At 43.6% G+C, this 71,100-nt stretch overlaps 2 protein-coding genes across 2 annotated transcripts in view; both read right to left on the bottom strand.

Moving 5' to 3' along the window:
• Nucleotides 1-24,079, bottom strand: part of LOC131557484 (tyrosine 3-monooxygenase-like) — a 28,282-nt gene extending 4,203 nt beyond the window's left edge. The window contains exons 1-10 of the mRNA XM_058804749.1: nucleotides 23,874-24,079; nucleotides 22,822-22,996; nucleotides 20,833-20,921; nucleotides 18,750-18,817; nucleotides 18,025-18,075; nucleotides 14,276-14,421; nucleotides 8,648-8,783; nucleotides 8,010-8,079; nucleotides 6,274-6,330; nucleotides 3,233-3,328 (exon numbers count right to left, since the gene is read on the bottom strand). Coding sequence (XP_058660732.1) covers nucleotides 3,233-3,328; nucleotides 6,274-6,330; nucleotides 8,010-8,079; nucleotides 8,648-8,783; nucleotides 14,276-14,421; nucleotides 18,025-18,075; nucleotides 18,750-18,817; nucleotides 20,833-20,921; nucleotides 22,822-22,996; nucleotides 23,874-24,068 — 1,083 coding nt within the window. The 5' untranslated portion in view covers nucleotides 24,069-24,079. The remainder of the gene's footprint in view (nucleotides 1-3,232; nucleotides 3,329-6,273; nucleotides 6,331-8,009; nucleotides 8,080-8,647; nucleotides 8,784-14,275; nucleotides 14,422-18,024; nucleotides 18,076-18,749; nucleotides 18,818-20,832; nucleotides 20,922-22,821; nucleotides 22,997-23,873) is intronic.
• Nucleotides 24,080-25,901: 1,822 nt separating this feature from the next.
• On the bottom strand, nucleotides 25,902-62,775 carry PAH (phenylalanine hydroxylase). Its single transcript, XM_058804748.1, has 14 exons — nucleotides 62,701-62,775; nucleotides 62,461-62,586; nucleotides 58,395-58,502; nucleotides 47,545-47,728; nucleotides 41,980-42,068; nucleotides 39,333-39,400; nucleotides 36,769-36,965; nucleotides 35,743-35,878; nucleotides 34,111-34,180; nucleotides 32,295-32,351; nucleotides 31,192-31,287; nucleotides 30,738-30,871; nucleotides 28,478-28,593; nucleotides 25,902-27,913 (listed from the first exon to the last, which is right to left on the bottom strand). Exons 1-14 carry the CDS (start codon nucleotides 62,773-62,775, stop codon nucleotides 27,870-27,872), a joined length of 1,500 nt encoding a protein of 499 aa, XP_058660731.1. The 3' UTR covers nucleotides 25,902-27,869.
• Between the last annotated feature and the right edge of the window lie 8,325 nt (nucleotides 62,776-71,100).

Here is a 71,100-nt window from a genome sequence, read left to right as displayed (position 1 = left end):
GAAGGATCAACTCATGCACAGAAAACATCTACCTGAAGCTGACTTCAAACTGGTAGGAGTGGGTGCTGTGTAGAAAAGGGAAATGTTTTAGACATTTCATAGCCAGGATGTGGTTCCCTTGGTTACAGTCACACACCCACAGCCAGTCAGGCCAGGCTGCAGCTCAGGGATGTTCCCAGGCTTCTTGCTGGTGCTGAGTTCTCATATAACATCAGCTGGATGACAGCTGCTTGCTCTCTGCCACTGGTTAGTTGTTATCTTCTTGTTTTAGTAACTCATGGTCTTATTCCCTCCTTGGTGGCTGAATTTTTCTGCTGCTCCTGGCCTAAAAGTCTTCAGGTCCAAGGAAAGCCCTGCCTGCTGCAGGGTGCCTCCTTCAACACACAACCTACACTGAGATTCCTACAGGATTTGCTCTGTTCACTGCCAGCAAAGTGCCAAAACTCCACTGCCTGTGCCAAATATGTTGATCAGCTAAAAGATAGGGAATCAAGTCTGGGACCTCCATGCAGGAGTGTGTGTCTGGTCCCACTGAGAAGGCTGGCAGATAATTATTAGGTTGGATAATGGCTTTCTGCCAAGCAGCAACAAAACTTATCTAGAGCAATAAACTCAAGTCTATCATGAGCCTCACTGTCTTCCAGTCTTCATCTTCTCTGACAGATGTGTCTAGACACTGCTTCATTTCTAAACAGGCACTGCACTACACATTTTCTCTCTTCAGCTGTAAAAGAAGCAGCTGGTACAGGTTTGCAATTTGCTAACAGGTGCTCAGGCATTGGATCTCACCACTTCACCCGCACTGCCAGTGCCTACACTGAAGTTAGAATCACATGCACAGGCAGACTGGAATGAATAAATGGAAATATTTCTGTATTTTGGCTTTGTTCTAAATAAAAATCAATGATATTAAATCAGCTAAAGAAGGAAACTTCAGCACTTAAATTTATAGATATAATTAACTTGTGTACAACAAATTTCAGGAGCTCAAGGTGACTTGCACAGAACCAGTAAGCCATTGTCCCAGGAGATGCACAGTGGACCTCACAAAGGGATTCTGCAGGGTGCTTGACCATCTTCTGATTTAGGTGTTACATACAAGAAGAACATGCTGAAAGGGGGATAATCATATTCATTACCTGTTGAATATAGATGCTATCACTCCTGCATGTATTTTCACTGATATGATGGATGAACACAGAGATAGACCCAGCTTTATCAAAAGTTTATCCAGTAGCTTTACCCAATAATTTCAAGTGATAAAAGTAGTGACAAAAACCTGCCATTTTTCAGCTCAGGAACAGTTAGGTCTTCTTTTCCAGGCTCAGAGGTAGGGAGTTTGAGATTGTACTTTTTTGTTCTATATAGATAGCACAGTTTTGTGCACAAGCAGTCCTCACCTATGATTTTAACCAAAAGCAGAAGAGCTTGTTGGTGCCTGAGGAGGAAAAGGGTGAAAATAGAGAAGACAGAGTACAAGTCTGCTGAGCTTGACTCCAGACACTAAAAGTGAGCATTTCTGATGAGATTTTTACCTTCATTTGAATAAACCTTAATCAGAAAAAGGAAGTGACCACATCAAATGGATTTTGTCATGCATATTGCTATGAAAGCTACATAAATATCAGCAATATTATTACCTCTGCCCTTTAGTATCCTGTTTAACATGTAAATGAACTTGATTTAGAACCATAAAGTATTAAGCCAGGCAGAGTAGAATAAATTTGGCCTTGAATTGTGCTTTGATTGGACATTTCTGGTTTTACTGGGTAAATGAAAACAAGTTTATGTTTCCTGTTGGTTGTCAGTAAATATAAGGAGTACTGAAGGATTCCCAGATAAACAGTAGCTTCAGCAGCACATAGTGTGAAGTTGATGAGCAATCAGGCCAGGATCAGGTTGCTATGTAGAAAGAAAGTCATGTTTATTCCTCTAGGGGGCTAATGAACATGCAGATCTTTCAGCTTATCGAGAGAGAAAGCTCTCCACAGAGTTACCTCACAAACATCTCCAAATTGCAAGTGTTGTGAGGAAAAGCAATGCTGAACTCAGCAAGTGGTAAAAGTGAAGGTTGATGTCTGAGAAGGTTCACCTTTCCCTGTGTTAATTTCAGCTGCCCTTCTGTGGGGATTCCTACTTGAAATGCCTTGAGAGACATCAAAATGTTGTCTTTTCCCTCCTGTCAATTGACTGGGAAGTGGGCTGACCTGTACACAACTGGGAGGGTTTTGTAAAATGTTTATTATCATGACAACCCAACCATCTCCAGTTCAGGAAGTCCAAGCTATGCTAATCCAGCTACAATTCCATGTGAATATATCATGATCTGGCTGTTAGGCTGCTGAGTTTATGTGTTAAACATGAAATATATCTCCCATGAAAGAGAAAAAAGGTTTCTGGTTTATAAAAATGCTTGAAAGGAGTAGTATTTATTTTCCTTTGGCTCTTACCAATTTAAAAAATATCATCCAATATCTGCACAGCTTGAAGGATTAGAGCTCTGCTGATAACAGTTTAGGGCTTCTGCAATTAAAAAGGGATCATCTGCATCAGAAATCTTCAAAATTAATGAGAAATTAATATTTCTCCTATCAGCTGTTTGGTCAAAGGAGGGGAAACCCACTTTCTGTAAAAGTGTACAAATCCTCTTTCTACAGCAAACATACCTAAGCAAGGCAGTATGAAACCTGTGCTCGCAGATTTTGATCTATGTAAAACTAGAGCTTACATAAGTTCTGAAATGTGTTTAGGAATGAAAAATGCCAAAGCAATTTCTTTTTATCAGTGTCCATGCTATTTCCTGTTTCTCTGCACTTCATTTGGTCCAGTCAATCGGGGCCTTTCTGGTTCATATGTATGTGAATGACAATAGCATGGAAAAATAGCCAAGCTCATAATAGGCATAATATTGCCCTCTAGTGAGTAATGCAGAAAGGAACCTGAGTGCTGTGTCAAAGTCAGCTGCATCAGAAGCAGGAAGAAACAAATCTATTATTTTATGGCATGGTTGCTTCCATTGCATTTCATCTTATTAGATTAAAGACAGGTACAATACCACAGAAGTTTTTCCCCTGTGCAGTAGCTTCTGTGAAGGGAGAATTATTTCTTTGCAAAATAAAAATCTGAATTTTAAATCATACTGATTTTTGTAGATAAACATAGTTTGCTTTTACCAGAGTTCAGGAAAGTGGATTATAGAGATCTTTCAATATTTCCAGCATTTGACACATACCATCAGCTCCCCATAAGATGAAAGCAGTCCTGCACCATAGGCTTTGATCAATCCATTTTCCTTGCAGAGGCCAAACTCCACAGTGAACCAGTAAAGCTGGGAATAAGAACAACTTGTGAAAAAGAATCTGAAAAGGCAGGAATTTTTAAGCTTCTCATCTTTCCTTTAATTTTATTTTATCCTCATTTCTTAATACCGTTGTGTCTTCAAATATTATAGTTGCATATTTTAAGAAAATAACTTTTTTTTCCCTCAGCATATAACACACACTAAACTAACATGTAATTTTTCAGAACTTGTTGTCCCACTTAGAAAAAAAAATTAAATTTGGAATGATAATACATGGGTAAATAAAATTATATTCGTTTATTTCTTTGGAAGATGTTACTAATTACCCTGCAACCCCTTAGCCCAGAGCCTCAGTGCAGTCAGTGGGAGCTGTCAGATTTCCACCACAGTCCCAGAAGGACAGGAAGATCCTGAGAGAGGGTTCAATACCTTTACAAAGGTGCTTGGAAGGAGAGCATCCCTCCTCCTTTGTCTGTGTGATCTCATTCAGAAGAATTGAAGGATGCCTTTTTCCATATTGTGCCAATTATATCTTAGTCATGCTCCAGCAGAAAACAAAGATATATTTCTCTGGACATCTCTTGTGATAAAAGCATCCTTAGGGCCACACTTCCCTTACCTGCTGGACAACAGTGGGGCGAAAGGAACTCTTGGCTCTGCCAAACTTTTAGTGCTTCTCTTACTATAAAATCTGAGGAAAATGACAGTGGAGGACAAGTCCTGGACACAGCCCTGGGAAGCTGGATAGGCATTGTGCAAAGGGAAAACATGGAAAATGAGGCATTTCAAGAGTATGGCTTTGTCTTACAACTTTTCAAGGTTCCTTCAGAGACACTGAGCCCTTTGCTGCCTCATACACAGGGACAGACCTTGACTTCATAGGTATGGCATTCTCAGGAGCCTGCTTAAAGAACCACAGACAATTTGTAAAACTATTTAAAGTTCCATACTATTCTGTCTATTTTGCCTTTTTCATACATTGTGCCTCTTTCTCTCAGCCTCTCTTACACACCTTTTCATTTTGATGAGTTAGTTTTAGCCTTCAAATTTATCACTGAAGAAAAAACATGCCAGGATCTTTCCTTCTGCAAGATCCTGAGTTTCAGCAAATAATTATGTGTTTGTATTCTGTTAATAATCTTGAATCTTATTATCTCACAATGAAAAGGCTTTTTGGTATCTCTTCATTTTGCAGGAGGCTCTTTTGACTGCAAAATGAGACATGGGAGATGGAAGTCTTTTTAGTGTTTCTTAAGATATCCTGTGTTTGGATTTTGGATAGCGAGGTTCTTTCAAGCTCTCACTGTTTTAAGAGTGTTAAAAATGTATTAGTGGCACTCTGGATGAGAAGGACACTGGCAGTTTCTCATCTCTGGTGCATGGATCCACCTGTTTAGAGAAGACACAGGGCTGAACGAAATAATGGCATTTCAAAATTTGTCTTACAAATGTTTTAGACCATAGCAACAATTTTGAGATTCTTTAGAGAAATTTCTAAGCTAGTTACCAAAATTTTCCTTATGAAGAACAGGGAATGACAGGGACTTTGAGAGATAATCTTAGAATTCATGTTGGACTTTCATGTCAGGGTAATGAATACACTTCAGGATCTCCTCTGTCTTCACTTCTTAGAAAAGGAGCTCAAAGAGTAAGCCTAGATTAGGTATAGAAATTTTAAACATTTGACTATTGGGATGTTAATCTAGAATATGTTTACTGCTCAGAATAGCTGAATGGCACTTACAAAATTGTATTCTCACAGACCCTGAAATGCAGGGAGCCCTTTAAAAGGTACCCTTGTTCTACCTCACCAAACCCTAGATGATGCTAGGAAATTTTCAGCCATGAGACCCTTTATCCTTCTGATCTTAACCTTATCCTTGTCTAGGCCTGTTCAGTTCAGGATCAGGAGGTGCTTGCAGAGGAATGCTTTATAAACCACAGGCCTTAACCCAGTCTCACCAACTCCTGGGGAATGATGCAAGTTCTCTGGCATTTTTTAACCCTAGCAAAAGCATGGGTTGGCATTTTTTAACCCTAGCAAAAGCATGTATCTTAATCCCTCTCTAGCCTCTCTAGACCCAGGCAGTGGAAGAGGAAATGTGGAATGTCACTGTCTCCTCACATCACCAGTCCAGGACCTAGATGAAGTCACAAAGGATTCAGCACTTGTTGCAATCTTCAGAAATAATGATGGTTTTACTTATTCCTAACCCAAGGATGGATATGTGCAGATGGATTTTAGGTGAGCCACAACCTCCTTCCTGAGTGGGTGAGGAACTTTAGGAGTGACATCCTCCTCTCATTTCCTACCTGTACTAAATGAGGTGAGGGTAAGGCTCCTCTCCTCCTCTGAAAAAATCATCAGGACTGGTAAATGGGTGCCATTATCAGAAAAAAATCACCTGGCCTCCAGACAGCTTTCAGAACAAGTTAAGATGGCAGTAAGGGGCTGTACAAATCGTTTTGATGGTTGTAGGGAGCCTAGTGACTCAGAACTGAATGGCAGTACCTGCTCCCAAATTGCTTTTAAGTGCTCACCTGTTTGGTGAGGTTAATGAATGTGGAGTGAACCAAATTGTGATGTTTCTCTGCACCTCGTGTAGGAGAAAAAACAGGTACCACACTGGGTATCTAATGTTTTAGGTGAGTCTGGAATGTGAGTTGGGACCGTCCTGTGTCTGAAATTAATTTAAATTAAGGTAAAAACCTTAGCTTAAGAAATATATTCTTATAAAATCAAGAAATGCAAGCATTTCCTCAGGTGGAATCACACCATTCTGGGATCCCCCAGAGGGACTCCAGTCCCTGCTCCAGCACCTTCCTAACCTGTGGAGGAGAGGGGACAATCCTGCTGATGCTCCCATTTCTGCAGTCAATCTGAGGCACAAAAAGCCTTCCCTGCACAGCAAGGGATGTGCAGGGAATCGTTTGGGGTTTGCCTCTGATATTAAACTGCCATCTGTACTTACTGTGGCCAGTTTCTCAATCTCCTCTTCAGATGATCCAAGAGAAGCCAGTCCAATATCCTAAAGCAAGCAAGCAAGCAAGCAGACAGTGTTACACCAGTGCGATTATTCAGCCCAAGGGAGAGAAAGAGGGGAAGGGGGAGGGCCCCATCATTTCTAGCATGAATAGCATGAACTATTCATTGTTTTTGTCACCCAAAATGACCTTCCATGGCTTCCAGGATGCCTACCTCTCCCTGGCCCCCAGCTACATACCACTGGGAGCCACATTAGATGAGTGATTAATCCTCAGTGTTCTCTGTGTAAAATTAACCATCTCTTGTCTTAATGCTGGGCTATTCTACACCAGGCAAAAATTTACAGGGAGGCATGAGAAGGAAGGGCAGCAAAGGTGGGTTTTGTCTTTGCCATTACCTTTCTGTCCCTCACTCTTTCTGACAGCCCTTATGAGCAGGCCAGATCTGTGCAGGGATGATTCTGTTTACTTTCACCTGTGCTCCCTGCTAAAGGTTATTCTCACAATAGGAAACTCTAGATGTCTCTTTTTTTGCTATCCCAGGAGCCATATCATGCAACAAACAAACAAAATAAGGGTATTCTCACCATTCATTGTCTCATATTGAATGGGGCAAAAAAGAATTTTCATGGGGTGAATTTCAATGGTGAAAATACTTTGTGGGGACAAAAAAGTGAAATGTGAAAATTCACTGAATGTGATCAGATGTTGTATAGTCTGTGCTATGGATAGGAAAAGAAGAAAATTGAAAGCTTTGAAATTGCTGTAGTATTTTATTTTTAATGTGTCTGAAGTTCCAGTATTGAACTGAACTGAATAGGTTTCTTCCAGAATAAATTATAGATGACTAGGCTGCTTAAGGTACTACACTTTTGATTCTGTTAATAACCAATATTTGGGATCAAAATGGTAACTGGCATGTATTTAAGTTGATACAACTGGAAACCACATCATATGAAGTGAACTGATTTTGTTTTAAAGATATTTCTTCAGGGACCTAGGTCATGCTGGGACCTACATCATGTTAACCCTCTGATCTTATCCCTAGTTTCCCCACTGGCCACTGATTGATAAGCCTGAACAATGAGATGTCTTCTCCTCCTCTGCTATGGTTTTGATGAACACTCAAAGTTCTGAAGTCTTTAATTATAAGAGGTCATTGAGTTCAGTTGGGTCTGACACTGATTGTTCGTACTAAATAGCCCCTTATTGTACAAAGAAGCTCTGTTTGCTTTTTGGAGCCTCCTCACCAGTGTGAGCAATGCTGTGAGAATCTGGTGAGTTGTAAAGGGAAAAACAACTCTGATGAATGGCATGGTGATGGACACAATTAAAGTTTCTTGTGAGACAAGAATGTACATCTAGGGACGGACCCAGCTCAGAGGCTCAGCTGCGTAGGTTCATGTTTGGAGCACAGGCAGCCAGGGGAGCAGAGCTCAGCCTCCAGCCCCACAGAGACAGCCAGACTGACACAGCCCTCCCACAGAGAAGCCCCACAAGCTCTGCCTGCCCTTCCTTTCACACTGGGTCTGTAGGGAGCAGTGCTGCCACTCCCTTGGAGGAAGCATCTCCCAGGTGGCTGCCAGCCCACCATGCCTGGAGGCCACGGCTCAGGCACAATCCACTCTTAGCGCTGCACTGCATGGTGAGCTGCGTGTATTTAAGGCGCTCTGGCCTGCTATCCAGAGCAGCTGGTTAAAGGGTCAGCAGGAAATGTTCTTACCTGTGAGAACTGGGCAAACTCCTTGTCAGCCAGCATGGGAACATGACCCAACAACTCGTGGCAGCAGTCTCTGGAAAAGAAGTGACCTTGTTGTTTGTTAAAAACGTCCTTTCCTGCCCTGGTGTGAGTGCTGCTCCACAGTGCTGCCTCCACACCTGGCCTGGCTCTGCAAGGATCAGAGCATTCCCTCCTGCCCCTGTCTATTGTCTCCTTGGGATGGCATGGGCACTAACCTTCTGTGTCACAACAACTTTGGAAGGTCCCTGTTTTGTCCCAGCGTACAACAAAAGCGTCTGTGTGAACTTGTAATTTCTCATGAAATGTAATTGCTGCTGTCTGGCCAGCACTTATTGGGAGAGTTTCACAGCAGGAAATCAAACCCCAGCAGATGGTAACTGAAGGCAGGATGAAAAGATTAAACCAGATATTCTTTAGTCTTTTCCTTCCCCAGACAGCTTTGCAAAAGAGACAGAGCACCACACCCTCTCATGCATGACTTCCCCTTCCAACTCTCCAGCTACCAGTTTCTCAAATTGTTTTATTCTGCAGACTACTGGATGGAACTCCAGAGCCAGTCCCAAGAGAATGATCCCCAACACACTCAGAAGGATGGAATTATGTCAGGCCATCAAACTTACGGTTCTGGGGAATGCATGGGAGAGGAGAAATGCCTTGTGTACTGTGTGCACTGGAAGACACGGAACGCCAGGCTGGCGAGGAAGTCACGGGCAGACAGCTGTCCTGCAACTGGCCTCAGCTGGAAACCTGACCTCTCTGCAAAGGGAAGGGACACCAAATTCAGCTGTTTCTAGGGTCAACCACACAGCAGGTTTACTTTAGCTAAGCAGTTTCAGGGATCCTTCCTGCTCTGTTGGAACAGTTCCCTCCACCATGCACAGCGGGCACACCTTGGCTTACCATGATTGATGTGCCCCTGTTGCAGGAACTGGTGTAGGAGCAGTTCCTGCCACATGGAATCACCTGTCCATCCATCCTGTGGGCAGTCACACAGCAGAGTCACGAGGTGTGTGGGAGTATTGCACACCCCAATGCACATTTTTGCACAAATACACACAATTCTCTACGTTCCACACCACAGGGGTGCATCTGAGGTCTCACATGGTCCTTAAAATCAACCAGAGAACAGAACCTGCACCTAGTGTGTTGGAACCCTGGATGCTGGGAGTTTTAATCTTTCTGTGGTGAAAGGCATAGACCCACAAAAGAACACTGCATTTGACCTGAGGCTGTTTGCAGAAGGCTTCCAAAATTGATTATTGGCACTGGGATGACAGGTGTGTAGCTGGTTAGAAGTGTGTAATATCCCAGGGTGGAAAACTTAGAGTTTAGGGTTTTAGAATATAGAAATAAACATGAAGCAAGATGGAGGTTTTAGGATGGAGTCAAGTTGTTCTTCACCTTCTTTCTTCTTCCTCACAGATCTTAGCAATTTTCTCTAATTAGAATAAAGATGTCCACATTGCGAGTTTTGGGTGATCATAATCAGGTTAGAAGCATAAATAATATAGATGTCAACTGTTTATTGGGTAATTAGGACTTAAATAGCCTTTAAGAAACACCATTTTAGGGCACTTTCTCAACTTGTTAGGGAGAACTCACACCTCATGAGTTTGTAATAGATACGAATAATAAACTTCAGACTGAGGCTTCAAAAACAACATTTCATAGTATTACTCTCCTTGACCTTGGAACAAGGAAGAGCCTAAAATTCCAACACTGGTGTTTTTTCTTTTTTTTTCTTTCTTGGCTTTTTTTTTACCATTATTTTTGTCTAGAACCTGCTGCACAGCCTCCCAGTGATGTGATTATAGGTGTTTTGCTTTGCACATGTCCACGGACCAGGACACAGAAGGATGCAACACTTTTGCACTGTGATTTCAGCTCGTACATCCAGTGTTACCCCAGAGCACCCTGCATTGCTGTGAGAGATAACCAAAAAAATAACCAGTCTGGTGGCCAACAGAACACACACTCTGCATGTCCATGGGAAACATGCTGGTGGTCTGCAAAGCTAAGAAAATTGAAAATCACCGCTTTCAAAGTGAGCCAATGATAATCTTTTTGAAGTCCTATATTCAAAATCTGTGTTTCATTCTCCGCTCCCGTAAATGACATCTCGTCTTCTTTAAAGCATAAAACTGCATTTTCAAAAAAATCAGAAATGGCTTTATTCTCAGTTCTTCTTCCATATTATATTGTGTCATGAAGCCTATAACCTTTTTTATTTCCTTTTTAAAACAAACAAAAAAATCCCACCCAGAAACCAAGCCATTTACAAGGTCTGTTTTGGTTTGTTTTTTCATGTTTCTTCCAGAATTTCTTGTCTTACTCTGTCAGGCTATTAGTACTTCTCCCATTACAAAACAAAACAAAACACCCGGAGAAAGAAAAAAAGGGAAAAAAGTCAAAAAAATGACAAAATGTATGAAGAAATAGAGGACAGAAAGAAGTGCTTCTTCCTGGCATTGTGATGGACTAGGTGGTGGGCATTTGCCACAGATATCTTTATTGCTCCACTGAATTTAAAGGTAATTAGTACAGAATTGCCTCAAAAAGGAACAATTAAAAAAAAAACCTGTGGGGATTATGTATGAACCATTGTCGATTTGCTGGTCCAATCCAGAGGAATGTGAAAATTTCAGAATCTGGTAATCTTTGGGGTGAATTCTAAGTGAAAATTACATTAGGTGAAAAATACATTATATGAAAACCAATACCTTAGTAACTCACTTTTGGAAAGACTATGAAAGAGTCTAGGGAAATTTATATAGCCTTAGCATCCATGTTGGAGGAGAAGGAGGGAAAATGAAAATCACAGCTTGTGTTCCCTGAGATGTCCTTTTAAACAGAGGCCAGTGAATCAGACAGTCTGCTGATGGAACAGACTTGGCCAGTTGCCTTGAAAAGCCCTAGGAAAAAGTTATCTGCTGAAGGTAATATCTGCAAAACCTGAACTCCTGGTTCATGACTGCATGACAAAACCTGCAATCAGCAGAGAACTGGGGCTGTGGCTGGTTGGACCTGCTGCCCAAGGACCTGGGAAATCAAAGTGCATTGCAGAGAAGGTCTCGAGCAGTTGACCTAAAGTGATCCGCAAGGCTTGATTCTTAATTCTTGGCCCCAAAACTGGTGTATACAGGCAGCCTGTGCATTGTAGTGTGAGCTTGCTTGAGTTCACTGGCTGTAATTTCTTCCAGCTGTGGAGCACAATGACTGCCTAAATCCAAACATCTTTCCTAGAAAGAAAGATGTGCCTAGGTTCATCCAGTTAACCCTTTAGGAAAACGCTTGCCAATGTGCAAGTGATCACACTGTTAACTACTTAATTCCCTTTAAGTAATTGTGAAATATTTATGAAGTATACTGACCTTTTCTCTTCAAGCCAGCCTCACTAATAGGTAATAACAGACAGATCTCATACCAAATCAAAAGGAGTTGCTTTCTTGTGTTCACAAATACTGTTAAGTTAAAGAAAAGATGGGAGTTTATCTGTCTGTGTGAGCTGGTTTTAACATGACCACTTTCTTTCTGGGTTATCCTAATCTCTGTCTCTCTCTGCCTCCCACGGTTTGTTATTTTCAAAGCTGTACAAGGGGAAGTTCAGAATGGACATTCAGAAGCATTTATTTTCTGAGAGGGTGGTCAAACACTGGAATAAGCTCCCTAGAGAACTGATCAATGCCCCAAGCCTGATAGCATTTAAGAGGAGTTTGGTCAATGCTCTTAACAATGTGCTTAAACTTTTGGTCAGATTTTAGACCTTGCAGATGCTTCTGACTCAGGCTGAGTTTGGGCCTTGCAATGATGTCAATCTCCATGCTATTCTAGAAAGTATTCTGCAAAGTAAAATGACCTTGTTAGAGGAAAGAGAACTCACATAACGGGACTAAAACATTTTCCTCACTCTTAATTGTGTCTAGCTGTTAACACAGCTCTTCTGAAAAAAATTTGTTTCATTCATGCATAACCTGTAGGCTAAAGTAATCCAGTTTTAATCTACAGTTTAATGAGGGTAGGACCAGTGGTCTCAAGTACTATGAATAATTCCACATTTTCCTTAGCTGTCCATTTCAGAATGGAATAAAATATCTCTGGAATGCTTGATACTCATTCCCAAGTAGTTCATACAATTAGCTCATAGTAGACACTTTACGTTTATTGCAAATGAGTTGAAAATCACTGAGAACATCTTTTCAAACATTATTGGCATGCTTTTCAGAGTTGCTGTTTAGCTTGTTTTGTTTTGTTTATGACACAGGGAGTGTTTAGAACCAGAGCCTGTAAAGGAAGTGAGCAGACTCCAGGCAATCAAATCCTGTCAACTAACATGAGCAATGCAAATAGGATTATGGCAGCATAGTCTCACACTATCCTAAATTCTCCCACTTTGAAATCACCTGATACACTTAAAGGATATGAATATCTGTGGCAATCAAGGCAGAATCATAATTCCTGGAGCTCCCTGGTGTCAGCTATTGTGTAAATTAAATGAGATCAACTACTTCAAGAGAAAAAATATTTATGAGCCCAGTTATTATAAGAGGGAAGTAAGATGTGTACTTGAATAGGAGTGAGAATACATGGGAAAATACATAATGCCTACACAGAAAATTTCCTACAGCTGGGTGCAAGGGTGTTCATGGAAGATGCTTTTCACATGGCAACCCTCCCTTCTCTCACACTAAACGTGCAATAAAAACCTTGTCATCAAACAGCTAAATCTTCATGAGAAATGCCAAAGTCTTAGAAAACTCTTCAGACACGGAAAGCTTATTTAAGCTAATGGGTACCCCCTACTCTTATATGGAGCAGGACACTTGATTTTCTGAGTATTTAAGTACAATTTATTTAAAGCTAAGCCATATTTTTTATTGCGTATTTCATCATGGTGATAAGCTGACCTCTCTCTGTCACACCTTTACACTGAGGAGGAGACTTTAAAGATCAACTTTCATTGGCAATTCTTGATAATCAGGTGGTTTACACAGAGCACCTGCCCTTGGGAATCCATGCAGCCTGTGGCCTCACAATGCAGGCCCCCTTGCTCTCCTGCTCCTTGCTAGCTGACAGGTCAGCCTGGCAAACCTGTGTGTCCTTTTTATAAGGTGACCTCTTCATGCCTTTTTGGGCCAGCACCACAGCCTTTGTGCCCTCCTGTCAGCCACCAAAGGGTTTGGTGTGACAAGTGGTGCCACAGAGGCAGAAGGAAGCAGAGTTGTTCCAAGGCAGCTGCTGGTTGACCAGCAGGATCTCCTGGAAATCATCTCCTCCAGCACACATTCCCATCCTGCCTGGTGGATCAGGCACAAAGCGTACTTGAGAGGTAGGTACCTGTGCTTGTGTTTGGGTCTTGCTGTCAGCATGGCCATAGGAGCATAAAACAGAGGCAAACCCACAAAAAGGCAGGGTGGAAGTCGTGCTTATCGCTGGCCAGGGGTCTGTGAACAAATCACAAATGGGGTGGGGCTGCTGTGGAATGTGCCTTGAGCTGTTTTATTTTCCAGCATCACTCTCATTACATGGTTGTGACAATGGGAAGATGCCATCAGCTCACATCTCAGGCAGCAGACTAAGAACTTAATGTTACAACTTACTTTATAAGTTTTTTGACCAATCACACAAAGCAAAAGCACATTGACAGTAGTTCCATCCAGCCACTGTAAGCACAGGTACCTTTGGTTTAAACAATGCTTTCTTATTTCAAATACAATACCTGCTTATAAGCTTTAAAACACAATGCACAGAGCTCCATTATTAAGCTTCAAACTTCCTAACACCTTGCTAGATAAACTTTTCTGTAGCTTAGGGAGTTATTCTAGACAAGCATTAATACACAGACCATTGTTCTATTTGTCCTTGTTTTTTCTACTTTTCAAATAATTTTTCTGCTGACCTATCTCATGGCTGCTGCATAGCTCTAATCACAGTTCTGCTGCCTCTGAGGCCTGCCTTTTGCAGCTTTCCCAAAACCCTCTGATTTTGTGGATTCCCACAGTGCTGAGCAGTGTCTGCTGTGACTGCAGTGCTGCTGGTCACAGGGATTAGCTGGGTAGTGCCACCCCAGCTGCTGCCTCTCACAGAACACACACAAACCTCCAGCTGCGTTTCATTCCATGTGCCTGGAATGAGTGCCCTGTGCTGGAGCTCATCAGCTCTGCTCACCAGCTTGTCTCCTAGGAAATGGCTTGTGGTGCACAAATATGTGCAGGGAACCCCAGAATAAACCATGGCTCGTAATGACTGACCTTTTAAAAATCTGGAGACGTCCTGAAGCTGAGGGATGTTGTCCTCTCTGTAGCCACAGTGCTTCTCCAGCTGCTGGAAAGCATCCAGGTACTGGGTGCAGGCATGGGTGGGGTAAAGGCTCCTCAGCTTCCTGTAGACTTCTCTCCTGAAAATCAAAACTGGACAGAGTGAGGCACCTCAATAGAGCAGTACTTACCTGTGCCATCCACAGAGAGAGGTAAAGCCTCAGCAGGGGGGTCATGGTCTAAAAATGTGAGCTTGGGACAGCTGGCTGCTTGAAAGCTGGTCCTGGCTGGATGTAGCAAACCATAAGAGCTTTTTGTTTCGCTTTTCCTTCAGAAGGCGTCCTTTAATATTATAGAACCCTGATAATGATGCAGAACTGTAATCGTGATGCAGAAGTGTCTCTTGATTAGGCATCTTCTTGCTGAGTGTGTTGGAGGCACCAGGGAAATCCCAGGAAGAGAGCTGAATCTGGGATACCCTGTCTCTCAGTTTAGAAAAGGAATAAATCAGGTATTCCCCTCCTTTCTCTGTTTGGGTACAACTTGGCATGCGGGTCCCTCCTTTTCCACACTGAAGCCTAGATTTGCCTCTTAAAAGCCTCTGGGAAAAGCATCTTTTCTGATACTGAAGTGTAATATCTGCACAGGTGAAGAGGTTTGTATTTTTGCAGTTCCAAATGCCTGGCACAGGATATGTATTTGAAATATATGCCAGCTTTCTTGAAGCATTTATCCCACTATATAAAAAGAGACCAGCTGAAAATAATACATGTAACCTGGGCACAGGCTTTAAGCTTCTCACAAACTTGATGGTACTTGGATTTAGAGTTGTGGTTTGGAATATATTTAGCTGTTGCAAAATAAGCAAGTAGTAATAGGATGGCAAAGAACCTTATAGAAATGGTTATTTTTGTTCAGACATGGCCCTAGGGTCTCAACAACTTTAGAAACATTGTTTTATGCAAATTGAGATAATTCTTGGAAATGCTGGGTGCAGGAAATGACCTTTCATTGGTTTTGTAATATTTTTTTAACCGTTATTATGATTATTCTCCTTTTTGTGATGCTGTTGTTGCTATGGAGGTGATAGCCAGTCCCTGGTAATGGCTCTTTGTTTGTACAAATGTCTTACACAGTGTGGGAGCAATAATGAACCAGAATGAAGTGGGGGAGGAAAACCTTAGGAGGGAAAAAAAGTTAAAAGAACAGAGGGAAACAGTGGCTGCTGTCACTATTGCAAAAGCCACAGGAGACTGGGCCATTTCCATGGAGGAATTAGGAAAAAATGAGGAGGACTGGAGCTCAAGTGTTGCCCTGGCTTATTTCCTCATGGAATGCTCCTGGCTTCGTGGGGTGGTGTGGGATTTGAACCAGCGCAGGGTTCATGCCCAGGCTGGAGCCCAGAGAGAGCAGCCTTGTTTACACTTGTGCACATCTGGTCTCTTTTATCCAAGGGTCATTCTGCTCTGGGTGCCCAAACATTGGCCACCACAGAAATGCAGGCAGTCCCAGGGATGGATTACCCAAAGCTCAGTGCTCCTCTAAGACAGTAATCCAAGCAAACTCTCCAAAGCCAAGAGAGGAGCAGGTATGAAAGAACTGCTGGAAGCAAACTTTATGAAACACTCTAGAAAGGAGCATCCTAACAAAAGATGGAGCCAGATGCTTGAAAAATACTTTAAAGATAATAACCTAATTTTACATAAATTTCCTTATTTTTCAGGGAAAAAAAAAAAGTGGCACTATTCAGCTTCATTGTGAACATGTGGCAGGTGCATCCCCATAATTTTCTCCTGAATTCTCCATTTTTCTTACACAGCTTTTATCCATATGGCATCTCTGACTGCTTAGTTTCAGGGCCTTCCAAGAAGTTGCTTTGAGAACAAAAGCCCAGATCATCCGTGCCCTCTGTTTTCTGACAGTCGTGTTTCTTCGCCGCGTTGGTTTTCATTTTTATAACCACGTTGCTGCAAACTGAAGGCATCCAGCAGCTCCTCAGAGTGACACCAAGGGAATTTAGTTTAGTTTGTGCTACAACTTTCCCCTGCAATTGCACAGCCCAGTTAAGCTGTGCTGTAATGCAGCTGACCTCAGGGCACAGCCTCGGGGGGCTGGGATAACCATTGGGAAGGCTGATTTTGGGAACAGCTTTACAGAATAAAACAACCTGGGTTGCTGTTTAAGGAAATGGGCAGATACTCCTTTAAAAGTCTATTCTGTTGCCACAATGGGTCTAATTTGAGGTGGAGAAGAGCTGGAATGACGAAGGTTGGCAATAAAAGAGAAGAACAGGAAGGAACACAAAATTAAATTTTCTTAAATACAACATTCCCTCATGCCAAGATTGTTGGCTGGTGGTAGTAATCATGAGCATGACACCGACCATCAATCTTTGACTATTGTAAGATGCTATAAAAACCTATTAGATCTTAATAAAAGCATGTCCTCCTAGATGAGCTGGATGCAAGGTTTTTATGTGGTTGTGGCTTTCTGTGGCAAAGTAGATTTTACTTAAAGTATTGAAATAGATGGGATGCCAGAGAGGTTCTGGCATGAGACATCTAGCTCTATGGATTTAAGTCCTGGCATTGGAATAAACCTTGCATGTGATTTTAGTGCAAATTACTCAAGTTCTAGGGCTTTCTGTTGCACAGTAGAAAATGTGGTCTTCATTCCTCCTTTCCCCCACCTTTAGTCCTTCTTTCTTTAAATTTCTGAACAAAGACTCTCTCCTATGTGGCACCTTGCACAATCTCAGGACTCTGCTCTTACTTGAGACTTTTGGACAAATTAATGGTTTGTAGTATCACATAAATGTGGAATTATTGCTGCTTACTGATAAACCTTAAAGTTAATGGCAAAAAAAGTGGAAGCAGAGGGATTTGAAAGAAGAGTTCTGCTCCCTTTCAAATTTTGAATATTTTGGTTCATTCACTGGTTATGTTTTGGGGTTTTTTGGTGGTTTTTTGTTTGGTTGGTTTTTTTTGTTTTGTTTTTTTGTTGTTGTTGTTTTGTTTTGTTTTGTTTTTTTTTGGTTTTTTTTTTTTGAGTGGCAGACTTTCAGGAGCACAAAGCCCCAGTGAAGAAATATTGCACCCTTGTAATAGTAACTTTCTATAATTTTTAGGTTTTTAAATTTTAAATTCTATTATTTATATGTTATCTAAGGCTTTTTTACAGTGTAAATAATGTGTCATTAGAAAGGTATTTCAAAAGTTCCTCTACTTTCAGTTTGGAAAATGATACATATTCATGTTAAAAGCAAGGAATACTTGAAGGAGAGCAAGCAAGGCTCCTCTGTCCTGTGAATATTGAATTAGCCATGTCCTCTGAGTGAATTTCTGTCCTGTGAGTGGGCATTTTCTCCTGATAATGAGTTTGAAAATGTGTTATTTCTGCCAGCACCATAGCTATGGTGAATTAGAGGTCAGTCAGAAGCAGTTATTAGCAGTTATTCTATAGGGCCCAGATGTTTTCTGGCTTCTGATATCCCGATGGGATCTGCAGGCAGGAAGACAATCAGGAAAATGCCTTTTGCTCTAGAAAGTGAATAGTTAAGACTGTTCACTTTCTAGTGCCCTGAGAATGGCTTTCTGCAAAACAAATGACCAAAAGATGACATTTAACCAAATGTGGAGTGGATGAAGAGCACTTTAAAAAGGTTTTAGCTGTGTCACATTGCCAGTCGTTCCTGGGACTGCTGTGGAATGGCCCAGCAGTTGGATAATAAGTACCAAACTCACCAAGTTGCTGTTTCCTGTGCTGTGTACTCAATGTGAGGTAAAGGGTCTCCTCTGTAATGAAGAGAAGAAATATGTTTTAAGATTTCAAGTTCCGTTTCCAAGCTTTTTTTTTTTTTGCCTCCACCAGTTCTTGGACACCACGAGGCTGAAAATCCATGGTATAGGTTGTACTTATACCTTTGATTAACCCCATCAGAAAGCAGTGTAGTTCTGCTGACATAAAGGTAGAAACATTTTCCATCACTTACATGAGAACTGAGAGCTTTTCATGTTTTTAGGTAGTTACTGTGCATAGACATTTTAAAAAGCAAATAACAAAAATAGTAAATCACTTTCCACCATCAAAAACATGTTCGTAAATATCGTTCCTGAAATTTCCTTGAAAAACATCAGCCTCAGCCTCAGCTCAGGACCAAATCCTAAAAGGAACTTAAAAATTGAAATAAATAATATTGCAATCACTTCTGCTAAAACAAAATCCAGCACTGGATTGGGATATGTGAATGCAATCTTAAGATTTTTGTCTTAAGATGTATTTGCTGTGTCATCACAAAAGTCTATTCCAGAGGCAGTGAAAGCTTTGGTGGCTGAATTTTGTTGTCTCAAACAACATCAATCAGTGGCTCCACTGATATATGGGCAAAATATGACATCTCTGACATGTCTTGGACATGCAGCCTGACAGTGTGGGCCACTGTACTTCCCCTCAGCAGCTTTGTACTTACACTCTGTAATTAAAGGCCAGGTCAGCAAAGAATGCTCTCCGCTTGCTGTACTCCAGGTCTGAGTATCCCTGGGTTAGAAAAGAATCAGGAATAAAAGTTTTACATCATGAGAGATCTGTGGGCATAAGTAGAAACCATCAGAACCACCACTGGGTCTGTGGGAAGTGCAGGATCCCCACCCAATCCTCCTGCCCATTTTTTTATTATGTTGTGATAGGGACAGACTCAGTGATATCTGTTTAAGGGGGAAGTTTACCTACAGAATATCAGCATTTTCTTTCTGCTCCTTCTGTGTTTACTAAAATTAAAACTTCAGGCAGTCTTTGCCAGATATTGTATATGCACACAGACAAGGAATCACATTCCTTTTAATTTTACATCATTCATACTAGGAATTAAAACTGAAATCTGGGACTGTGTGCTAATATAACTCATAAAACAGCATTGATCAGCATCACTGTACAAATATTTATTATTCTAAATTATTCAGCATTTACTGGAACCACTTTGTGTACTGCAAGCCAAATTTGTCCCTTGGGTTTATTCACATAATTTTTAGCGTAGCAATAATACCAGCAACCCTGCAGTTAATGAGTGCTGCATGCATGAATCCGAGGGAAGGGCTGGATCCTGAGAGCATGTTTATTTTGTCGTGTGTTGTGGGTAATGTGTTCATTCAGGTGCTTGTCAGTGGCTGTAACAAGCCCATGCAAAACACAGGAAAAGCTCTTGGGCCAGACTCACACAGATGCTGGGACATCCCAGCTTTGTCCCTGTACCCACCCTCTGGGCAGCCAGTGGCAGGCTAGCCCAGAAATTGGTGTCACAGTGATGCCAGTTTGATTGTTTTGGCCAGTAAAGAACAAACTGAAGGTGTGGAGAGAAACAACCCAAACTGTCCATTTGGTAGGAAATGCGTTTGCAAAATCTGAGCTCCCTGTGCATCAGCTTCTTTTGTGCTTTCCTCCAGCCTCTCCATTTCTGAGCCTGGTAAATCAGCCCACACTGTGCTCTCTCCTGCCACAGACAAGTGATGTTCAATGCTTATTTTCAACTTGTTAGGTATTTCTAAACTGCACTATATTCTGCAATTTAAATTTATCCCCACTCAATACTTCATTAACTCGGCACCACTGCTGCTTTCTCTCAACCTCTTCAGTGCTCACACCTTCTATTTGGCAAAGGATGAGGGGAACTCAGTCCAGTTCAAAGAACTCCCTATGTGTGTTCATTTGTCTAATGAGAAACAGCCTAAGAGCTGGCTCAGGAAAATTACAAACACTTGGACTGTTTGTACCAGAAAGGAATAAGGAAAATGAAAGATGTCCTGGTTAAGGAGGACATGAAGCTCTCCTAGAGCATATAGTGAAGAACTGATTCTCAAAAATAGAAGATAGAGACTTGGAAAGGTCCATTTCACATTACACAAGACTGTACATAGCTCACAGGAAAACCTGGTGTAGGTTAATGAAAGGGACTAGATAGAATTCAGCCATGTAGAGAAGGGAATGACAAAATCTTCCTTGTAGATTCTGTTGACACACATCTACATCTTCACTACATTTATCAGTGAAAAATATCTCTTCTTTTTGTGCTTTCCATGGATTGCTTCTATGTGATGCTTGACAGAATAAAATGCTTCTGTGACCTAGCTTGTGACAAATGGCCTTTTGGGGTCCCTTTTTTGTCTGTGCCTAACTCACATCTCACCTGCACTAAAGCTGGGAAACTTTGATGACAAATAAGTGTTAGATTGTTTGTTTGTTGGTTTGTTTGTTTGTTCCCAGTACTTTGCCTCGCTATCATCTCTAGAGCAGGACTCTACAGTGCATTTTTCTGTCCCTCTCCTAGAGTTTGTGCTTAGGGTGTGGCTAAGAGGGCACACATAAAGATGTTACAATAAAACCCTTTTTTGGTCCATTCCTGCAGTCCCTAATTCTACTGAAGATGAGCTTTTATCTGCCCCTGTGGTTTTTTTTCCTCTTTTTTCATGAGTATTTCTTTACTCCTGAAGTTTCCCTGAATAACCTCCCTACAGAGAATTTCTCTTTTAAAAATGAAATTACAGTAATGTTAAACTTACAGGGTGACCATGGTCCAAGCTGGGGTCATATTTAGTGATCAGATGGTGACACTTGTCCAGATCTTGGATTTTTCTGGGGAACCAGGGCACTGGAGAGAGAGCAGAAAGAGTTAAATGAGAGAGAATCAAAGAAATTTTAGAGCAAAAATAAAAGCTGTGCTGAAGATTACAAACTTTGTTTTTATCAATATCTAAGAATTTTCGTATCTATATGTTACCATAATTGTCATACATTTCAGTAGTTGACTTGCTTCCTGACCAAACTGGCAGATTGGATGAAAAATTATCTGAAATTAACTTGCTGTGGTAATCTCTCAGTTTTAATTAGTATAAACAATTTTTAAAGGCAAAAATATTTTTTAGATCAAATGTGGTTTTTGTTTGACACAGGACAACAAATTTATTACTACATTCTGGATTTAAGAATATATTTGGATCTTGTCTAAAAGGCAGTCTTACATTTTCATACCTTTAAAAGGCAATATTTTAAAAAGAAAATGCGATATTTATTAAATTTCTAGAAACTAAAGAGATTAAGAAGAATCTTCAAGTTTTTTCTTTCTGGTTCATTATTTTTTCCAGCAACAATATTCTTTAGCTGTATTTCCAAACAGCTTCTTTCTCATTAAGTGGGAAGTTTTTCCAGTGATTAAAATGAAAATAAAACGTGATCATTTTATTTTAAATGCCAGCATTTATGAGAAATTAATTTTAAAAAAGAATTGCTGGAAAAACACAGGGTTGATATTGCTTTCTGAGGTCAGACTGATGCTGTAATCAGACTTTCTGTGTTACAGCTCAGAAAGGTCCATTTGGGGAAACCTTAATTTCATACTGGACACGACATCAAAATCTCTCTATTGAGTGGTAAATTTAACTTTTGCTGTATTATATTAGATCTAAGAACATCCAGTTTAGAGAAGTACAAATCTAAAAATGTCCAGGGATGTTGGGGAAATTATGTAATTTTCATGCATTACAACTAATTGTGTGATAAGTAGGAAGAAATTCCAGTCTGACAGATGCCTGATGTGCACCCAGAATTTTTTTCTGAGCCTTTCTCTCTGGCTGTACCAGTGGTTCTGCATGCAAGGCATCTTTCCTGCCATCTATTTCCATATCCCCTCAAAACATGTACCTGACCACAGCTGCCCCAGTGTGCCCCCATACACATCTTGCCTATGAAAAAAACCCCATAAACACTCCCTCTTTTAACAGTTTTTATTGTAGTTCTAAGTCCTGGCACGTCTGAAACCTCTCAAATCCCAAGGAAATCCTAAAGAAATTCTTCCCCAGCTCCAAATCCCTCTTTGGCTTTGCAGTTTCCCTGATAACAGTGATGCCCTTTTCAAATGCCCACAGATCCTGAGAGCAGCTTGACGAGGGCTGCCTCTCATGTTAGCCTGACAGAGAATTTCAAACAACACCCAAAGGTGCCCAAACAGGACTGTGGAAGTTAAAAGTGCTCTGGAATATCTGTCTGGCCTTGGCAAGAGAGGGAAACCCCATGGCAATTCTCAGAGAGCTCAGTCTGCAAACTGGACCCTCAGTCTTCTCCTCTGTCATCCTCAGGATTGTACCAAAGGTCTCTAAGGGCTGTATTCACCCATTCCTGCCTGCAAACAGGAAAAATACCCCTCTGCTCCGTGTTTGTCTTGAAGCAATCAGTTCTCTGCACAGCTTTCAGCACAAAAGGCTCTTTCCTGTCATTGAGGAGTTTCTAGTTTCTCCTCAGATTTTTTGTTCTGCTGTTCTGTCCTTCCCATCTCCCTCTTTGCTGGAGCATTTCTCACCTCAGTTCCACTGGCTATGATGAAGTGCCTCCCTTTCTGCACCAATGGCAATGGAAAGCAGCCATGCAGAGACAAATAATGAATTTGCACACTGACTGGCTTTCCAGACTAATTGAATTACTATTATGAAGCTGAAGCTAAAGCTAAAAAAAGTTACTCCAAAGGAACTGCACTAAGAGATGCATACATGTCTTACCTTTGTCTTCTCTGCTGGTTTTCACATCCTTTGCTACTCTCTTTAAGGAGGTGACAAGGATACCAACATCAGCACTGTGAACTTCACATTCAACAAAAATGTCAAGATCATCCACAGAGTTCTTGGGCTTTTTGGCTCGACGGGTTTCAAAGTGATAGATTTGAGTTTCAAACATCTGCAAGAGCCAAGTGTTCATATGATGAAGCTTCTCCAAAGACTGAAAATCCAGGTAAGTCTAGATACATTTCTACAATGTATTTAAAAGGTGACTAAAAGAGGGATTAACTAGAAGAACATGTTAGGCAATGAAGTCCAATAACAACTGGTTTACAAAGAGCTAAAATACAGACAGAGCTAAGGATTAAACACTATTGCATTGGGGAGAGAAAGAAGGAGATGAAAGATGAGATACTGTTGACTGTAGAATTTCATCTGTGCAGAAATAGCAAATGAGTGGTTGGGTAACTTAAAACCCTGCCAGAATGAAAGCAGATCTATTGATGTATAATAGCACCATAATCATTAAATAATGGTGAGAAATAAGTAACAAGCACAATACTTTTATTTGGAGTTATTCATTTTCCCAGATAAGAGTGAGCACCTGGTAGGGGCACTTCAATTGTCCAGACTATATAATGCCTGTGTGGTTCACAGCTCTCATAGCCTTTGTATCTCCTGCCAAATATGCAGAGAAAATTCACTGGCTCCTAACATCCCCACAGTCTAAGTGCTTGAAACGCTGGCCACCACAACTGCTAGCAAGAAACAACTGATTGGTATCTGCTCTAAGCAGCCCTGGCATGAAATGGTGATTCTTCTAAAAGACTGTGCCCAGGCGCTCCCCACTCCAGAGCCCTCTCCCTCTACTCCACGAGACCAGCTCACCTCTCTGAGCAGCTGGGACAAAACCAGGATGGGGGAAAGGGGGAAGGCAGCATGAGGTGTAAGGCAGGCAGGAGCAGGAGAAGGGTGAGAGGGGGAGAGATGTGAGACATGAAGGCAGTAGAGACAGAAGAGAGGCTCAGCAAAGAAGGGAATATTGAGGTCTGTACCTCAAAGACTTCGGCTGCCTTGGAGAGCTCAGTCTTCCTCACGTTGTAGAGCGTGAGGGTCAGGATGAGAGACTCTCCATCATCCTCCCTGCTGGAATCCAGGCTGCCTTGGCTGTCCAGTGACTGTATGCCACACATCTCCTCCTTGCTGGCCTCTTCTTTTGGGCCTGACATCCCCACCAAATCAGTCTTCATTGGGAGATTGGGGAGTGGATTGCCGCAGCCAGATATTGAGTGGAAGCTGCCTGAGGGCGTGGGAGCAATGGCCAGAGGAGCTGGTGGGACTGGAGAAGCAGTGTGTCAGTGCGTGGTGAGCTCAGAGGTGCCAGGAGCAGGGACACAGGCTGGCTGCTCTGTGTAGGGTGTAGGGACATTTATGGTGGCCGTGCCAGGCACGTCAAGGGAAGCCGCCTGCGTAGGATGTGCGCAAGAGCCAAGGTGGCCCTCCTCCCCTGGGGACTTCAAAGTGCAGTCCTCCTGCTCTGTTTGAAGGTGTCTGCAAGCTGTTCAGCCCTGGAAAGGGCTTCCTTTGTGGAGAGGCAATGGATTAGCCTGAGGTCCATTTACATCTCCCAGGCTGGACTGGCCTGCACAGAGTCTGAGACTGCCCTTCATCCCCACTCTGTCTCACCTCACTGGGGCTCTCTCTGTATTATCTGCATCCCCAGTGAACCAATGGGCTTTTTCCCCAAATCATAGCCCATTCTGAGTGTTGTCTCCTCTGCACAGACAGAGATCTGAGAGTGCCAGAGAGACCTCAGCCAGAGTCAGAATCCATTGCCTGTTTCTGAGCTTTTCCTACCCACAGGGTCTGAACCTGTTCTACCCCTCCAAGAGTGGAGTGCTGCCCCCAGGCTACATTCCTCCCTTGGAACCTGTTTCTGTCACTATTTTCTCTCCCAGTGAAATAGGCTCTCAAAAAGACCAGGGTCACATCTTTCATGTGGGTGGCAGGATAAGTTCCAGGGGGATTTAGCTCTGCTCCTGACAGGGCAGGCACATCTTCCCTTCCCTTAAACTTGACATAAAAAGAATTATTTCTGGATATGAGCACCCATATCTTCATACCTCAAGTCACAGTGTGCCAGAGCCCCTGTGAAGGTCATTCTGCAGGTCCAGAGATCAGACCACCCCTCTGTCCTCCCTTTGCAGCAGTGGTGGCAAGGTTTGGTACAGGAGAAGGCCACATCTGATCACCACAAGCAACCTGCTCTTTTTTTTAATCTGGTACCATTTCAGGTATCTTTATCCTGTATGAGCAGAGGGCCACTCATTTGAGATGGATGTTGCATTAACATTTTTAGTTTATTTAGGTTGATTTAGATGGTTACATCTGAACATCAAAATGTCTTTGAGAGCGGCCAGCACGGTCTGAAGCAGCAGAGGGAATTTTAAAAACAATGCATTCCTGTGGACTGCTCCTGTGCTTAAACCCTTTTTCAACAATTTCTGCATTTTTAGGGACTAAAATGTCCCTTTTACAAGACTGCTGTCAGATGTAGGCATCTCAAGATACCCAGAGGTGTCCACCAGTGCAGACTGGCGTCCCTCCATCACAGCCATTGACCTGGGCCAAGGTCACTGTGAAGGAAAGGGCCTCACAAAAAGCTTCTTTGATCACCTGGAACTGAGCTGGGCATGAGGACACCAAGAAATGTGATCACAGTGGGATAGAAGTGAGGAAGGTGACCTAAAAGATTAGCCTGGGGTAGGTTAGTCAGAGCAGCACCCAGAAAGTTCTGAGTATGCAAATGTAGAGGAAGCTGGGCTTGGTTGTGCATGTCAATGGCACACATCAGGGAATTTCATAATCTTGGCTGGATGAGTGACAGTCTCCCAGCCCAGGAGAGCCTTTTTCTGTCCTGGAGAGCACCTCAGATGGGTATTACCTCTTACCTGAGTATTTAATTCTGGTTGATTTGGATGCTTACCATACAAGGAGGATTTACACCAGTCTGATAATGCAAAAAGCATTTCCTACACAGCTGGAACTTTAGACAAAAAAATAAGAAGTCACCCATTAAGGAGTACTATTTAAAATGTGATTTATTTGTAGTATTTAAAGTACTTAGGTACAAGATTATTTGTTCTGCAAGAAAATCTACTTTTCATACATTTCCTCTGCTTTTAAAATGCTGGACATTTAATTTTTCTTCATCTCTTGCTGAGCAGCCATGCCATGATGCTTTGGCTGGAACTATTGCTCATTTAAACCTGTATTAAGCCACAGAGAATCAGACATGTGGCATCAATATTCTCTAACTATTCCACTTGCACATAAAAGAAAGTCATGAATCCTGAGCTCTCAATATCACTATAGAACTACTGCTGCTGTCATTCAAGCCAGAAGCAGAGGAGCTTGGAAAGCTGTCTGAGGATTAGTTTGAAAGACTTTACCCTTGGGATGAAATTGCCTCTTTGTAGTATACAGTTACCTCATGGGTCCTATTATATCAAGAGAGAAAAATATGGGCTACTTTCACACTGAAAATACATGTCAAGTGGGATTGAAAGATCTAGAGAGACATTGTGATGAGAAAAAAAGGAATAAAAAGATACTGAGATAAAAAAGGTTACTTCAAAGCACCAAAATGATACCATTTTGCATAAATATATGTCTATTGAAAAGGATTCCAGCTGGTTTCCTTAAATTAATGTTATTACCTACCATATATATAATGAAAAGAACTGTATTTTCTATCTTCCTAAAGGATGATGCTTACATGAAAGCCATATTGATTCTCAAACTATAAATACAAAATTAGTACTATCACAGGTATGAGACTCGTGGGCTTTCAAATCCCTCTCCATCTTTCAATCTTCTGACAGAAATGTGACCCCTGAGCCATGTTAGTGTCATGATGCACAATTGCTTCAAGCTGGAAATGCAGTTCAGCTTTGCCTTGCTCCATTCTGCTCCAATGATGAGTTCCCTCCTCCAACCAGGGAGCTACAAGAATTATACAATGTGGACCAGTCCAAGAGGGCACTTAATGCTGATTGAGTGAAATTTATTGGGTAAATACAGAAAGAGCTTCCTGAACAGCAAAACTCTTCTCTCTCCATGCTCAGCTGTTGAGTTAAGCTGGAGCCACCTTTGGTTCCATTTGCTGGCACAGTTGAGATATACTCCAGGACAATTAAAACTGCTTTCACCAAAAGAAAAAAAGGAGATTAACGCTCAGATGGGCAGTGGAGATACAAAAAGGTGTCATTACTTAGGACCTGTCTTGAAAGACAACATGTTTGGGTTGGAAGGCAGTTAGACTGGGGCACAGCTGGGCCAGGCCTTCCATGGCTTTGTGGGGACTCTAGCCACAGACACGGTGGGTTAGGAGTTGGAAGGCTCCAGCATTTCCAGCTGCATTATAAAAGGCACTTCCTCTCCATTTCCAGATGCTGGTACCCACCTTCTAGGCTGTGAGACCAGAAAGTTAAGAGACACCTCTCAGGGAAGGACATTCGCAAAGAAAAATGTAGCCTTCACACATCAGCCATGCACTGTGAGTTTGCCTGCTAAGAGAAATCTCCCCTTGCACCCTGACAGATCTCCTTGCATACCCTGGAAGGTGTAGAGTTCCAGATCCACGGGAACCTTGGACAACTGCGGGGCACTGAGTGGAGAGTGACTGTGAGAGAAGGCAAGGTGGATCACTCTGGTCATCACTGACACCCCATCCCTGGGCCCAGACCTCACAGGTGCAGCAGATTATGGTCTGCATGGTGAAGATCTCCTTCTGCTAACCTTTGACACAAAACATATGCAGACTTCCCCCAGGTTCCCAGGAATAAGGTAATTTTTATACATCAGTGAGAAAAAAGATGGATTGGCGAAGGCCAGAAGAGTTGAGGGTCACCTATAGATGTCTGTTTCTCTGCTAATCTCTAATAATTAAGATATATAGCATAATTATTGATGCAGTTCACTGGAAGATAATAGACTGAGGCTAGATCAAGACTGGCAGCTTTTAGTCACGAGCAAGTTACAGCAAATCTTCATTTGATCTTCTGGAGGGCGTTGCAAAGGATCCCAATCTCACCTGCAAAGGAAATAATCAGAGCAGTTAATTCCAGAACCAGCCCATTCTAACACTCCTGCGTGTTTTTTTCCCTTTACAGCTGTTCTCTTACAGAACAAGGTGAGCACAGAAGTGCTGAACTGGACATGTTTATTAGGGTTTTACTGGAGCTGTGTCTGCAGTCATCCCTTTGCCTTCATCAGCCACAGAAGGCTGGCTCACAGCATCAGAGGAGCTGGGTCTCAGCCGGCTAGCCAATGTGAGGGGGAAAATGTGATCAAAGCCAGGCTTCTCCTTCTCTTCCTTACTGAAAACAGCCAGGATCCACCTCAAGGCCATCTGCCATTTCCTAGCAGCTCCCCCAAAACTGAGTTTTTCAGATTTAGCAAGTTACAGTCAAGTGGAAATGCTTGTTAGAGCTTGGCTAGAATTGGAAAGTAATTTTTTCATGAGAAAGGAGATATGTGCTGCCTTATCTTGGATAGGCTCAGAGCATAAAATGCAACCAGATGGAATCTGCCTTGTGCCTCCTATTTCTGACCCAAGTTTTGAGGAATTCAAGGTAACAAATGTGGAGTTCCTTACTGTTGATCGTGTCAGCTAAGTTCTTCAGCTGCTTTGCATTGTCCAGGACTTCAATTCTCTGTGTGTAGGGATTGTACCGGACAGAGAAAGGACGAGGGATTGTTTGAGCAAATTTCCTGAGGGAAAAAGCATAAACAAATGTACAGTTTAATTTTTATTTTTCCACTAACTAATTTCTTGGTGTGTGAATTTGTTGATTATGGGGATAAGAAAATCCATGGGAAGAAATAACTGAAATTCCTACTGATTGATCTGAGACCTACAACACACTTGAAACTGCATTTGTCCTTATCACCTCTGTTTTTTTTTTCTGAACAGAACTAAGCTATTGGCATGGCAACACTGCTCCTGGTATAGGCCAACTGTGTAGCAACTGGGATCTACGAAGCTTGAAAACCTCATTTTCCTGTCATTAGTGCAAAAGGTAGGAATTCTAATCCAAGTCTGAGTTTCTGGGGAATTAAGGTCAAGGATCTACATCATCCTGGCATGCCAAGGAGCAAGGAGGCACCAAACTTTTGTCATTGTCTTGCTCTTAAATTACCTGGTAGTTTGCAGGTAATTTAAAAACTAGACTATAGTTATTCGAGTAAAGCAGCATCTTCTTCTGCAAAACAGTTAATTCCATGTCAAAAGCATTGAGATTTTGGTGTCCTGGGAAAATATTAATTTGCATAACCACAGAATTGCGGAAAGAAAGGCTCTGAATGGGATGAGATGGTCAGGGCTATTGTTCCAGGCTCCTTGTGGACCCCAGCAGGATACTGGCTTATAGATCTGCTTTGTGTTACTGGAGTTATTGCTGAAAGAGGAAGGGAAGCACGCAGGAGTTGATTATGGAGCCCCAGTACACAGACTGTGACTCAGCAGGGTAAATCCCATACGCCCAGAACTGTGGAATATACTGGATGCCACCCTCACAGAGCTTCTTCAGTATAAGCCTTATAATTAACCTTATTAAGGACACTGTCTCAAACAGGACCCAGTATGAACAGGCCACAAGGTGTGGCAGTGAAAAAATATTATGTTATGATGAATTGGACATGATGAATACCCAAAAATATTGGTTATGATGAATTTAGCAGCGTTGGTCTAGTTTTTCTAAGAGGAGAGATCGCATTAGAAGATGGCTTTGCTAAATCTCAGCTGAAGGCAAGATCCCAATTAGAAGATGAATTCCTTAAGCTGAGATCTTTCAGGTCAGTGTCAGAATAATTTCTCAGAAAGGTATTCTCTTACTCACAAACACACAAGTCCAGGTGCAAGCCTCTAACACAGGGACTGGACCAAACCCCAGAACTTCTATTTCAATTTAACCCCTTTTTTTCAGTTTGATCAGTGAAGCAAATTAAAAAAGCTCCAAGGTATTTTGTTGCAGCATTTTCCCCTTCTCAAGGAGCTTGCTTATATACAGAGAAGACAGAAGCTGTGTGCTGTATATCAGTGTCACAGCCCAGAAGAGAAGAGCATCTTTCCCAGGTATTTTCCCAGAGAAAAGGGCACAAGGAAAAGCTGCAGATTTATGACAACTAAGGAAGCAGCAGGGCAGTGAGCTAGGAAGGCCTCAGAGCAGGGGAGCCTGAGGCAGGAGAATATCTTGGGATACAGAACAATTTATTTTTGAATGGTAGAAAGATAAGGGACTGCAGGTCTGGGACAAGCCTGTGTGTGGCATCTCCAAGTGAGAAATAAGTTGAGCGTGAACTCCATAGCTTGACTAACACCCAGAAATAATGGCAGTGCATTGGTGTTTTAACAGGAATAAAAATATTGTCAAGGTGAAAATTAAGCTGAACCCCAATGCAGGCTGAGCAATTCCTGTTCCAAGAATCAGAACTGAACCTGGACATAACTTCAGAGGAAAAGGAGTAGATACTGTGAAATTTTTTTTTACAAGAACTGTTATTTGTAGTAATGGTAAAGTTACTTGGTTTGCATTAATTAGCCAGATTTGACTTCAAATGTTAGTATCACTGCAATTGAACAAATAATTTTTTTTTGTTTCATTTTGGTTAGACAGACGAAGCCCTTGGTTACATTAAGCACAAATTCTTGGTTTCATGCATAAGGTATATTCCTGTTACTACTCATTTTTGCCCAAGATTCTAAGGATATAAAATGTTTATTATCATGAAGCATTGCACTGATTTTTCTAATGCCTCTCAAAACATGATTGGCAACCCAAGACCCATTATGGCAATGAGATCCTCTGTATTTGCAGCAGGCAAGAGTGAGTTCTTCTCTGGAATTACTGGAGTACCTTAGCTTTTCTTTTGCATCTTTAAAACTTTCAGCAACGTAGTAGATGGGCTGGAACTCAGTAACACAGTACTCCTGCACAGAAGTCTTCTCCAGGGCAAGAGGCCGAATCTCAGGCTTATCTGACAAACAATACTATGAACAAAAAGGTAAGAAATTAATTTCAGTGTAAGAGTGCTTGAACATGCTGTGAAAGAAATCAAGAGCACCTCCATTTCAGACAGGGAAGAGTTTCTCCTGTGGGATACAGTGATAATGTCACTTACTGGGAAGGAAGGAGCTGTGAGTTCCCTGTGTATCCATACACCTACACATTTATCAGAGATCTACAATGAAGTACTACATTTCATCCTACTTCTGTGCACAAATTATGAAGCAAAACCAAAGACCCAAAGATATTCAGAAAATAAATTTGAATAATTATAAACACATTTGAAATATTTTCTAGAACACACCTGCAGCTCCCCAAATGAAGACAGCAGCCCTGCACCATATGCCTTGAGGGAATCTCCTTCCTTACAAAGCCCAAACTCAACGGTAAACCAATAAACCTGGAAAGAAAATGAGACAGAAACTTATTATTACTAGATAAAAAGTACACCATTTATTTTGAATACATTTAAAGTTTTCATTTCTATATAAGATGGTGTTGTGTGTCAAATTCAAGTGAATAAATGCAATAAATGTCCCTTCAGACTGAAATTCTTCTCCTAGGAGAAGCACAGTACTAGATTCTCTGTGCCTGAGAATCAGTTCAGTTCCATGACAAACAAAGCTGTGTTTTACTGTGCTTATCTTTGTCAGCAGGAGCAATGAAATTATAGCAATAAAGCTTTATTTTGGCTGGCCAACCCAGTGGAAGTTTGAACCTTATTTTAGAAAAGTTTGAGTCCTGTTTCACACAGGGAATCTGACTGCAGCAGCGGCGTGACCAGGCTGTTGGTGCAATAGAGAAGGAAGGTGGTGAGCAGCCTAATTTGACTCCTGGGTCTGTCCTTTTGAAAGGATACCTGCCCTGGCTCAGAAAAAAATACCCCATCTATCACAAGTGTCAAAGCTGGTGGAATTCTTTGCCCAGGTGCCCTCCATTTGGCACTGGAAGCACTAAACTCAGAGCAACACCCCCAGTTTTATTCACAGTTTTCAACTCTGGGCCTCAGTAGTCTCAGAGTAGCTATCCAGGTGATCTGTGTTGAATACAAAGTGTATTCTGTGTTGGCAAAGTGGAAGAGATGCTTGAAGGTGAAATAGCTACAGAAGCTGCTTCTTGAAATTTCCTGTGGGGATGTAGCAACATACAATCTTTTCTTGCCCAATGTGTTTGTGCTGGAGGAAATCTCATTTGGGCTTCTGTGTTTAATCACAACTGTCACTTTGAATAAGGGGTGCCAAAGCTATTTTTCCTTTAGTGCAACTGTTTCAGGGTAGGGTTTTCCAATCGTGGTCTTCACTCTGATCCCATTCAGCTCTATGGGAGTTCTATCAGTGACTTCAGTGGCAGCAGAATTAAGACAGCACAGGGAGCTTTGGAAAATTGAGCCCTCATTTATTAAATTACCGTGGCAAGTTTCTCGATGAAATCATCTGGAGCTCCCAGAGATGCCAGTCCAATTTCCTGTAACAATAAACCATTATTCTTCAAGCTGTTTATTGCAAACATTCTTCCTGCCCATCTTATGTAATTGCTCACATTTTAAATGTTACCATTGCCTACTACCACACACAAATGTTTACAGGACATGTTGCTATCATGCAAGATCAATTTTAAACCAGAAATCTCTCCAAAAATGAACAAAGGGTCTTGTCCAAATGTCATTTACAAGGCATGATCCTTTGTGCCTGGTACAAAGCCCATTGAGGTCAAATAAAATTTTCCTCTTGCTTTGACAGGCTTTTGATCAAGCCTACAATGAATGATAGGGACAAAAGGAGGCAAATCAATCACACCTACACACCTTATGTATTTCTCTTTGTTTTGATGGGTCCTGATTAAAGGAGTTTTCCTGGAGCCTTGAATGAGCTATTTTTTCTGAATGACAGGGCATGATTTGAAAGAGCTTATTCATACCTTGGGAGCTAATGGAGATTTTTCCAGGAGGCATGCAATAGTTGGATTCAAAAGACAAACCCATGAGACTACATATAGCCAGGTTCATTCCTTGATTTGCTCTAGTGAGGACTGCATAGTGCAGAACTCAGAGGGCTCTTCCCACACACACCAAAGGCATTAGAGCAGTTTATCACCATGTCAAATCCTTGTAAGCCAAGGTACAGGGCTTATCTGGGAGGAAACATCAGTTCTGAGAAAGGGCAAAGCCTAAAGGCAATACTGAAAACTTGCCAACGAGATCAAACTGACTTTTGTCTTTTGAGATGTTACATCAAGCCTTCCTTCCTTCCTTCCTTCCTTCCTTCCTTCCTTCCTTCCTTCCTTCCTTCCTTCCTTCCTTCCTTCCTTCCTTCCTTCCTTCCTTCCTTCCTTCCTTCCTTCCTTCCTTCCTTCCTTCCTTCCTTCCTTCCTTCCTTCCTTCCTTCCTTCCTTCCTTCCTTCCTTCCTTCCTTCCTTCCTTCCTTCCTTCCTTCCTTCCTTCCTTCCTTCCTTCCTTCCTTCCTTCCTTCCTTCCTTCCTTCCTTCCTTCCTTCCTTCCTTCCTTCCTTCCTTCCTTCCTTCCTTCCTTCCTTCCTCCCTTCCTTCCTCCCTTCCTTCCTCCCTCCCTCCCTCCCTCCCTCCCTCCCTCCCTCCCTCCCTCCCTCCCTCCCTCCCTCCCTTCCCTTTTTCAGCCTTTATGTCTTTCTCTCTGTGTATTTCCAAGTTTTCTGTTTTTATGCCTTTCTCTTTGTGTATTTCCATGTTTTCTGGTAGGATGCAGCCAAAAGTTTACTGCTTCACCAGGGTTTGGCTTCTTTTCCAGAGACATTAACACTCCCAAAAAGAACTCTCCTCTCCAGCCTTCTCCCCTGCTTACAGCTGAGACAGTTCCACACCTCACTCAGCCCCCAATGTCATTTTAACAGAAAACAAAACAAAATCTCCATTTTCCCTAACATTTGAATGTCATCATGAGGTAATAATCCATCTGACTCATGAGTTATATGACTTCACTCAGAAGGATCAACATCTGCAGGAAGGTTTTAAAATTATTGCTTCACAGGTACTGTCAAAAAGCAACTCACACAAGATCATGTTTGGAGTTGGACTTTATGTTTTTACCTCTGTGAATTGTGTCCAGATTTCAAGCAATAAATAAACCACCTTAGCCTCATTACACAGTATGATTAAAGGTGAATCTGCACCACCCTTCATAGCTCTTGGATCATCCTCTAAATTACTGTGTGTTTAATTATGTACATAATATTACCACTGAATAACTTACCTGGGAAAACTGAGCAAAACTGGGATCAGCAAAGAGAGGCACATGTCCTAGCAGCTCATGACAAATATCACTGCAGGAAAATATGACATCTGAATAACTGTGATTCAGGAAAAGTCCAGCAATGCTGGAAGAATGCCCTAGAGCCAGCGCACTGTCAAGAGCACAGTGCATTTGCTCCTACCAGCAGATATCATTCCTAGGAAAACATTTTGCTCTGAAATTATTTCTGTGGTAGAAATGCTTGCAAACCCCAGGGTTTTCTGTGTTTTTGCATCATACATCCCTCAGCAGCAGGGACTGTTAGATTTTTTCAAATACGGACAAGTGATTTGGTGAGATGGGAAGAAGGGGATAACATGTCCGAAAAAGAAATAAAGGAAGAAAAAAGACATTTCAGCCTGACAATTGGGTAAACAAAAGCAGGAAAGAAAATCAGAATAATCAAAAAAAGATAAAAGAAAGGAAAAAGAGTTTGTGGAAAGTAGGAAGCAAAAAAAAAAAACAAGGAAGAATTGCAACAATATGAAACAGAATAAGACATCTGCTTTTAAAGTGGCAAGTGGAAAAGGACAGCGGAAAGGTGTAGGAGCGTCGGGGGGGGGTAGGACAGTCAGTATGGATGGAGATGAGAGATCTCTGAAGTCAGGTTGTGGAATTTGGGGTTTATTGCAGAGGGCCTGGGTGCAGGGCCCTGCTTGGAGCTGCCAGCCACAGCTCGGAGCAGGCCCAAGAGAAGAGAGGGGTAGAGAGGATGAGAGGGAAAGTGAGTAAGAGTGTAACGGAGTAAAAAGGGTAAGACAGCAAAAGCATAAGAGAGCAAAGTTCCCATTACAATACCATAAATCTTCTTCTGTGTTGAATATTCTGATTCTCACTAACCAATCTAGTACAAGATACAAATCCTATAGCATTTACATACAGCCTATAAGAATCACTACATTACCATACTGTGTCACATTTTAAACCCTAAAAACTCCTCTTTGGACCCCTTCTGCCAAGCTAGTAGGGTCTGCTCTGACCCTTGGGCCTGTCTGCAAGCAGAGGGTCTTGTTTCATCAAAAGGGAATCACCTTCAGTCCAGCCACACCATTGTTTTCCAGTTGTTCAGCAACTAAGGTATCTCAAAGCTTGTTTTCATTTCAATCTCACTTATAGTTTCCATAGTCTCAAAATCTTTTGTCAGACAATCATATTTATAATACGGGTTTCCTGTTTCATCCTTCCCAACAGATAGGGACAGAGAGAAACACTCCAAAATTAAAAAGAGATGGGTTCTGAGTTTCTGAGGAGCCTGGGATTCTCCTGTCTTACTGCCAGAAGCTTGCTTGCAGCAGGTTATGTCCTTGCTGCACTACTTGGGTGCTAAGAGCTAAGTGCCCTTGCACACTGCTCTCTTGCATCCCAGCCACCACACAAGCAAAACTCTCTTGTGTGCCCCAGGAGAACTTGCAGAAGTGGATGCAGACTGTTAAACACACTAGAAAGGCTCCATAAACGTTTCCAGAAGAAAGCAGATCCTTGGCTGCTCTCCCTTAGCCCTGTTCCCAGGAGCCCCAGGCAGCTTTCCCAGCTGGTCTGAGCCTGCTGGTGGTGTGCAGCAGCCTGACACCCTCGGTGTGGCGGGGTACTCACGGCTCCGGGGTGTACATGGGCTTGGAGGCGTGGCGGATGTACTGCGTGGAGTGGAACACGCGGAACGCCAGCCCCGCCAGGAAATCCCGGGAGGAGAGCAAGCCGGCCACGGGACGCAGCCGAAACCCAGTGCAGCCTGAAGGGACAGACAGACAGCACCTTAAAAACAGCTCTGTGCTTGATTTATCCCCATCCAGACTCCTTAGAGAGGGAAAAGTTTGTTGATGGCTGTTGTTTTGGTTTTTTCTTTAATCTCCTTGTTATAGATGGATAATGAGATTATTTGCTCTCGCAATTAAAGATATCTATTGTGTGAATATTAAGAAAAGCTTTAATGATGTACAATTATGTTATTGTAGTTTAGATGTCCTCTGTTCTCCCCATCGTTCCCTTTCTGCCCCTGGTTTGTCCAGGACAGGCACAAAGAAGCTGTACAGGTGTCCCTGGCATGGGGCAGTGGGGAATGGAAAAGCTTGGTGCTCAGGGGATGTGGAAAGGCAACACCTGACCTCCAATCAAGGTACAAGAAAGCATCTCCACTAATAAATGGCAAAGAAGAGCTGACTGTCAGACTTTGGGAGGGGCCAGGGCTGGCTGATGCAACCCCAGGGGTATAAAACACTGAGCATCCGTCTTGAAGATGAACCAGCCACATGTTATGCACACGAGCAGTTCCCAGTGAATTTTTCCTTATATCGTCCTTCCGTTACATTTTTGTTAAGGTTTAATAAATCTTTTTAAATTTTCAAAGTGAGCAGTTGTTTCTCACCTCCTTATGTTAAATAGAGTTTAATTCCAGGCAATTTTCTGCCCAGGAATACCACCAGCACAGTATCTGAGCATTTGTCCCATTGTATCCCCAGAAGCATTAGAGAAAGACCTGGGACACAGGCTAAGTGATGTGCCCAAACATCTTAGGGAACCTTTGCTAAATCAAGGATTGTTTTTCCTTCTCTGGAAGCACCACCCCCACTGATAGCTGAGGCCTTTCATTTCATTTGGTTCTTTTAGGGGCTTCAAACTTACTCTGCAAGAAATTTGAAACATCTTCAAGCTGGGGAATATTGTCCTCCCTGTAGCCACAGTACTTCTCCAGCAGTGGGAACACGTGGTTGTGTTCATAGCAAGCATGAGTTGGATACAGACTCTTCAGCTCCCTGAAGACAGTGCCCCAAGTTTTCCTTTCTTCTTCCGTATAGGTGACACGAGGAATAGGTTGGCCACTAGAAAGAAAATGGATGTCCTCAATAGCAGCCACAGAAAATGTCTTATGCCATCAACATGCTCTTTGTCCTTTCCCACTTTCCATTTTCAAAACAGTTTTGTTATTCTGCTTCATGTTGCAGCCTTACTAGGACTGGGCAGGAGCTGCTGGTGCAGGAGAGGAGCTGCTTTTGGGTTGATGTGCAAGTGCAAAAGGAACCTCACTTGTCCCTAGGAAGTGTCTGGAAAGGCTCTAATGACCTTGGCTGAGATAATGGCCTTTAGACAGCTCCTTGCATTATTGTGTTAAAAATAAATCAGTGCTCATTTGTCTTTTAAAGGTGTTCTTCTAAAAATACTTGCTCGCTGTTGGTTTCAATTTGTTTTTTCTTTCTTGATATGAAGAAGCTGTTTTACTTCTTGCTCTAGTGAGCATTTCATTAATGTTTTTTGTAAAAACATGAAACCATCAGCTCCATAAAACTCTGCTGCAGTGACAGAGAAATTCTGATCTGTGCTCTGTGCCGTAACAGATGCAGACTCCAGCCAGTTTGACTTTTTAGAATTGTAAGGAGCAATTATGAGTTAAATCCCACCCTCAGGCCTCCACGTGCTTAGCTCATGTTGAAGCTAACAGGAGTTATCCATCACAAGCAGTGCAGTTTGGCCTCCTGTGAACAACCAATTCCTTAGCAATAATGTTAAGGCCATAGGTGAATCCAGCAGCTTTGAGATAATCAAAGGGGTTTAAGTAACTTAATAGGTTTAACAACACTGCTGGAACAATGCTGAAGCTTTCCAAACCCCAGAGACCCATTGTTAAACTCTTGATGACACCCCACCATCTCCCACTTTCTCTGTTTCTTTTTTCTTGAGCCTCAGGGCAGCTCCTCTGGAGAACCATCACCTTCTGTCTCTCTGTATCAGCTCTCCTTGATCTGTGGAGCTTTAAACATCATGTTGAATTATGAGGATTGCCGGGTGATTTTCGTTCCTATAGCACTCCTAAATAATCCTCAACCACCTTCCAGGTGGTTTCTTTTGACCTTCCAGGACTACTGGGGGAAGCTATGACTTTAAAACCTTTCAAATTTCAATTAAAAAAATTATAGGGATCAATGGGGTCAGAAGCAAAGTAAGGCAGAGGAAGGAGGGAAGCTAAAAGCAAAGAGAAATCAGGGAAATTGGGCATTCAACAAAAAACAGTGGGTTAATCTATCATGAGAGAAGGCAAAAAAAGCAAAGGCAAAGTAGGGGCAAACAGCACAAAGAAAGAGTACAGAACAGATGCAAAAGAAGGGATAGAGAAGAGGATTAAATTAATGTTAGGAAGAATACAAGGCAAGCAACCACTGGCCCATCTCACTGTGGCAGCTGTGTAGCACCTTCACAACTTAAGAACCCTTTCCTTTTCAGTGAAGCCTGATAACTTTGGTTGTGCCTCTCCTCCTGTCCACTTCTCTGTATCTTCTGTGGGACATCTAGGAATGGACATTAGATCTGTTCACATCTAGACACAAAAACCTTATCCAAATTTTCTGGCTATAAACTGGATTTCTGACTTTTTTCACCTGACATTTTGTACTTTCCATAAACCAATCCAATTTTGTCTCTCCTTTTGTGATTACATTCTTAGCTCTTTGGCTCAAGGGCTATCTTGCAAAGATATTAATTGCAAATTGTAGCCCAAAATTTACAATATATGTTAATTTTACTTTGCAAACACAGTTTTTACCAGTCCCAGGAAGAATCAAGCCCAGTAGTACTGATCTACACACACAAGTGTCTCTGGAAACAGAATTTTTTCTCCTCCAGATCTGATCATTGAAAGCAATCAAATAAGCTCTAACTGAATTTATCATCTCTATTAATTTATTTTTCTTGGGAAATGAAAGCCTAAATTGCTGATTGCAGCTGGATTAGACATGATAAAAGTAGGGTAACAGACGCTGGATTAGCATCAGAACCATATGTTATTCATTATTTTAATAGTGTATGCAGATCCTGCTTTAATGTTAATGATAGGCACTCCTCCCCCAGCCCTGGTTTAATGGGGAATACCAGATTTATTCAATGCTCAGGCCTTTGTAGCAGCAACAGCCTGCTGCTCAGTTAGACAACAAAGCTGGGAAAGAGGGGTGTTGTGGGGAGAGAAGGGAGATGATGTCTCTTCTAAACGTGTGCCTGGAACAATTTACCTTTGTTTGGCTGTGATTTGGGGATAAATGCGTGAACAGGAAGATTTAAACACGTGACAGAGAAAAGACAACAGCAGGAGGATGCTTGTGGAAAAGCAGGGGTAGGCAGCAGGGTGAGCAGCCTAGGAGAGGGCAGGAGATGAGGGCAGGAGATGAGGGCTTGGTCTGTCCCATGCCGTGGGTACTCACTGTCTGTAGTTGTAGGCGATATCCGCGAACTCCTTCCTCCGGGCCCGGTACACGGGATCTTTGAACCCCTGCAGAGAAACACTGATGCTCAGTCCATGCAAAATGGTCAGTAAAGGAAAAAGGTGAAGAGCCTTCCCATCAGTGAGCACCCACAGGCATGGCTGGTGCATCCCAGAAGGGCAGCAAGGTCAGTGGGTGTGACAGTGTTCACAGGGGTCTTGGGATGAGGGAAGAGACGAGGATCTGACTTCATGTTTCAGAAGGCTGATTTATTATTTTATGATATATATTATATCAAAACTATACTAAAAGAATAGAATAAAGGATTTAATCAGAAGGCTAGTTAAGAATATAAAAGGAAGAATTATAACCAAAGCTTGTGTCTCGGACACAGGGTCCGAGCCAGCTCACTGTGATTGGCCATTAATTAGAAACAACCACACGAGACCAATCACAGATTCACCTGTTGCATTCCACAGCAGCAGATAATCATTGCTTAAATTTTGTTCCTGAGGCCTCTCAGCTTCTCAGGAGAAAAAATCTTAAGGAAAGGATTTTTCAGAAAATGCCATGGCTACAGGTGGGAAAGCTGCCTCTGTTCTGCCAGGCTCCACTCAGCAAGGGCAGAGCTCCTTCCTGGGCTGCCTCCCTGCGCAGCAACAGTCTCTCACCACCCCTGCCCCACCATAAATCCTTTCTTTTTCTCATTTCCAGTTCCTATAAGATAGGGAAACGTTCCTTTACAGCAACAACAAGGTGCCCCTGGCAAGAGCATCCCAGAATTATCAGTACTTGGATAACCACGCCCTTCTGGTTTCCCTTGAAGCTTGTTGCTGTGCCTGGCACAGCCGAGCTGCTCTAGAGAACCAGAATCAAAACATATTAGAAACACATTCATCAACTCAATCGGACCTTTTAGGCATATTTTCAGCATGAACCACACTTAAAAGTGCTCATTTTCAAACTTCTGGAGGATCAGTAGCCACTTAGCAGGCCAAAACCCCCTATTTGTAGTACAAATTCAACCATTTGAAAGCAATTAATGACTACAAAGAATGTCTAATAGACCTTGTGGCTGGGAGCTTGACCTTTGCAGCTAATTAGCAATAAAACCAAGGATAAGAAATAAAACCTCTAAATCTTCATCTAGGATAACCCTTCTCCCACCCCAGTGTGCCTGCTGTTTGGACTAAAAGATCCTCAGGAGCAGGAGTGCCTTCACCACCTGGAGTGCAGAAACATCCTCCCTTCCAAGCTAGGATGCCCTTCTGCAGGGCAAACAGGAACAGCTCCCTGGGCACTGCAGCATAAATGCAGTGATCCAGAGATCCATAAATGCATCTCCTAGTGCTCAATGGCACAACTGGACTGAGGGGCCACAAAACACAGCCAAGTACAGGAGGCAGCTGAAGCAGAGTGTAAATTCACAAGTGTGAATCAAAAAGGGACAGCCAATGGCTAAAAAAATGCACTGTCCAAGGTTAACCTGTCAGGGAGGTCATTGTGATTAAATTCCATGCATCACTTTACTAAAAACACAGGCTCCTTTAATTTATCTTTTTCTGCACTCTATGGACTGTCATCTATTTACCCCAGCAGCTGGCTTGCTTTTTTTAAGGCACAAGTGCTCACTAACTAATTCTAGGAACTGAAGGAAAGACACTTCATTTCTTTTTATATATTTTTCTTTTCTTTTTTTTTTTTCTTGGTTCTTTTTTCAAATACAATCCTGGTCTATTCCCACATGACACACAAGGGGGCCATTGGCTCAGTGTACCTCCTTTCATCCTGCCTCTCATATGACCACAGTGAACATCATGAATCATTGTGCATGGTACATAACACGTCTTGAATTAAGCAATAGGTAGTGAATGACTAATCACCCCATCTCAATTAAACTAATAGCAGCAATTTTTGGTGCACTGCATGTAATTTATTTATAATCATCCTATCTCAATTAAACTAATAGCAGCAATTTCTGGTGCGCTGCATGGAACTCAGTGTGTTTTGACAAATGAAAGTAAGTTGTTGTTTGCTTGGAGAGGGAATAGAGGCAGAAAATATTCTTGTATCTGAACAAAACTGAAAAACCACAAAACATTTTTTTTTATCAGCTAAGTCAATGAACAGAACTTTCTGATGCTACCATTTAAACCATAAACTTTTTGAACCAAGAACATTTTCTTTTGTCATGTCCATGTCACCTTAAAAGTACCATGTCAGATTTAGTATCCACGTAACAATACACTGAGCTAAATCATGTGTATGTAATCAAGAATCAAAAAAGTCTTTCTTTCTCTGTGCTATGCCATGTTACTTCTTTTCCTTGTTAGTGATACACAAAGTGAGCCTGGAATCACTACATCAGAGCCTCCTGGGAAGATTAGATGTGTCCTTGTGGTGGCCTTGTGCTCTGAAAACCACTACAACTTTTAAGATCTCATGGCATTTGCTCAATTATAGCAACCTTTGGTTTGATTTACTCCATAACGAGGGATTGGGCTGATTATAACCCTAGAAATGTGATAGTCTTCTTGTCCTGCACCAAGTGAAATTTAGTCTACTAGATCTGTATTAAAAAAGAGCAAACTTAAATGAGAGAAACATCAGTGCCATTAACTAGAGAAATTGCTAAAAAAATTCTTACAGGATGATCAGCATCCAATTCTGCTCCATAGCTTAGGATCTGGTTGGCAAACCTGTCCAGCTCCTGGATACTTCTTGGGAACCACGGTACTGCAAAAGAGAAAAGAAATAGAGACTGGTATCCTTTGTTACTTGATTTTTGGCCCCCTTCTGATATTTTCATCTTTTCATCATATATATAAGAAACATAGGCAAGGGGCTAAGTTCTTTCAGTCCTTTTGCCCATAATCAAAACAAGAACAAACCAAGCAAGTTGTCTTGAATTTGTGATTGTTTCACACTGTTGGGAGAACACAGAACATCAAGAGCATCTGAACCTTGGTGCAGAGCTGGCTTGTAATGTTCATGATTTTCTGTATATTACTTCTGGTGTCTTGGCTTATCAAAATGCAAAAAAAATTCACAATAAGTGAGAATCATCCCCTCCAAAGGAACCACAAGAAACTCCACAACAAGGATAAAGAATTTTTGTACTGTCTGAAACACTCTTTCTAAGATCTACTTGGTGGCACCACTTGTGCTAGGATTCTGAAACAAAGCGACAAATGGCATCCTAATACCTCAGACTAGCACTGTATCACTGCAGTCATTACAGAATTATGCATTAACTTGATTAACTTTCTTGGTCTGGTTCTCTATTGACTTGTAACTCATGTGCTATACCCACTGTCCCAGGCACAGCCATGTGAGAAGGGACCATGGTGAGCACACAGAGTGTAATGCACTTGTGACCCTCTCATTACAGGATATAAGGTGCAAGGCAATGAAGAATCACAGGGATTTCCAGATGTGATGTGTTGAGATAAAAAGGGTAAGTCAAGCTTCTCCATGGCAATTCAATACAGGGGACTGAGCAGGGGCAGCCTCTATCAGTAAAAAGTTTGCAATTCCTCGAGAGACTTTCTGGTGGAAAATGGGTGTTGCTTGCCCAGCCAGTGCTTGGCAAACAGCTGATTCCCCTCTGTGGCTCTCTGCTCAGCTGGGAGCTCTGCTGCTGGGCCATACCTCCCCATCTTATTTTGGGGGCTCTGCCAAGTGAACCTGATCCTGGGCCAGCAGCTGCTGAATGAGTTCCCTGCAGTGCCCTGGTGATGGGGCTCATCCCAGACCTCATGGACCACCTGCAGGATAAGAAGATCTCTGTCTCCAGGAGTATTCAGCTTTGTGCCGAGCCTCACAGCACAGAGGGCACTTGTAGCACACTGGGTTCCTGCGAGGCACCTGCACAGAGGTGCTGGAGCAGCAGCAGCTTTACAGGGCTCGATTTGGGGCCCCAGGCTGAGAGAGAGAGCCCACACCACAGATCCTGTCCCATCCAGCCTGGCTCCGTGCTGGCAGCCTGCACATTTGTTTGCTTGAGCATCCCGGGATGCAGGGACCCTTCCCTGCCCGGCAGAAGGGGGATTTGGTCCGCCCTTCTCCAGGATGCTCTCGCTTCCCTTGCCCTAAAATCCAGACCTGAGCGAGTCACTAGATGGCAGCAGCAGACCCGGGAAGGTCCCCAGATGGGTTTCTGCGCTGCTGGATGCATCGCTGGTTATCCTATTTGCTCCAGAAACACTCTCTCCCCTCGCTGCCAGAAAGTTTCCTGCACCCCAAACCCCTTCACTTAAACTAGTCACAGGGGAGAGTAGAAAAAGTGTGTTTGATTTATAGAGAATAGTCACTACTTACACTATGTCCTGCCCACTTTCCACCTGGGCTTGTCTCCTGGCTGTATCACCGACCCTTGTGTGATGGTGGGGAATCGCTTCACTGTTTTGTGCTTCGCACTCCCCACTACCAGCCTGGGGTGAGGCACACTGGTAAAGGTTTTATGTTAGGCACTGAGGAAAAAAGGCTGTCTGGCAGCCCCACAGCAAAGGATTCGTCTGTATTAGAGAGAAAACCACCCTTTTCAGGGATGCACCATGACCTGGAAGGTCCAAGCTGTGTAGAAAAATTGGTGGGGGCTGAATTCTGCACTGGATTTTGGCAGAGATGTCTGTAGGGCTTTGCTGGCCTGAATCAAAAAGGTCTCACTGGGCCAGGTTTGAACCATTGCTGACTTTCATTACTTTCATTAAATATCTTATTCTCAAGATTGCAGTAGTACTTGGTGCAGACTTCATTAAAGGCTCGAGGAAAAACTGACTCCAGGCTGATGTGGTGTCAGTCCTGGGTGTGGAGATGGGTGATTTGATTTTTCCCTTAATGGGAGAAGCAACTTATCTTCCTGGCACCAAGTCCTGATCCTGCCTACCCAAACACCAGCAGGGGATAAATGAGAGCAGCTCTGAGCTTGCAGAGCTGGATGGACATGGCAGGCTGTGGAAGGGAAATCCCAAGGAGACTTAGTGCTGCTTGCACCAGCCCAAGTTGTTGGGTTGGGTCCTGGAAAGTGCTGAGCTTTCTCAGCTCTCATGGAAACAAGAATCAAAGACTGAGCACAGTTCTGGGGCAAACACTGCACCAAGTCCATACAGCCCTCACATCAAGGGCCAGGGTGAAAAAAGGGGACTGGTGGGTCTTCTGCCTAAATGTGATGTGCCAGGACGTTGTCCCCAGCCCTCCAGAAACTATTCAAAAGATGAAATCAAATTAGCCCCTGGCTGAATCTATCCCGTGTTCTGTTTGCAGCATCCTCCTGCAGCCAGACTCTGTGTCTGTCTGTCTGCACAGCCATTAATGAACTGCCAGGGCCAGCTCCTGCAACACTGGGCCTCTGTCAGGGTCTGAGGAGCCAACGTGGGCTGATCAGCAATAAATATTGATTTGTCTGTAAGTGGAACAGCAGCATGTATGGGATGGTGCTGGACACCCAAGTGGTGACCAAATTACTGTGGGGTCAAACGCTGAGCAGAATGCTAATGAGCCATTTAAATGAGAGGCAGCAGAGCAGGACTTCTGCAGAATCCTCCACTTGGACCATTGTGAGGAGGGTCAAAGACAGGTCTATGCAATTTATAGCAGTTCAAGGCCCAGGTTTAGCCCTTTTTTAAACACTCTCAAATGCTCTGGCTAGCCTCAGGGTCTGGCAAACAAGGGCCCTACAGATCCTCAGCTCCCAGCTTGTTTCAGAAATGCAATAAATTGTCTGCATTTCCCTAATGCTGCAACAGAATAATATTTAATTATTTTTATTCATGGGCTCCAAGTGGATTGCAGCTACCATCTTGTTCCCAAAAAGAGCCACTAGGAGATGCACTGTGTTTATACAACAAATCTTTCCACATACACAAAGAGCTTTTGGCTCAGCAGCTGCCAGCCCTTCTCATCTGAAGCTCCAAAGCTACATTTGGATTTAGAGCACTTTGCTGGCCTGCTCTCACCTAAAATTACACTGCTGATCCAAATCTGATATTTGTAACTATTGGAATGTGTCAATTAAATGTTGCATTAAGAAAAGATACTAAAAGCAGGGAAAGGAAAGGAAAGGAAAGGAAAGGAAAGGAAAGGAAAGGAAAGGAAAGGAAAGGAAAGGAAAGGAAAGGAAAGGAAAGGAAAGGAAAGGAAAGGAAAGGAAAGGAAAGGAAAGGAAAGGAAAGGAAAGGAAAGGAAAGGAAAGGAAAGGAAAGGAAAGGAAAGGAAAGGAAAGGAAAGGAAAGGAAAGGAAAGGAAAGGAAAGGAAAGGAAAGGAAAGGAAAGGAAAGGAAAGGAAAGGAAAGGAAAGGAAAGGAAAGGAAAGGAAAGGAAAGGAAAGGAAAGGAAAGGAAAGGAAAGGAGCCATTCACTTATCCCTTGCCCAATAAATCACATACATACCATGTTTAACATACATATAATATATGTATGTTAAACATACATATATTTATATGTTAATATACAGAAGGGACAGAATACAGAAATTTCCTCTGAGTGCCAACAAAACAGTGCCCCAAAAAAGGGACTGTGTTCTTTCCAGAGGAAACAGAAAACTATGGTTTTTCTTTCTCAAATCATGAGCAGGAGCAAAATGAATCCTTTGCAGGGAAGAAATGACAGCATCCTAGGCTGCAGCAAAAGAATCAGCCCCATGGGATCCCAGATTGCCTCTGGAAGAAAACCTTCCCAGCCTTTACCTGCCCAAGTGTGAGACAAGTGTGGCAACATCCCCATAAACCATCTGTCTGAGGCTGTGCTCCCTGGAGGCACAGCGCCCTTGTTCTGTGATTTGGGAATAAGATTTCACACAGGCACATCTGTGGACTGTGACCAGATTTGCCAGGGGGATTCATTTGAAAGACAAGCTGGCCCAAAAGGCACCACAAGGCCTGTTATTTGTTAATGCCATCCCTGATAAAGGACAGCATCTCACCACACTTCCTACAGCTCGGGCTGTTCCCATCTCTCTCTGCCCAGGATTTGCCACCCACAGTTCATCCCCTAAGCAGGGCTCGTTTGACCTTTCAAAATATGGCCCTTGGAGGATTTCAGTTTGACTGGATCCTTATTGCTCATGAGAGGAGTTGAAATTGAAAAAAAAAATGAGAAAGGGCAAGAAGAAATATCAATCTTCCTCTGTCTCCCTGGCAATAAATTGTTCCCATTTTATAATATTTCTGAATTGCTGAAACTAACAAACACAAGTTATCCTCTCAGACAGAAGAGGATCAAATCCCTTTTTGAAGCTGACAGGATAATCTAGCTCAAAAACTCCTTTGATCAACACAGTAACATGCAGTGAAATCCTAATCCTACAGCTGACCACAGGAGTTTTGACTTCTGTGAGGTCAGAATTTCACATGCAAGACTTTCTGGATGATATTTAGAGCTGTATCTCTGTCTGACTCTGGCATACGCTATACACTCTGTCTATAAGTTGTTTATAGACCACTTTATTATTTCATAAACTTCTTTATTACTTTCTTCATACTAACTAGAGAAATGAATGTTAAGCCCTGGTAGGTCCTGTAGCTTTCTTCTGGAAATAAAAAAAGCCCCCAAAAGTGAACCTCTTCGATCTGACATGATCATAAATCACCTAATCAACCTTTTGTCCCTTTGTCTATGAATGGAGAAAACTGACTCCAAAGAGAATCTGCCTTCTCCTTTTTCATCTTCAAATGTAATGTCATGGGTAGGACACAAAGGAAACGGTAAAAGGATTACCAGTACTGATCTCAAGAAGGTATTAATGTCCTTTCATGTTGTTCCTAGGAAGGAAGAGGAAGATCCAGGCCTAAAGTATTTAAAGTCTGAAATCCTATTAAAATCACATCTGTTATCTGAGGAGGCATTTAAGTCTGTCTCAGACTATCTGCTAGGCAGCCACCGCTGCACCAAGCAGCCTCAACTCCAGCGAATCTCTGAGAATTAGGAGCAGGAGCAACTCAAAAAAATCTTTCCTTATTTCCCTCCAAAGGCAGAACTGCAATTCCCTGGGATTTCTTACAGTAAGGGAGAGTTAGTCCTGTTCCCACCAAAGTGGGTGGCAGAGCCTCCCTAGTTTCACAGGAGACTTAGAATCATGGCAAAAATTTACACTACAAAAATCCCAAATGAAAAAGTTAACAGTACAGGAAAAATAGAGACAGGAAAAATAAGTAATTTCAGTATGCGACATAAATAGTCCATGTCAGTGTTAACCTTGTCAGCACATCCTTACCAGTGTCCTTCTTCTTTGTTCGTGAGAGCTCATGGACTGTTGCTCCAATGTCAGTTCTCAAGGACTTGATGATCTTGTCCAGTGCTGGGACATTCTTGCCTTCCAAGTTAATGAAGAATTCATACTCATCTTTGTTGAGGCGGGAAGGTCGGGACTCAATGTGGGTCAAGTTTATTCCCTTTTCCTGTGAGAAAGAGAAATTTTGGTCCTGCAGTTTTTGGGGGAAGGAATATGACATAAAGACTGGATAAATACATGTGTCATTTAACAAACCATACTGCACCATCCAAATAACTCAAAAGCAGCCACTGGACTTGAGGACTTTCACAACAGAGAGAGAAGCAGAAAGGAAGAATGAGAAATTTGTGGGATTCACCCTTGTACAGAGCTCCAGCACGAGGATTTGGCACTGCTGAAGGCTTAGAGAAAGGTGGAAGCAGGATACTGTCACAGGCATCTTTTCATGAAAAATCCTTTCCTTAGGATTTTTCCTCCTGAGAAGCTGAGAGGCCTCAGGAACAAAATGTAAACATTGGTTATCTGCTGCTGTGGAATGCAACAGGTGCATCTGTGATTGGCCCATGTTGGATGTTTGTAATTAATGGCCAATCACAGCCAAGTTGGCTTAGACAGAGAGCCCGAGCCACAAACCTTTGTTATCATTCTTTCTTTTTCTGTTCTTAGCTAGCCTTCTGACGGAATCCTTTCTTCTATTCTTTTAGTATAGTTTTAATGTAATATATATAATAAAATAATAAATCAAGTCTTCTGAAACATGGAGTCAGATCCTCGTCTCTTCCCTCATCCAAGAGCCCCTGTGAACACCGTCACGGGATACAGGCTGTAAGCAGGTTTTTTATTGCAAATGGCAACTGCAGTCCCTCAAGCACATAATGAGAGCTGGTCTGTGTTGACAGAGACATTTCCCCAGCACCAACACAGGAAGAAGGCATTCCACCTGTGGAGTGCCCTCTCATGGGAAACTGAATGCTGTCCTGATGAGCATCCTGAGAGAAGACTGGATGAGCAGGCAGCTGGGCACCCTGTGAGATCAGCTTCTGCCAAACCTCTGCTCAGTCACCTGCAAAGCCACCAGGGCTGTGAGCAGCTGTTGGGCAAAGATCCAAAGGGAAGCATGGATCTGCACTAAAAAAGGCAGCCCAGGTTTGTGCAAATAAAAAGATGGGTGTTTAAAATCACAGGATCACAGAGGTGGTGAGGCTGAATGGGGCTTCTGGAGACCAGCAAGTACAATGATCTGCTCAGGTTGCCTAAGCATTGCCCAGGGCTACGTCCGGTCAGGTTTGGAGACTCCTCAATTTCTCTGGGCAACTGCTCCCAAGTCTAGTCACCCTCACAGAGAAGGATTATTTTCTTTAGCACAGCAAATCAAGTTCTGTCTCACCAAATATCTTTGCTGACCATCAGCAGTGTCTCCTAGCCCTGAAGAAAGAGATCACTGGCAGCTGTAGCATTGATGACTATAGCCAGTGGAACCTGACCTCAGACATGCTGCCATGTTGATCTGTAAGCAACAAACAGCTAGAAATCCTATTTTTCCAACAAAAAGCAAATAAAAAGTCCAGGAAAACCAAAAATGTCTGGGGAAAAAAACCCAGAAAGCCCAAAAGTCCAGGAACATCTACCCCTGTTAACTGAACTCAAATGTTGTCTTGAACACTATCATTTGAATATGAAAATACTGCTTTCCTTCCTTTTTTTTTTGAGAAAATCTTTTAAACAGGTTTCCATGGACATTGATTCTGCCCCCTGACCATCTTGTCAGGCTCACACTGCTGCTGCAGACACAGCATGCCATGATGCCATGGCCAGGTCTGGGCTTCTGTCCCCTAGGAAGAATATACAAATCCCTGGAGGAAATCTGGGCCTGAGGATCACAGAATCATAGAACCATGACCCTCAGAAGAGTCTGAGGGGCTGTCACATGGCGATCAGCATCCCTGGAGAAACTTTTGGCTTTTGTCTTTTAAGCTGAAGAAGACTCCAAACTACATGGGGTGAAGTGCTGGCCCTGCTGGTGTCAATGTCAAACCCCGTGCTACACTGGGGTCAGGATTTCATCCAAAAAATAACGCTGTTAGGATCTACTTTTGACCTAAAGGAAGAAAAATGGAAGATTTTTTAACTGTACATCCCTCTTTCTGAGCCTCTTTAGGGTTTTCTTTGCTCCTCTCAGCGCTTGCATAGTGCAGGAGGGCATCTGGCCATCAGCAGCAAAGGCCTGATTTATTCCTCCACAAAAGGCAGTTTATTCCTTGGTAGGAAACATATATGTCACTGCTCTGTTTCCTGAGCATTGCACACTACAGATGAACTCAAATTGTTTGGCTAGATACCAATACAATAAGTTGAAAAGGTCAAAAGCTCATTCACCAACTGCTGCTCTCAAGAGATGCCGTCCTCACAGGGCTGTCTGCCCAGGGAGAGAATGGCCAGCACTGTCCCTGGCCCTGGGGACAGTTTGTTTTAGGCCTCCAAAGCCCTGCTTCCCACACAGACTGCCCATTGTCCTGTCCCTGTGGTGAGGCACCGGGAGCTCCTGACAGAGAGCAGGCACAGGGAGCTGCTGTGCCTTCGCTGTGTCTCATCATCCTCATCCTAAAAGCTTTCTTCCTTATGCCTACTCTGGCATCTGCATATCTACATATCTGCACTCTTTTAGCTTAAAACCATCACCCCGTGTGCCGTCACAAACAGCCTTGCAGAAAACTCTGTCCCGATCTGTCACAGACATCTTTTATGAAAAATCCTTTCCTCAGGATTTTTCCTCCTGAGAAGCTGAGATGCCTCAAGAACAAAATGCAAACATTGATTATCTGCTGCTGTGGAATGCAACAGGTGCATCTGTGATTGGCCCATGTTGGATGTTTCTAATTAATGGCCAATCACAGTCAGCTGGCTTGGACAGAGAGCCTGAGCCACAAGCCTTTGTTATCATTCCTTCTTTTTTTATTCTTAGCTAGCCTTCTGATTAAATCCTCTCTTCTATTCTTTTAGTATAGTTTTAATATAATATATATCATAAAATAATAAATCAAGCCTTCAGAAACATGGAGTCAAGATTCTCATCTCTTCCCTCATCCTGAGACCCCTGTGAACACTGTCATACCCATTTTTCTTTCTTACAGGACCCCTCTGAGAACTGGAAGGCCACAAGAGGTTCACCCCAGCGCCTTCTCTTTTCTGGGCTGAAGGCTCCTCAAACTGCATCTCTCTGGTTTTTGATCAGGTGACTTCTTCTGCTGTACCAGCTCTACAGTCAGATTCAGTGAGCAGTTGGACAGACAGCAATGCCCCCAAAATAAACAGAATTATGCAAGGATTGGGAATTAAGAGATAAGATGCAGGGTGGGCATGAGACACACTTAAGGTAGCAGGAGTATCAATACTCCTCAAATATCACAACCTAAGACAGTGAGAAAAAGAGGGGAAAAAAGAAGATGGAGGAAGGAGCCCATGGAGAGAGTTACCTCCTTTCTTACACCTGAGAGAAGCAGAACCTTCCCACAGAGTGTCAAGCTGCTTTGCTGTTTATTTGAGGGGTATCTGCCACTCAGCAACGTCCAGAGCCAGCCTATTACCTCTTTCTGCTGAGGTTTCTGGACCTCACAACAGAGGCACTGAAGGGAGAACCCTCCTGGTGGCTGTTTATAGAGCAAGAATCCAGCAACATACATCCAACTCCCTGAATTGGCTCTCCTGGAGAATGTGTTCTCATGTGCTGTGCCTCACTACTAAGCCCTTGATTTCAAAATATTTACAGTGGCTCTGTTACTAGAGTTGCTTTATAAATCTCAATTTCATTCTAGTCCAACTACTCCATCTAGTGTTTAATCCTCATAGTTTCACATTGTTCATTTTTTGTATCCTTGATGTTGCCAGATATTGCTATTGCATCGAAGTTCTCCCAATAGATATGTTTTTTCTGGAGACAGATAGTTGCCTGAAAAAGGAGAATGGGTGCATTTTTTTTTTTTTTTTGTTTAGTTGTACGTTTTAAGCAGTTTTCAATCTCTGCTTTTTAGTAGAGATTGACATCCTGACAATGTATGCCTTCACAAGTCAGCTAATAAAAGTTATTCCAGTTTTATGAGCTATTTTTTGTTGATGAAACCTAACTCCTAACCTAACACCTTTGGAAGATCTCAACTGTCACGTGTTTGTGGTGGGTTCCCATCTTAGCTATTAACATGGATCTCCTCTGCCTTTCCTATTTTAGAGCCCAGATGAGTCCATGGAGTGAGATTAGATGTGTCTTTGCTGAGTTCACCCCACCATCTACTGCAGCTGCAAGGAACTTGGAGAGCAGGTTGGTACTTCTCCCCTTCTCTTCAGATTTATGACCCAGGGGAGAGGTTGAGTCCCTCCCCTATAAACACATCCTGTCATAAAACCATGTGCCTGCTGTATTTTTTTTTTCCTTAAACATTTCTTAAAACCCCCACTCTGAGGGGTGGAAAAACTCAGCTTTCATTATTTTAATATCCAAGCCAATGGTACCTCTATCACTGCCTATTAGAGAAGGAAGTCTCAAGACACATTCTCAGAGCTCAAAGATGAAGAATTTGGTTGAAATGGGTTAGAATTATTCTAACAGAGTTTGAAGGGGTAGAAACACAAATATCAATTTAAAACAGAGGCAATGGTGGATGCAGGGAGGAGACTGCCCATGTCCCTCCCTGCCTTACTCTCAGTGCTGGATCTCAGCCTTGGCTCCCTCTCAGAGTCTGTGAAGCAGCTCCAGCCCCTTGCCCAGGTTATTCCAGGTTTTCCATCCTAACTGAGCACCACCTATACTGCCCCACACCAGCAGGAGAAAACCAGACTGGTGTTGCACTACACCAGCAGTCTTGCTGAGGTCACTACCAAGAGAATTTAGTCCCACCCTCTGTTTAATGGCCTGGTCACTGGAAAAGGAAAGTTTTGTGCTCTTAGCTACACAGGGAAGCTTTCAGTATGGATGGATCCTTTCTGAAAATGTTATAGGTTACTACTTCCCATGACACTCACACATCCTTCTGTTCACTAATTACTAAATACTCCTATGTATGCTTCTAAAACTAAATACAGCTGTGAAATACAGCTGCAGCTTGTTTTCATGACTGTTGCCATTAATGAAGTTTGGCTTCATCAGGAGACCCCACATTGTTACCAGATGAAGAACTTTCAACAACACTATGGTGGCACTAATAAACACTAAGTGAGAATTTGGGTAAAATCTCCAAATCTCCCCAGAAAAGATTTTACTTGCATTTTGTGTTACCAAAAAAAAAAAAAAAAAAAAAAAAGGAAGAGAAGAGAGATGAAAGAGAGATGAAGTGTAGAAAGTGTAGAGGACTTAGGAAGTTACAGCAATGCTTTCAGCCATGGATTCCCAAAGCAAAGGCAAAGGCAGCCATCTGATTATGCTCTATTGTCCAAGGGAGGAAAAGCATCTCAGAGCAGGTCCCTGCCAACAAAGAGTGCCAGAGGGCAGCTGGCCCTGGAGCAGCTCCTGGTGTCCATCACTCTGTTCCATCCCTGAAATTTGGCACAAGGCTTGCAGCAGAATCTGGCTGCAAAACACGTGGAGCAGGAAAACCAAAAATGTGACAGCGTGTGGCATTGCACAAGCACCTGTGAAGAGAGCACTCCTCTCTTTAAACCCTTGGTGATCAATCAGATCCACAAATCCTGCTCTTGTGGACACAGGAAGAGGAGGGATAAGACCAAGGATGTGTGTGGAAACCCAGGGCACTGGGAATATGTCTCTGTCTGCTCTGGGGTGCCCTGACCCCCAGGGGAGCACTGGCTTTGACCCTCATTCATGGAGAAAGTTTCCTACACTTCAAGATAGACTGGCATCCACAGAAGTGTGAAATAGATTATAGAGAGTAGTGTAGGTGTATCACTGGGTGAGAAATTTATGTTTTGGGATTTTTGGTATGCCAAGATGGAAGGCACAGGGTGTCATCCTGGGTTTCTTCTTCATGCTTCTTCTCCCTTCTTCTCCATGGGTTTGGGTGGCATTTTGTAATTGGGCAGAAAAGTCCACATTGCAGATCTGTGGGATCAGTTATTGGGTTAAAAGGGAAAATAATCTAGGTGTGAGTTCTTCATTGGATAGTTTAGTCTTAAAAGTCCTTGTAACAAGAGATTGTGAATCATTTTGTGCCTTCGAAAGAAAAGCTGCCCAACTCACAGTAGTGAGACTGTTTTACTGATAAGAAATAATAAACAGCTGAGTCTTAACATGAAATACCATCCCAAATGCCTTCAATCCAGATGCAAAGAAACCCACAACTGGGACCCCCACAGATGTGGATGTGGAGCAGTGTAATGAAATGATCACTGCTGTGCATATGTACAGCATAATGAAAAAGCAATCTTGTGGTAGAGGCAAGCCAGCTCACCTATCAGTGCAGACACTCCCAGCACCCCCCCTGGCCAAAGTGATTTTCTTCCCCTGATTTGGAAACAACCCCAACCACCTCAGAGCCAGGGCCTTCCCAGGGCACACAGAGATTACAGTCACGTAGGGCTTTGTGTGAAATGAAGTTCCTAAACAGAAACAGAGCAGAGTTGCCCCTGCTGGCTCTGAAAGTGGCAGGTCTCATTTAGCACAGCTTGTTACTCCCATCCCATCCTCCTATGGAACAGTAACTCACCCCCACGGGACAGTAACTTACACTGGGAGCGGGAGTGCTTGGTGCAAATCAATTTCTCTTTTGTTGCTTTTGAGCTAGATCCCTACCCACTGGTAGCTGCACCTTGCACTGAATCCTGCTCTGTGTCTGAGAAGGTCCCATTATTGAGGAGAAGATAGAAGGCTCCTCTCTCAAAATGGGTCGAGCAAACTTGTGATGTATTCCAACGTTTGCCTCTTAAAACAGCTGACAATCTACTACTTGTAAATCCAGCAGGAAAAGAACTTCAGAGAGGACTAGTGCATTCACAAATTCATGTGGGGAATCTGCAATTGAAACTGAAGGCAATTCTTTTTGTATATGGAAATTCTTATTTCTGATATTTTTAATGATTAATTTACAGAGAAGGCAATCTTTGAGGGGGAACAATGTGGGTTTTTCTTCACTTTTTTTTTTTTTTCAGAATAAACTTTGTTGTCTAAAAAAGCTTCCTCAATTTCAATAGGTTTTTATCACTACAGAGAAACAAATATTTCTACCAAGTGTAACACTTAGGTCAACCCAAAGTGCTCAGATTTGCTTTTTCAGTTTTGAAAAAGCAAAACCTGGAAGATTTCTCTTTTTTTTTGGCCTCAACTTATACCCTGAACATTTTTGATGTGAATCAAAAGAGAAACACAATTTCATCATGACTGTTCAGTCTTCCTGATTTTAAGCATGATACTTTACTCGTGTGTGTTGTTCTGTTTCAGATGAAGGTAATTATTCAAGTTTTGCTGCCTAGCTGTCATCTTCTACAGCACAAATAAACAGCACAGGGCTACACCAAGGAGTACCTCAGTGTACAGCAGATCCCATTAAAATTAAGTCGGTGTAAAGACCCTGCTAGTGGATTTGTGCTGTCCCCACAGCCACCCTCAAGCCTGCAATGAGGGCAGAGGTGACAAAGGGGCTTTTCAAGTGCAAAGCAATTGGGTTTGACAAGCAAAAAGTGAATGTCTGCCACATCCCCAACATGCAAACAGAGCAGCTAGTGTGGAGGCAAAGTGGATTCAGCTTTAGCAATCTGCTTATTGCTGAGCATGGCTGAGCTGCTACCACTTCCCAGTGTGAATCTGGCCCTGCAGACACACGTCTCCACAGGACAGGTGAGGAAGGGGCTGCAGGGGCTGCGCTGCCAGCTGTGGCAGGGCTCTATGCTGTGCCAGTCCGGGAGGAACGGATTCATGCAGTCAGGCAAGGGTTTGCAAACCAGAGAGAAGAGACAAGAGCCAGCGATCAGAAAAGCTTAGAACTCTGCTGAGGTCAGGTGTTTAGATGGGTCTTGCTGAGCAAACATAAGAAAAAAGCAAAAAGAAGCAAGTCTATTTTGGACCTAAAGCCAGCAGACAAAAAGAGCTGAGTTCATTGAGAAGATTCCTCATGAAAAACCCTTCCAGCTACATAGAAAAAACAAGAGTTGTCACTGTAAGCACATACTTGTGTGCAACTGGGACCTGAACAGAAAACTAGAGTTTGGGTCTTTGAGCAAAATAAGCTCCCAAATTTAAGCATGCAGTACTCTGCCAACTGCATGAGCAACCCTGAGGGATGTTTGAGTAGGACAAACATTACTTTTTCCACAAAAACACATTTAAATTCTCTTAAACTTGGGGTCTCAGTTAGAGGACATAATTCTGTGCCATGAGCCTTCCCATGTCCATTCGGAAACCTCCTCTACAGAAAGACATCCTGCGTGCTGATGGCTCCTCAAGATTTCTCCTTTCTTTAGGTATCCCCTCAGTTCCCTATGACTCAGCCTAGATCTTGCTTCTCTGGGAGAGAGGGCAAATTTTCAAAGTCCTTAATATTTACAGCTCATTCAACCCTCCTCCTCCTCTCCCTTCCATGTTCCACATTAGTTTCACAGACTGTCTAGAAAAGAGGCAAAATCCTCAAAGCCAGTGCTGGAGGCACTGTCCCATATCCACTCCCAAACCCGAGCTGGGAGGAGGGGGTTGAGCTGTGCCCTCTGCCTGCATTCCCATGCAGGAGTGCCCAGAGAGGTGCCAGCAGCCTGGGCACCCCCACCCCAGCAAGGAGCAGAAGGTTCAGACATGAAACATCAGCACCAGCAGCTGCACAAGGTGTGGACCCCCTCCATGGGGTGAACAATTGCAGCTCCACATCTGCTCCTGGAAACAGCCTGATCCTATTTGCAGCTTTGTCAGTTTTCTCTTTTCCTACTGCATGAGGCAATGACAGCTGGAGCAGCCACCCTCACATCTCCTCTTGTGAGGCCCCTGTGAGACAAACCCACCACATTTCCACAGGCCAGCAGCAAGCTGGTGACACAAACCAGGGGACAAGGCTGGGCGTCTCCCTGCCCAGGGAGCCCACCCACAGAGAGTCTGAGCTAGCTCCAGTAGCTGCTCTCAGCTAATGCTGTTAGGCAGTGAAGGAGAGCAAGACAAAAACATTCCCTCAAGTTCTTCCTGTTTGTTTCCGCTCTTTACCTGCCTATCACCACTTTCCCTGTCTGGGCTGTGATGTCAGGGAGCACAAAGTCTGTTTCTCTGAGGCACCACAGCTATGGCCAGGATGGAAAAGGGGGAAAGTTCTCCCAGCTGTGCATGTGTGTAAAACTTACACCTCTGTGCAGTTCTTGGAGTGGAGTTACAACAGCCCAAAGGCTGCTCTGGTTTACACCAGGAATTAATGAACAGCCCTGAGGAGCTGTGCTCGTACCATTAAATCCCATCCATCCATCCATCCATCCATCCATCCATCCATCCATCCATCCATCCATCCATCCATCCATCGCCAAATGTAAAACTGATACAAGAGCACCTATGCAAGGTCTCTTATCAAGCCTTGGTTCTTGAGGAGCTGAGATTTAGCACAGAAAGAATTGGCTTTGTTGGGTGGAAAACCAATGAACTCCAACCTCTCAGGTGCAGTCAGGGCCACTGGGAAAAGTGACTCTCTTAGTCTAGTTTAGGTATCTGCTTTGGGGCAAGAAAAGTCACATCCAAGAAATGGTTGCTTCTCTCTTTCCTATACTAGCTCCTCTACAAACTTTTCTCTAGAGCTGACAGCAATTTATTTAGTAGACATCAATGCATTTAATAAGAGAATATCAACAGTCTCATTAATTCATTTACAGACACGCACATCACTGACATACGGACATTTTGCAGGATTTTACTAGTCAATTCACAGATTTAGACTTGTTCTCCTGCTGTTGGTGAATTTCCTTTTATCTTAATGAATCAAATATGTCCTAAAACTCATTATTATTTTTCTTTTGTAGCCATAACACACAACCTCTCATTTCCTAGTAAATTCAATTTACAAATGGAAAATATGCAGGCCACAACTTCTTAGAGTGTTCTAAAAAAATTGCTGTTTTCAGGCACAACTATTACATTAAAAAAAAAGAAAAAAAAAAAGCCACAGAACCAATATAAAAGTGTATTTGCTTGGGAGCACAGAGTACACAGCTGTGTGTTGCAACACAACCATCCTGAACCGCAAGGATTTCGTGCTTTTCAAACAACATTCATGACATCTGGGAAATATTTCTGCAAGAATAAATAAGCACACAATGTCCTGAAAGGTAAATGGCTCCTTGTTTCCCCAAAAATTTTCCAGATCACTCAGCCTAAGTTACTGAGTCCCTTTGGTGTGAAAAAAAGTGCTGTCATTTTTATGCTGTTCTGTAGGCACCCTCTACCCACTCTGTAGAAGTACTGCAGGTGGGAGATGGTAAAATCTTTGATATAAGATTTTTTGGGTGGGCAAGAGCTAAAAGCTGCCCCCAGCAGAAACACCTCATGCAATGTGCATTGTGAGTCACATGGCTCACATGCAAATTATATTTGCCTTACAAGTTGTGAGGCAAATTATTTGGTTATAAGCCAATCTTAGGTCACAGCCCAAGTCACTCTTACCTTTTACTAAGCAGTTATGATTAAATATTTCCCCTTTAAGTGGAAAAAATGCATTTATCCCACCCTCATGTGGGGTAGCGGTTTTAATTTACTACTTTAATTTTTAAGCCACTTCTCCCCCAAGACTTAAAGGGATTTTAAGCCCAGAAAAGAAACAGAGGCTGCTTTCCCCTGCAATAGCAATGAAATACAATCACAAACACAACCTACAAGACCCTGAGAAAGTGTGGCTGCAATACAAAATTGTAAAGACCTGAAGGAAAATATTTACCTCAAACGTGCGCAGGACTTTAGCTAATGCCCCAACTTCTTCTTTCAGAGAGAAAATCAAAGAAATCACACCATTTTTACTGGGGGAGTCTTCAATGTAGCTAGATTCCTGAAAGGAAAGAAAAAAATACACAACAAAAATTACTACCATTCACCCTAGGAGTCAGTTTTGCCTTTCTCCACGTCCCTTTTGCACAGCACCAGTGATACAAAGGTATAAAACAGCTCTGGGGCTGCTCTGATTTCTGATGGCACAGACACAAATCCCTTCTCTCAAACTAGAACCCTTATGAGAGCAAGCTAGTCAAAAAGGACATGAAAATAAACCTAATACCAAACCTCACCCCTCAGGGATGACTGGAAACATTTCTGCACTTTGGTTTCAGCTCCAGTCCAGCAAAGTCTTTCCCTCAGGCTTCCTTTTCCTCAGCACTCAGGGTTAAGCAGAGAAATGTGGATGAGCTCTGTGCAGAGATGCAGACCATGGTCTGTGTTTCCCTTCAGTTCTGCTTGTACCTTCCAGGTATCCCCAGGAGAGAGGTGGTATCCACAGGAAGGATATGGAAGGTGATTTTGAAACAAAATACCAACATCAATCAAATAAAAGAAAAATAAAAAAGAAAAACGTTGGAGCAAACTTTTAGATCTTCCCTAAATCCCATAATGAGTAAAGACTCAGGGCAAGATGTTTTCTTTTATGTTTGTTCCCTTTCTCTCATTGATTTTCTGCTCTGCAAATTCCAAAAGGCAATTTTCTGTACTCTCAAAAAGTTTATTTTCATTATTTTCACAGTTCTCATGACTAGAATGTCTTTGCATGTCTCTACATGTGTTTCTTTTCACAAAAGCCCTGTTAAGAAGGGAAGAGCTATTTCACCACTTCTGAAAGAGGAAACTGAGCCCTGGAGTGGAGGCAGGTCTTGAAAGCTGGGTACTTGGCATGGCAGGTAAATGCCTGCTGACATTTCAATCACTCAATTTTTCTGATATCAGAGTAAATTTCATGTACAACCATCACAAACTTTTGGAGACCGCATTAATGTCTTATTTGCATGTTTATTTCATTTTTTCTAACATCTACTGGACTTGGACAAATTGTCTGTGGTTGTTATTTCAAAGATCACACCACACATCTGCAACACAGAAGGCTAAAGAGCTGGGCTAAAGCTTGATTCAAGGTACCCATTCAAATATTCTTTATAAAGATCTGTCCTTTTGGGCAGAGCTTGCTCTTATTATGGTTATTGCTCAATTGAACATATAAATCAGAGTAAAAAGAGTTCCAGTTCCCAAATATTGTCCTCAGCAAAGATAGCTTTTGTAGAAGACAAATTAGCAATCAAAGCCAGCTGCCCTGAAGCCATGAAGCTCTTGGTGGGCCTACATTTCCTGAGGCAGAGCTGTGAAGAGCTGCCTTCTTTTGTAAAGTAAATAATTGCTGATTCTCCAAGCCATCTCCAAGGCTGCTGCTAACAGACTGGCCACACATTTTTCTATCTGGCTTTGTTTCCAGAGCCTGCAAAGGTTTTCCAAACATCTTCCAGCTTTATGAGGGACCTCTAGTGCAAACTGCAGGAGAAGTGCTGCACCAGAAGGGAGATTGCCACCTGTTCAGCTGTGACACTTCCTGCAGCATCTCTGTGTCTCCTGAGTCCCCAGGCAGCCAGGAGCCAGCCCAGCTCCTACATGGGGAGCACCAAGAGGAACAGCAGCTGGAAGTGATGTGTCAGCTGGCTAATGAAACCCATTTACACCTCCAGCAACCACAGGGGAAAACAATGACAGGAGTCTGGCAAAAGACAAAACAAATGTCTGTAGTACTGAAATTTTATGGTAGTGTGACCAAAAGTGTCATCTCAAATAGTGCCCATGCATTGCCTTTTCCTTCTGTTCTCACCCACCACAGCCAAAACTGATCTCAAGGACAGAACTGGCTCCACCATTGTCTGTCCAATGGATCGAGACTGGTTTCGTTGCAGACAGTGAAAGCTTCTGGTTTTCACTGTCTGCAATGAAACTGCTCTAAAAGACATCAGTTATATATTTAAAATATTCTTGCCAAGTCATGCTGTGAGAACCAACTTATATGACAGATTGACTTGAATGTGTGTGACAAATAAAGAACTCATAATTTGCATACTTGCAGGGGATATAATGCAAAGTTGAAGTCCTGCAAGGCAATCCTGATGATAATAATTTATCTCTTTGTACAATGAGATTAGACAAAAAATTCTTAAAAAAACCTTTCCAAACTCATTGGTCACTAGCTTTGATTTAAGATCAGCTGCTTTCAATGTGTCCTCAGTAATTTTCCCACTCTAGTAAGTTGATTTATATTGTAGTAGGGAGTAGGCACTAATGCTCTAAGCAGCCTCATACTTGCCTAACTTCTTGCACATCTGCATTTGCACTCAGCTCCCTGGAAGGTCTTTTAACAAGGATCAGCTCATGCCTGAGCCTGTCACAGAGGTGACACCTTTAATTGCAAAGGGAGAGAAGACTAAAATGATTGTTTTCCTGGTACCCAGTTCTTATCAGGGTATATGGAGCCTGCATCAATACACACTGTAGATAATAAACCTCAACACTGCACTGGAGGTGATAGCAGCAAAAACAGAGGCACTCACATTATTGTTGAGATTTTTGTAGTACTTATGCATAGCTTTAACTGTTCAGTTTTTCCATTCTCATTTTGGACTTTAACTACTTGTCCCTCAACATACATGGGGGAATTGCAGCTTTGGGGTAGTCCTACAGTTTTGTTACTATTGTGATTATGATTCAGACTCAAAGAAACAATTTTATTGTGTTGCAATATTGTCTCTGTGATATGTATATGTGATTTATAATGTGCATAAATTCGGCTCTAATTTTCTTCCAGCTCTGGTTTTTTTCTAGGAAATAACATGAGAACCAGTTGAAGAGCATGAGCAACCATCCCTGGACCTTAGACAATCACAAACCTGTATTTTTAGTTAGCCACATTGCACATAGATTGGTATTGCCATTCTGACACTGTTGGCAGCATTGGGGGTCAATGAGACATTTAGCTAAAGCCCTTCAGAGTGAATTCCAGCAGTGGTAGAGCCAGAGAAAGTTTTTCTTGCAATTTCAGGGATATAAAACTTTCACCTCACTGCTGTAAAGTTCAAATTTACTAGATATGCAAAATGGAGGGGGGGGGGAGGGGTGCAAGGGAAAATATTTCAAATTAAAATATTTCCAAGTTACTTGTGAAAATGGAATAAGTTTCCAAGTCAAATTTGTTAAGGCATTTAAATGCTCATGATGGCACTCATCATTGGAACCAAGCAATTACACAACTTGGATAAGCAGCAAGGTGAGACTCTAGAGAAATACTGTGAGAGTTCAGCCTCAGCATACAAAGAAGTAGGAATAGAGGCTTCCTTGGCATCTCTGCTCTTATAAGAAATAGAAGCCCTTTTTTGCACATCTGATGCAGCTTGTCTCTGGCTTCAGCAGCATTGCATAGGAAAGATAAGAGCAGAATTTTGTCCTAATAATTAACCATGCTGGCCTCAGGTTACATCACTTGCCCCTGCAGTAACATCAGTGCCTGTATTGAAAAGGCATGAACTTCAGGTCCTTCCTGTATTTCCCAAAGCAAAGAGTTCAGTCAGTCAGTCAGTAAACATTAAAAAAGAAGACAAGATAGCCCCAAATTTAACGAAAAGTTACACCAGAAGAGCACATAATTTCATCTGTTTTCCTTTAACCAAAGAAGACAGCTTTTTTTCATCACACATATTTAAGACCTCCAATTAGCTTCTGGTCTTTTCTGATTCTTTGTCTTTTTGCCACGTACACAAGGATACTGTTGCAATGTTTGTATTCTCACTGTGTTTTTGTGAGCACAATTAACAGCAGACAAATACAGAGCTGCCAAAATTGCTCAGGTACTGCCAAGCATCAGGACAGGCCACCTGGATTCTTCTCCTCTGGGGTCACACTGCCTCTCAGAGAGGGAAGGACAAGCATAGGAGTGCAGGAGTGAGGCAGGACACCCCTCACCTCTGAAAAAAGCAGGCACAGACCCTATTACTTACCTGGAAAGCGTCACCATTCATTTTGCAGTGCTGTGAGTCCATGTTGCAAAGGCAGCAATGCCCACACAGGGAGGCCCCTCCACTGGAACAGGTGAAGCCTTCTGACTTAGTGCAGTGGGCAGAGATCTGTGCAAAGGTATTTAAAGTGTAGCAGGCAAGGCAAAGCCATTCCCTTCCCCAGCTCCCTCCCCTGCACAGCATGCCAAGGGGGCGTTCTCCCTGCACGCCCACCCCACCCACCGCTGGCACACCAAGCAGCCGCTGCCGCTCTCCGGCAGATTGCTTCTGGCTGCACCCAACGTGGAGCAGCAGCATGCTCTGAATTAGCAGCCTTCCTCCTCCTGATCAACATCAGCTGCTTTCAGTTTTTTTCAAGTCAACACATGGTTTTCAGCTCAGCCTCCAGCCCGTTCCTTCCCACTGCAGCTGTGTGCTCAGCCTCAGGTGGGTTTCACCTTGGGGTCACTCCCCTTGGACAGATATCAGACATTCTCCAGGATTGCTCTTTGGATGGCAAACGTCAGGCACAGAAGGCTCTGGACAGATATCAGACGTTCTCCAGGATTGCTCTTTGGATGGCAAACGTCAGGCACAGAAGGCTCTAGACAGATATCAGACATTCTCCATGATGTGTTCTTTGGATGGCAAACGTCAGGCACGGACGGCTCTGGCAAGGCACAGCAGCTGAGGGATTTATCCTTTAGTAGGACCTCTGGGGCTGCTTCCAAAGATCTCAGAGAGCAGGAAACACCACTCTGCTCACCAGAAACCAGAGAGAGACACCCAGTCCAGGGGAAACATGAGACAGGAGTTAGCAGCATGAACCTCACACTGGGATATGAGCCTGAGCATGGGGAAAGAGAGGAAGGTAAAGGAAGAGAAGGAGCAGGAAAGAGTAGGTCAGAGCTCCAGGGCAGGAAGATGTAGAAAACTACACATGATGTACGTGTGCTTGTATGTGGTGTCAGCCATGGAAAGCACAAGGGGAACAGGATGGGACACATAAATCAGGAAAGGTTAGTAAAGTACTGATATGAAAAAGCCCAGATTTGGCTTAATAAGAGTCACTAAGGGGGTAAAGGAGATTGGAAATCTGTATCGCAATATCAGAGGGCAAGTGAAAAAATGAAGGAGTTTGACAAGTATCTATCTTGCTATTTGGGAAAATAGCAAGTCTTTACTTTGGGAAGTCTTACAAAGACAAACTGTGCCAGGGCAGGTAATCTTGCTATATTTTCATGATGAAGACAAATTCTCCTTAAAGTTATTTTGTCCTTGAAGGAAGCTCTACTATGCATAGCTGTGCAAACTCATATTGATGAACACTAGAAAAGACTTACTGTAAATTTTTCATACCTACAAAACCCAGCAGCCTTAGAGTGGGGAAACTGAGTGGAACCATTTCCATAGTTCTTACTGTGGAGTCAGAATCCATCCCACTGAAATTATCAATTATATAACATGCATCTGAAGTGACTCTGTGCTTTGGGTGCAAATACATATATACCTTTTTCACAAGAGCTGCTTCTTTGTGCATCCTGAAACTGCCTGTAGAGTAGGAAGTTATTTCTGATGTGATCAGCAAGCCTGTGGTATGGGCTGGCAGGTCAAGATGTGATGCACACTAAACACACTGGATCCTGCTCACATGGCAGGAGGATGGGGCAAGGAAAGGCAGAGCAGTGGGGGAAAGTATCCCTAATAATTGCCAGCAGTAAAAAAAACTACTGGGTTTTAGCTACTCAGCCAGTAAATTCATTATGGTAGCCAGTACTTTGTGGCCTGTGCTTGTGCAGCACAAGGGAAAAAATAACAGTGAGATGAAGATGGTGACAACTCTGAGGATAGCCCCTGTGCAGGACAAGACAGACTCCAGAAACTAGTCTTGTTTAGCTTCCCCACAAGCCATGCCTTGCCACCTGGTGTATTTTTCAGTGAGATAAACTATTCTTTCCTCTGTTTGTGCCTTCCTCTTTCTTTCCTAACTCCTTCTCTTTTCACTAATCTTTAATCTCTCTTTTACTTCTTCATGGCTTTTACAAGGTTTTGGTCTCCATTCCTTCCCTTTCTCCATGCCTTTCCTTACATGTGTCCACTCTACCCAATGGTAATGGCAAGACAAAGTGAAATATCAAATACCTAAAATACTGCTCATGCCAAATCCTTGTAATCATCTATTTTGCCTCCTAGCCCCTGTTTTTTTGTATTTATTTTGCAAGATTATCTCTCACCCTTGTTGTTACACAATCATAATAATATCACCAGTGTATTACCACCAGTTCACTGTTCAGTCACTCTGCACTGTCAGAGGTTGCCTGGTAGCAGAAGGCACTGGGTGAAGGAAACAAAGTTCCATCTTGCTAGGAGGAATTCCCAGTGTCTGGTGTTTTGGAGCAAAGTGGTGTGTGGGGGTGTGTGAGCATGTGTATGCCCAGTGACATTCCCCTTAGGAATATGCAGTTGCATCAGCCTCAGTTACCTTGGGCCATTTCAGAGTCCAAACTGCTGGAGCTTCCCTGTCCTCTTTGAAGTACAACTTCAGTGTACCAAGCATGGGTTCATCCCCCTGCGGTGACACTGCCAGCCAGGTTTTCCCACTTGGGTTTCAAGCTTCCTCTTGTGCCTGATTCCCTGGCTGGTGTGAGCAGCTGGGCTTTAAGTCTGTTAGTCCTGCTCTGGGCTTTTGCTGCTGCACCAAGCATTCCCCTCTTCTTTCAACAATATGCACTGATGTCCAACCTTGCCTTTGCCTAAAAACACGTGTTCTCGCTCCAAAACACACTTCTTTGGGTGCACACACACACATGCACACACCACATGCAGTTCTTTCTGGCTGTGCTCTCAGCCACAGCTCACAGGGTTCTTTGCACCGAAGCTGGCAAGCTCCCCTGGCCGGCACGATGCGAGTTCAAGGGGCCACGGACTTTGGCTGCTTTTCAGGCTGCTCTTTGCCACCCATTTGCACAGTGGCGGCTTCCCTAGAGCTCCGAGTCTTTGTGTCTGGGCAAGGATGTCCTTTTCTGTGCCAGGGCACTGGGCCTGTCCTTGGCCTGCAGCTCTCTGCTTCCCTGCTGGTTCAGGATGTCCCAGTGCATGTGCGGCTGCAGTAAGCAGTGGAAGGGGAATTTTCTAAGCTGGGGGTAAAAATTCCCAGATGAGGATTCCACGAGTATCTTAGGTAGTTTGTGTGTGAGTGTGCATGGGAGAGTGGCATCCCCCTTATCAACACCGTGTATGCATTTACCAGAGATCTTAGGGCACTGTAGCTCTCCTTTACACCCCATACAGACAGCATTTCCCCGCACGTCCCTCTGCATCGTGCTGGCAAAGCCACCCAGCACTGCAGAGCCGGGCTCCCCGAGACCTCAAGGCTGCGCCCCATCCCTCTCCACCCGCGTTTTCCCGGTTCCTTCCCTCCGGGGCGCGGGTGGCCGGGAGGTGGCACTGTGTCCTCACGGCAGAGGGGACCCGGGACCCCGGCTGTCCCCGCAGCCTGCCCTCCTCGGGAATAGCGGGGGATCCGCTTCGCAGCCTGCGCAGGCATCACCACCCAAACCCTCTCCTACCCCTCCTGCAGGGGACCACCGCTTCGGAGGAGCCGGCAACAACCCACCCACTCCCCACGCAAAATATTCAGCTGTCCAAGAAGTGGCGCTGGGGGTGTGCGGGAGGGCAGCGCGGTGTGATTTATCCCCCGGGGCTCCGACAGGCGCACAGCTCGTGGCCGCACAATGGGGCCACCCGGCAGAGCCGGCAGCCAAGGGCTCCGCTCCGCGGGCGCGGAGGGCAGGGGGGCAGCGGGCGGGACCCGCGGGAGCTCCGGGGCGGCGAGCGGGACGGGGCCGCGGGGGGAAAGATGCTTCGGCGGCTGCTTTGGGGTTTTGTTTGTTTGCTTGCCGCTTTTTTTCCCTGTGGTTTTTTTTTTTATGTTTTGTTGGGGGTTTTGGAGTTTTTTTTCCTGTGTGTTGGGGTTTTTTTGGGTTTTTTTCTTTTTTTTTTTTTTTTGCAGCCCTATATGCAAACTGTCACTTCAGGTTAGCACAAGACCTGATGTAGCTCATTAGCATGAGCTGTATCTAATATGCTTAAAACCTCTAATTATTTATTATGCCCTAATTGGCAGCCCAAGAAATGTCTGCAAAGTGATGAGTGCTCATCCCAAGACGCCTTTTGAGGAGGATTCAGCAGTGTCCCTGGTCAAACGTCATTTTTAATTCTTCATTGAGACACAGGCTTTATTCCTCTTGTAGAGATACAACACCAAGAAAACTCAAACTCGCTACCCCGATAACCCACCTTCGCCACCCTGGGCAGGATGGTCAACAATTAATAATAAGGTTTCATGGTTAAGTTCTCATTTCCATAAAGGGATGTTTAGGAAGAGGCATTAAACTTTATCAACTATGCAAAAGTGCAAACACGGTCCTTAAAAATTACTTACCCGAGGGACCATCTTGCCTTTTCAGGGAAAAATCTCTTTCCTGACTTCTGAAAGTAGCAAATGTTGAAAATTATATTCACATGGAAACTGTTTCAAAATAAGTTTAACTCTCTGTGGTTGACCCCCCCACACTCCACTCAAAGTGCTTTTTTTTTTTTTCCCCCTTCCAAGTCTGTATTATGTTTCTTCAGGCCGCACCAACTATTTATTTATCTTTATTCTTTCCCTCTTTCTTTTAATTCATTATTCTCTCTCCCTCTCTTTTTTTTCCCCCCTTCCTTGTGTGTGTGGCTTCTCGGTCTGATCTGTAGCTTGTTACCACCCACTGCACGCTCTCTCCTGCAGCCGAGGTGTTTCTATACAAACTTCAGCGTCCAGTTGTCATATTAATTATTACACTGAGTAATGACTGAAATAGTCAAAATAAGGGGAGACTCAAGAGAGCTTTTCCTTGCTGCTCAAAGATTCAGCAAAGAAGCCTTGCAACAAAGCACTAATTGGTCCCCAGAAATACTCTGACAAGGCATGGAAGATAGGTTTCATAAAGCCCAGCAATTGTGAAGGGGGAAAAGATCCTTGAATAGACCCCACGCTTCTTTTCTAAACTCTCTTGCTGAGCAAAAAATGGACTGCTTCTTGAATACTGGACTGATCTTGAATGCTATACCCAGCAGAGAAAAAAATGCACCATTTATTGTAAGTTTTTTTTCCAGCTATTCATGTGTTCTATGTGGAGAATAAGCTGGTTTTGTTTACCATGAAAGACCTTTTACTTTATTTTCACTCTTGGGGGGGAAGCTGGAAAGGCGAGGGGGAGGGCGAGGGGAGGGAGAGAAACACATGTGCCCAAATCCAGACGAGCTGCCTACTGTAACAAAATGGAGTGTAACAAATCCTACAGAAGTCCCGAATGTATCGATTCTTTGAAGATCTATATAGATTAACGACTTTCGTTCTGCTTTTCCAAGACAGCATTTAATCATAACGTAAATGGCCTTTAAAAAAGAAAAGAAGTGGCAAGAAAAAAAAAAAAAGCATACCAGAGCTGTTTTTTTTAAAAAAAAAAAAAAAAAAAAGGCAAGGACTTCAAAAGGCCTCATGAGTATGGCTACAATTTAGGCTCACAAAAAAGTCACTAGAAAATAGTGACAATCCAAGATTTAAAAATAAACAAATAAATAAATGAAGACTGAAATAAAAGTGCCAAATGAAAAGGGCAAGGGCTATTTATCATTATATTAGAATGAAGAATTTCAAGGCGCAGGTGCAGGACTGTGCATAGGAGTGGGTGGAGGCGGGGGACTTTGGGACAATATTTATTATTTAGGAATCTGGTCCCTTACTCTGCACAGTGAGCACACAGAGGAGCTGGTGAGATTGGAATTACCCCAGACAGAAGGGGTGAGTTCCTTCCCCGGTGGCAGTGGGGGAAAGAGAAAAGGGAGGAAAAGGCTCTGCCCCCCTCATCCAGCCCCCACACAAACACACACCATGACCCAAATGGGTACAGGGCCACAGAGGCACAATTACATGAGTTACACTTGGTGACCTCTGGGACTCACAGTTTTTTGCCTTTTTAAGAGCCCTCTGAGACTGGAGAAGAAGGGACTCAGAAACTCCAGCCTTATTCTGCCACTTCCAAGAAAAAGGGCAGGAATGTCCCTATGTGGTGTTTCTAAACCAGTTCTGGAAGCAGGCTGATCCAGAAGAATTAGTCTGTTTAAATATATATATAGTTTACAGGGCTGCAATTTGATGTATCTGTTAGCACTTCCCAAAGTCATGATGCAGAGCTGGTGATGCAACAACTGCTTCCAGTGCAGTCTGTTCTGATATCAGACAAGGGATATTGAACAAACCATCCAGGAGACCTGGAACTGAAGAAGGAGAGCTCCCCAAACAGGAAATACAAGCAAACCTTTTATCTTGCTAAGGTCTGGCTGTCCTGTCCAAAAGTGGATAAAATAAGTTAAAACATTTCCTATGTGATGAGACAGTAGCTAGAAGTCAGAAACTGGTCAGAGATCAGTGAAGAGGTCCCAAAATAAATATGACCACACAGAACTACTTCACATTTTTCATCACACGTGCTGAAAAGCTGACATGTTTAACATGACACAGCATTAAAGGCTGACATGTTAAAAAATTATACAATTACTAGCTAGCAGGTGCACATTGAGGTTCTTCTGTGCTATGTTTCTGGTTAGCATTTTTCTAACTCACACACAGCCAGGGTCAGAGATCCAGTGGCAGATGAGCAGAACTGATTTCTACAGCTCCAGACTGCTGCAATCGAGGTCAACAACAGTACAGGACTTACTTTTGCAGTCATTTCCACTGAAACCTCAACATGGGCTGTGCAGGTCCACTCCTTCCATGCTTTGGAGCTGGTGTGAGTACCAGGGATTAAAGCTACCTACCAGGGACTTCCTAAAACCATAATATCACCATGGCAAGGCTATCACACCATGGCTCTGCTCTTTTTGGTAGGTTAGAGAGCACACACATCTGAGTTTACAGAGTGGAAATTAGACAGAGTAGAAGGTAGCAAATGTGCTAAAGATTTCAGAAATATGTGAAAGGCAGGAGGGCAGGGGGAGAGTGCCAAGATCAGCATTCTCCGGTGCTGAACCTGGTCATGCCTCCCAGGCTGCCTACACCCCTGCAGCCCCATGGGTCGGTGTCACCCCCAAAGCACACCATCCTCAAACTCTAAGCACCTCAGTGCTGCTTTGCCTCATTTGCTCCTGAACCACAAGTGAGACTTCACCGGAGAGCAGTGATAATTTCCCCTGCACAGGCCAGGTCCATCCTGAGTGCACAGTTACAAGCCAATGCCATTGCCTGCTTGCAGAGCTGGTGCCCCATTTCCACTTTGCCGGGGGAGTCAGTGGCTTCCCTGAGCCCAGCAAGCAGACAGTGTGGCCTGGGAAATGGGATCTGGCAGGGAAAGGTGTGCTGGCTCCACACCTGCCAGCTCTGCCCAGCACACCTTACTTTATGAGGCAAACCTCCTCCCTCCCCGTGCCGGACCGCCCGAGCGGGACGTGCCCGGGAGAGGTTTGTTCTTTCTCTCCTGGCAGGCTGACCCCGCGGTGATCAGCATTCCAGAGGGGTAATTCGAGGTGACTTCTCCCGAGAAGCCTCTACCCTGCTCTGCTCCGAGCCGCCCTCCTCCTGTCACCCGGCCGGGCTCCCCCGCGGTTGTCGCTGGCTAATAGAGCCATCAGGCGGCCCCGGGGCGTGTGCGGTGCCGGGCACACGCGGCTCCGGCCGCTGCAAGCGGGGAGGGGGTCACGCCAGCCCCCGGCGGTGGGGCTCGAACACTCATGGCAGTGCTCGGTGAGCCAAGGGGGCAATACCAGCCTCCCGGTGCTCTCTAGGGACAAGGAGAAGCCGAGGTCCCGCACACGAAGTTTCCCTGAACGCTCCACGTCCCGCAGTGGCAAGGGCGTTTCTCCCGCGGGCGCGCACCGCTTTGGCTGCCCTCGCCACGGGACAGCTCCGTGCCTACACATCCCGCACCGCGGCTCTCCCCCCTCCAAACCCCGGCAGGTGCACAGGGGATGCTCCGCCGGGAGTCAGCGGCTGCCTGTCCCTCAGCGCGATCCGCACCCCTCGGCGGGCGGGCCGGGCTCCCCCTTCCCCTTCCCCTTTCCCTTTCCCCTCACGCTTTCCCGCCCCCGCCCCCCCCCCGCGGCGCCCACGCGCGCCGCCCCCGCCCCGCCCCCGGCCCGCGCGGCGCCCCGGCGCGGGTGTTTGCTCAGGGCCGGGAGCGCGGCACGCGCCGGGCGCACGCACTTGCGACAACAAACCCGCGAGCGGCGGGGGCGGCGCGCGGGGCGGGGGAGCGGCGCGCGGGGGGGAGGGGGGCGGGGCCGCCAGCGCGTGTGCGGCGGGGGGCGCGGGGGCTCCCGTGTGTGTGTCTGTCTGTGTGTCTGTGTGTCTGTGTGTCTGTGTGTCTGTGTGTGTGTGTGTGTGTGTCTGTCTGTCTGTCTGTCTGTGTGTGTGTGTCTGTCTGTGTGTGCGTGTGCGCGTCCCGCGCTGAAAAGGCGGCAGCGCTCCGCGCATCGCGGCCGGCAAAGCCGGGGAGCGTGGAAGGCGCAAGGTGCAGGGTGTGCGTGTGTGAGCGCGGGGGGCGGCGGGGGGAGGCTCGTCCCTGTGTGTGTGTGTGTGTGTGTGTGTAGGAGAAGAGGGGG

This window comes from Ammospiza caudacuta, chromosome 5 (assembly GCF_027887145.1).
Source record: "Ammospiza caudacuta isolate bAmmCau1 chromosome 5, bAmmCau1.pri, whole genome shotgun sequence".
NCBI classification, from domain to species: domain Eukaryota; kingdom Metazoa; phylum Chordata; class Aves; order Passeriformes; family Passerellidae; genus Ammospiza; species Ammospiza caudacuta.
Note: the sequence above shows the minus strand (reverse complement) of the source record. Positions and strands in the feature narration are given on the sequence as shown.

Excerpts from the sequence above, each read along its gene's own strand:
- PAH (XM_058804748.1), bottom strand. The coding sequence starts at position 62,775 with ATGCTGCTGCTCCACGTTGGGTGCAGCCAGAAGCAATCTGCCGGAGAG. Across the intron at positions 47,729-58,394 it reads AAGTCCTGCGCACGTTTGAG|GAAAAGGGAATAAACTTGAC; the intron begins GTAAATATTTTC and ends TCTTTCTCACAG. Across the intron at positions 27,914-28,477 it reads CTTAGCTGACACGATCAACA|GTGAGATTGGGATCCTTTGC; the intron begins GTAAGGAACTCC and ends TTTCCTTTGCAG.